Source organism: Lolium rigidum, chromosome 6 (genome assembly GCF_022539505.1).
Source record: "Lolium rigidum isolate FL_2022 chromosome 6, APGP_CSIRO_Lrig_0.1, whole genome shotgun sequence".
Lineage (NCBI taxonomy): Eukaryota > Viridiplantae > Streptophyta > Magnoliopsida > Poales > Poaceae > Lolium > Lolium rigidum.
In genome coordinates this window covers 105,151,106-105,223,194 of record NC_061513.1, presented here as the reverse complement: position 1 = coordinate 105,223,194, position 72,089 = coordinate 105,151,106, and the positions used below count along the sequence as shown (strand labels likewise).

Below are 72,089 nucleotides of genomic sequence, written 5' to 3'. Positions count from 1 at the left end.
AGAGGGGGAGGCTAGGGCGCCGGCCAAGGGCAGCCCTAGGTGGTGCGGCCAAGAGTGGGCAGCCCCCTCCCTCTCCTCCTCATTATATAGGTGGAACACCCAAGAGTTGGTGTACAAGTCTTCGAATAAGACCCCAACCCAAAACCTTCCATGTGTAGGGAAACCTACCCAAGGTGGGATTCCCACCTCAAGTGGGACTCCCACCTTTCCATGAGGGGGGTTGGCCGGCCACCTTGGGGGAAGTCCACCTTGGACTTTCCCCTCTAGGGTTTGGCTGGCCAAGCTTGTGGAGTTCTTCCGGGACTCCACCTTCCATAGTGCGTTTCTTCCGGACTTTTCTAGAACCTTCTAGAACCTGCCATAAATGCACCGGATCATTTCCAAACTTGGAATATGACTTCCTATATATGAATCTTATTCTCCGGACCATTCCGGAACTCCTCGTGATGTCCGGGATCTCATCCGGGACTCGAACAAATATTCGAACTCCATTCCATATTCAAGTTCTACCATTTCAACATCCAACTTTAAGTGTGTCACCCTACGGTTCGTGAACTATGTGGACATGGTTGAGTACTCACTCCGACCAATAACCAATAGCGGGATCTGGAGATCCATAATGGCTCCCACATATTCAACGATGACTTCGAGTGATCGAATGAACCATTCACATACGATACCAATTCCCTTTGTCACGCGATATTTTTACTTGTCCGAGGTTTGATCATCGGTATCACTCTATACCTTGTTCAACCTCGTCTCCGACAAGTACTCTTTACTCGTACCGTGGTATGTGGTCTCTTATGAACTTATTCATATGCTTGCAAGACATTAGACGACATTCCACCGAGAGGGCCCGGAGTATATCTATCCGTCATCGGGATGGACAAATCCCACTCGTTGATCCATATGCCTCAACTCATACTTTCCGGATACTTAATCCCACCTTTATAACCACCCATTTACGCAGCGTGGCGTTTGGTGTAATCAAAGTACCTTTCCGGTATAAGTGATTTACATGATCTCATGGTCATAAGGACTAGGTAACTATGTATCGAAAGCTTATAGCAAATAACTTAATGACGTGATCTTATGCTACGCTTAATTGGGTGTGTCCATTACATCATTCATATAATGATATAACCTTGTTATTAATAACATCCAATGTTCATGATTATGAAACTAATCATCTATTAATCAACAAGCTAGTTAAGAGGCTTACTAGGGACTTCTTTGTTGTCTACATATCACACATGTACCAATGTTTCGGTTAATACAATTATAGCATGGTATATAAACATTATCATAAACACAAAGATATATAATAACCATTTATTATTGCCTCTTGGGCATATCTCCAACAGATCTCCCACTTGCACTAGAGTCAATAATCTAGTTTACATATGTAAAGATATAACACCTTGGCCTTCCGGTGCTTTATCATGTTTTGCACACGGGAGAGGTTTTAGTCAACGGTTCCGACATGCTCGAAACGTATGTATTTTGCAATTCATATGCGTCTCGGCGCATCACTCATTTTCCAAATGAGTCGGCATATATGCTTAGTCCTCTGGTGGAACCTTAATTCCGCGGTCTGAAATATGTCACTAATATTGTCACACACAATATAGCTTCAAAGTTCTGACTTTGTCGGAACTACACCAAGTTCTCAAAGAACCTCCTGACTCAACATCCTCAATCATTGTCAAAACAATGACATACTCTGCCTTCTTTTGTAGAATCCGTCACAATATTTAGTACTCTTCTAAATCTAGCATTGTGCTACCTTTTTAATAACACTTAGCCTAATTGAGATTGAAATTTATTTTTATATATGACCAAACTAATATCGGTGCAACACTTTACAACGATTTTGTTTGTCATTACCCCATACAAAAATATATTTATATATCCTTGATTCTTCTAAAGTACTCAAAGATATTCTTACTCGTCGTATAATGATCATCACATGAATCATTCTGGTATATGCTCATAACACTTTAGAGCATAGGACATCTGATTATGTACATATTATACGTGATCTTATAATCACTCATGTGTTTCAACTCATTAAGTGTCATATACACTCAAGTCTTGTTAATCCTTTACATGAAAAGAACACCTTCTTTATATTGAACTACTTCAATATTCATTCTATGTACTTTTAACTTAAACTTATTATGTGTTTCAATCTATCTTCATAGATCTTGACACTAAATATGTTTCAGTCCATATCTTTTTATTGAAGCTAATTTTCAATGAAACCTTTTAATCAATTATATAATTACACTATTTATAATCAACGATATGTCAGCCTACATAAAGTATTACAAATATGTCTCAGCGCTCCCACTTAATTTCTTGCAAATGCAAGCACCTTCATCGTTTCGATGAAATCAAAAACTCTTTGACTATTTCATCTCGGTGAAGATTCTAACTCCGTGATACTTACTTCATCCAATTGAAGTTCGTATACCTATCTAGTATTCCACGGACCAGCAAAACTCTTGGTTGTATCTTGTATACACCTTTAATACACACTTCTGTTAAGTAGTGTATTTTGCCATCCTACTAGCATATCTCATAAAAGAAATATGTAGTGATTACTAGAATAATCCACATAGACTATAAGCATTGCTACGGAAGATCTAATCTTATCGTAGTCAACTCTTTGAACTTTGTCGTAAACAATTTTTCGACAAGTCGAGCTTCTTTAAGGATATTTCATCCAAGTCTATCAATTTCATAGATCCATTTACTTTCATAAAGTATTCATCTATCTTGGATTTCATGGTGCATGACCATTTTAACGGAGTCAGGGCCCATCATAACTTCTTTGTTTATAGTTGGTTTATCATTGTTCAAAATCAATCCTTTGTTCACAAATCATTTATTTGATCACAAAGTAAACCATACCTACAAGGTTCAATATGTACTTCGATCTCAATGGCTAAAACACTTTGTAGTCATGGGAGTCATGATCGTCGTGGCCGCTTCCGAAACAAATTCCGATGCTGCGCTACTCTGATCATTATGCTCAGGTTCATAAACCTTATCAAATTATATTGTCCTCCCACTCAAATACTTCACTAGAAACAATTTCTTGGAAATAAGAAACATTGACAAACACTTTTGTCTTTGTCTTGTGGGAAGAATTCCCAATTAAATCTCTGGGATAACCAACAAAGACATTCATCCGATTTTGGTTGTAAACTCTTAGACCAAAATTTAAAGAAAGACTATTAGGGTTTATACCCATACCATAACTCGTATGGTGTCATTTCAACGGATCATGATGATGCTCTATTCAGTGTAAAAGCGGTAGTCACTAAAGCATAATCCACAAAAATATAATGGCATCAATATTTTATCTCATCATTAATCCAACAAGGTTTGGATACATATCTTGGATACTCCATCATCACTATGATACTCCAAGAAACGTGAGTTGCAGAACAATTTCATAACTCTCTTAGATGTTCGCTAAAATCTCGTAATTCAAATATTTCCACCATGATCCAATCATAGATATTTGACTTTTCTATTACGATGATTTCCACTTCATGCTGAAATTTATTTGAATCCATTCAAATGTTTCAAACTTCTTCCTTATTGAATATATCCACATATATACTCAATTCATTGTTGGGAGTTTTCATGAAGTAGAAGAATTTCCCGCACACAACTATGCCTAGTGAACCACATACATCATCATGTATATTTCCACTAAGTTTGTTGCCCGTTTCAACTCTTGGCCTATGAACGGTATTTTAGTCATTCTCTTTAGAAAAGATTTGCAAGCGCCAAATGATTCAAAAATCAAATGACTCCAAAAATCCATTTGCATGGAGTTCCTTCATGCGTTCCTCTCTAACATGACCTAAATGGCGGTTCCACAAATAAGTGGAATTCAAATCATTTGCCTTATGGCATTTTAGCGTCGTTGTTATGTATGTGTGTTTCACCATTAAGATTTATAATAACTTATCCATCGTATATGGAGTAATGTCATAATTTGAACAACTCATTGTTTTCATTTGACCGAGCAAAATAACAATTATTAAGTTCTTTATTATAAATTCTAAGGGCTAGATAGAATGCCAACGACGAACATAATAACACTTTATTTTTGTTCTTGACGTGCATTTCTATCATATTTCTTGTCGATCACTTAGGCCATTGTATTCTTGTATTGTGTTGTTTTGTATGACACTTCATACCAACCAATATGGTACTAATACCCAAGAATTTCATTGTGTGATCAAACTAGAAATACAACCATAACATGTATATCATTTATATACACCTGAGCTAGACTTTCTAGTCTTTTCTTTTCTTTCTGCCAAAATATCCTTTGTAGTTTCTCTTTTAGCTTTCCTCATTATTCAGAAAAATATTTCAACATCAATAACTTCTAGGTTTGTTGGTCAAATACCAATAACCTTGAGGTTCTGAAGTTGATCATCATATGACAAGTGTTGCAGATTTCACTATTAGTAACTTTGTAATCTGATGAACAATTTCACTCATAATTTTATCCATCAATTCATGACGACTTTCCAAGACCATGTCTATACATGCTAGGCTTGTAAAGTTTAACCTTAGTATTCGCATGTGCAAATCTGGCTTGCACCCGTTGTAAGCACACGTAGAATCTATAACACCCGATCATCACGTGATGCTTCGATACGACGAGTCTTAGCAACGGTGCATACTAAGGATGATAACTTCATGGATATGCGAATATCGTTAGTGCTCCAATAGTTGGAGGATTGTGACGCTCGGCGTCTTCAACCTTCATACATTCCCATAAAACTTATGAGTTTATGTAGTCTCACCAAATTATATTCTATCATCTTGCAATAAGGTCTTAGATATCACATATATCTCATACCTTGATTATTTCGAAAACTAAATTTTCAGCTCCTTACTTTTCAAACAGATTTGAACTTCAAGTTTCACGGAGACAAGATAACTTTAGGTACTAATTGAAACCATAGCTCTCTCGAATCAACAAAGTGAGTTTCACTAAATGTTTGCAATAGGACTTAATCATTTCTTGATTCATTAACAATACGGTACTAATCCGTAAAGTTTCTAGTCAGATTTTAACGAGTATTTCTATCTCAATTATAAGACTAGCGCATAGTAGTAAACGGATGCCAATACTACAAAATTAATTCAAAATACTACTCGGACTATGTTTATGATAATTAGTTCATGTTTTAATCTAATTACTAATGAACTCCCACTTAATACAACATCCCTCATAGTTGTAAAGTGGTACACGATCCAAATCCACTACATCAAAACCGATCATCACGTGAGATGATGTAGTTTCAATGGTGAACATCAACATGTTGATCATATCATCCATATGACTCGTGTTCAACCTTTCGGTTTCCATTGTCCCGAGGCCATGTCTGTACATGCTAAGCTCGTCAAGCAAACCCAAGTATTCCGCATGTGCAACATGGCTTACACCCGTTGTATGTTGAGTTTATCACACCCGATCATCACGAGATGCTTCAAAACGTCAAACAATGCAACGGTGCATACGAGGGAAGAACACTTTATTATCTTGATATTAATGTGAGGGATCATCTTATAATGCTACCGTCGCGATCTAAGCAAAATAAGATGCATAAAGGATTAACATCACATGCAATTCATATGTGATATGATATGGCCCTTTTGTCTTTGCGCCTTTGATCTTCATCTCCAAAGCACGGACATGATCTCCATCATCTTCGGGCATGATCTCCATCATCGTCGGCGTAGCGTCAAGGTTCATGGCGCCGGCTTCATGGTTGTTCACCTCATGTAGCAACTATTACAACTACTTTGAAATACTACTCAACATGAAAATTAAAGACAACCATAAGGCTCCCGCCGGTTGCCACGATACAATAATGATCATCTCATACAGAGTCATCATCACATCATGGCCATATCACATCACCAAACCCCGCAAAAACAAGTTAGACGTTCTCTAATTTGGTTTGCATATTTTACGTGGTTTAGGGTTTTCGAGTGAGATCTAATCTACCTACGAACATGAACCACAACGGTGATACTAGTGTTGTCAATAGAAGAGTAAATTGAATCTTCACTATAGTAGGAGAGACAGACACCCGCAAAGCCACTTATGCAATACAAGTTGCATGTCGAGCGTGGAGCAAATCTCATGAATGCGGTCATGTAAAGTTAGCCCGAGCCGCTTCATCCCACTATGCCACAAAGATGCAAAGTACTCAACTAAAGATAACAAGAGCATCAACGCCCACAAACCATTGTGTTCTACTCGTGCAACCATCTATGCATAGACACGGCTCTGATACCACTGTTGGAGAACGTAGCATAGAAAACAAAAAATTTCCTACGGCGAACACGCAATCCAAGCCAAGATGCAATCTAGAAGACGGTAGCAACGAGGGGATTGTCGAGACTCACCCTTGAAGAGATTCCAAAGCCTACAAGAGGAGGCTCTTGTTGCTGCGGTAGACGTTCACTTGCCGCTTGCAAAAGCGCGTAGAAGATCTTGATCACGATCGGTCCGGCGCCACGAACGGGCAGCACCTCCGTACTCGGTCACACGTTCGGTTGTTGATGAAGACGACGTCCACCTCCCCGTTCCAGCGGGCAGCGGAAGTAGTTAGCTCCTCTTGAATCCGACAGCACGACGGCGTGGTGTCGGTGGTGGTGGAGAAATCCGGCGGAGCTTCACTTAAGCGTGCGGGATGTGGTGGAGGAGAGATACCGCTAGGGTTTGGGGAGAGAGGGGGAGGCTAGGGCGCCGGCCAAGGGCAGCCCTAGGTGGTGCGGCCAAGAGTGGGCAGCCCCTCCCTCTCCTCCTCATTATATAGGTGGAACACCCAAGAGTTGGTGTACAAGTCTTCGAATAAGACCCCAACCCAAAACCTTCCATGTGTAGGGAAACCTACCCAAGGTGGGATTCCCACCTCAAGTGGGACTCCCACCTTTCCATGAGGGGGGTTGGCCGGCCACCTTGGGGGAAGTCCACCTTGGACTTTCCCCTCTAGGGTTTGGCTGGCCAAGCTTGTGGAGTTCTTCCGGGACTCCACCTTCCATAGTGCGTTTCTTCCGGACTTTTCTAGAACCTTCTAGAACCTGCCATAAATGCACCGGATCATTTCCAAACTTGGAATATGACTTCCTATATATGAATCTTATTCTCCGGACCATTCCGGAACTCCTCGTGATGTCCGGGATCTCATCCGGGACTCCGAACAAATATTCGAACTCCATTCCATATTCAAGTTCTACCATTTCAACATCCAACTTTAAGTGTGTCACCCTACGGTTCGTGAACTATGTGGACATGGTTGAGTACTCACTCCGACCAATAACCAATAGCGGGATCCGGAGATCCATAATGGCTCCCACATATTCAACGATGACTTCGATGATCGAATGAACCATTCACATACGATACCAATTCCCTTTGTCACGCGATATTTTTACTTGTCCGAGGTTTGATCATCGGTATCACTCTATACCTTGTTCAACCTCGTCTCCCGACAAGTACTCTTTACTCGTACCGTGGTATGTGGTCTCTTATGAACTTATTCATATGCTTGCAAGACATTAGACGACATTCCACCGAGAGGGCCCAGAGTATATCTATCCGTCATCGGGATGGACAAATCCCACTGTTGATCCATATGTCTCAACTCATACTTTCCGGATACTTAATCCCACCTTTATAACCACCCATTTACGCAGTGGCGTTTGGTGTAATCAAAGTACCTTTCCGGTATAAGTGATTTACATGATCTCATGGTCATAAGGACTAGGTAACTATGTATCGAAAGCTTATAGCAAATAACTTAATGACGTGATCTTATGCTACGCTTAATTGGGTGTGTCCATTACATCATTCATATAATGATATAACCTTGTTATTAATAACATCCAATGTTCATGATTATGAAACTAATCATCTATTAATCAACAAGCTAGTTAAGAGGCTTACTAGGGACTTCTTTGTTGTCTACATATCACACATGTACCAATGTTTCGGTTAATACAATTATAGCATGGTATATAAACATTATCATAAACACAAAGATATATAATAACCATTTATTATTGCCTCTTGGGCATATCTCCAACATATCGAGCATAAATACTCCCTCTTGGAGTTACAAGTATCAACTTGGCCAGAGCCTCTACTAGCAACGGAGAGCATGCAAGAACATAAACAACACATATATGATAGATTGATAATCAACTTGACATAATATTCTAGATTCATCGGATCCCACCAAACACAACATGTAGCATTACAAATAGATGATCTTGATCATGTTAGGTAGCTCACAAGATCTAAACAATGATAGCACAAGCGGAGAAGACAACCATCTAGCTACTGCTATGGACCCATAGTCCAAGGATGTACTACTCACGCATCAATCCGGAGGCGGGCATGATGATGTAGAGCCCTCCGGTGATAATTCCCCTCTCCGGCAGGGTGCCGGAGGCGATCTCCTGAATCCTCTGAGATGGGATTGGCGGCGGCGTCTCTGGAAGGTTTTCCGTATCGTGGCTCCCGGTACAGGGGGTTTCGCGATGAAGGCTTTAAGTAGGCGAAAGGATAGGTCAGGAGGCGGCGCGAGGGCCCCACCCCATAGGCCGGCGCAGCCAAGGGCCAGGCCGCGCCGCCCTATGGTTACGGCCCCTCGTGGCCCCACTTCGTATCTCCCTCGGTCTTCTGGAAGCTTCGTGGAAAAATAAGACCCTAGACGTTGATTTCGTCCAATTCCGAGAATATTTCCTTCGTAGGATTTCTGAAACCAAAAACAGCAGAAAACAAGAATCGGCGCTTCGGCATCTTGTTAATAGGTTAGTGCCGGAAAATGTATAATAATGATGTAAAGTATGTATAAAACATGCAAGTATTGTTATAAAAGTAGCATGGAACATAAGAAATTATAGATACGTTTGAGACGTATCAAGCATCCCCAAGCTTAGTTCCTACTCGCCCTCGAGTAGGTAAACGATAACAACAAATAATTTCTGAAGTGACATGCTACCAACATAACCTTGATCAACATTATTGTAAAGCATATGAGATGGATGGAGTGATCTGAAGCAAAAGATTGCTAACAAAAGATAATGACTAAACAAATGAATCATATAGCAAAAAAAATCATGAATAGTACTTTCAAGACAAGCATCAACAAGACTTGCATAAGAGCTAACTCATAAGCAATAGATTCAAAGTAGAATGCATTGAAGCAACACAAAGGATGATTAAGTTTCAGCAATTTCTTTCAACTTGTAACATGTATATCTCATGGATAATTGTCAACATAGATTAATATAACAAGTGCAATAAGTAAACATGTAAGAATCAATGCACACAGTTAACACAAGTGTTTGCTTCTAAGATAGAAAGAAGTAGGTAGACCGACTCAACATAAAGTAAAAGAATGGCCCTTCGCAGAGGGAAGCATGGATTACTATTTTTGTGCTAGAGCTTTTATTTTAAAAACATAGAAACAATTTTGTCAACGGTAGTAATAATTCATATGTGCTATGCATAATACTTCCTACAAGTTGCAAGCCTCATGCATAGAGTACTAATAGTGCTCGCACCTTGTCCTAATTAGCTTAGATTAACACGGATTATCATTGCATGACATATGTTTCAACCAAGTGTCACAAAGGGGTACCTCTATGCCGCCTATACGAAGGTCCTAGGAGATCAATTGCATTTGATTTCTCGTTTTTAACAGATCTCAACTTAGGAGATTCATACCGGGACAACATAGACAACAGATAATGGACTCCTCTTTTAATGCATAAGCATTCAACAACAGATAATATTCTCATAAGAGATTGAGGTTGTATGATGTCCAAACTGAAAACTTCCACCATGATACATGGCTTTGGTTAGCGGTCCAATGTTCTTCTCTAACAATATGCATACTCAAACCATTTGATCATGAAAATCACCCTTACTTCAGACAAGACGAACATGCATAGCATCTCACATGATATCCAACAAAGGTAAAAAGTTGATGGCGTCCCAAGAAACATGGTTACCGCTCAACAAGTAACTTATAAGAACTAAGACACATAACTACATATTCATCACCACAATAGTTTTTAAGCTATTTGTCCCATGAGCTATATATTGCAAAGATAAAGGAATGAAATTTTAAAGGTAGCACTCAAGTAATTTACTTTGGAATGGCAGAAAAATACCACATAGTAGGTAGATATGGTGGACACAAATGGCATGGGTTTTGGCTCAAGGTGTTTGGATCCACGAGAAGCATTTCCTCTCAGTACAAGGTTTGGGCTAGCAAGGTTGTTTGAAGCAAACACAAGTATGAACAGGTACAACAAAACTTACACAAGAACATATTGCAAGCATTATAAGACTCTACACTGTCTTCCTTGTTGTTCAAACACTTCACCAGAAAATATCTAGACTTAGAGAGACCAATCATGCAAACCAAATTTTAACAAGCTCTACGATAGTTCTCCATTAATAGATTAAACTACATGATGCAAGAGCTTAAACATGATCTATAAGAGCTCAAACAATTGCCAAGTTATTCCAAACCATATGAAGCATTTTCTGATTCCAAACAAATACCAATCAACGAAGCAATTTTCAGCCTTCGCCATGAACATTAAAGCACCAACTAAGAACACAAGTGTTCCATATGAAAAAGCGGAGCGTAATTTCTCCAATATAAGGATGGTGGGATCCAACTTTATTCGAACCAAAACGAAAATAAAAGCAAATATACGCTCCAAGTAAAGAACATAAGATGTGATGGAATAAAAATATAGTTTCACTAGAAGTGACCTGATAAGTTGTCGATGAAGAAGGGGATGCCTTGGGCATCCCCAAGCTTAGATGCTTGAGTCTTCTTAAAATATGCAGGGATGAACCACCGGGGCATCCCCAAGCTTAGACCTTTCACTCTTCTTGATCATATTGTATCATCCTGTTCTCTTGACCCTTGAAAACTTCCTCCACACCAAACTTCAAGCAAACTCATTAGAGGGTTAGTGCATAATAAAAAATTCACATATTCAGAGGTGACATAATCATTCTTAACACCTCTGGACATTGCACAAAGCTTCTAAAAGTTAATGGAACAAAGAAACTCATTCAACATAGCAAAAGCGGCAATGCGAGATAAAAGGCAGAATCTGTCAAAAGCAGAACAGTTCGTAAAGACGAATTTTAGAGAGGCACTTAACTTGCTCAAACGGAAAAACTCAAAACTAATGAAAGTTGCGTACATATCTGAGGATCACGCACGTAAATTGGCAGATTTTTTTAATTTTTTTACAGAGAGTTCTACGCAAATTCGTGACAGACAGCAATTCTGTTTCTGCGCAGCAATCCAAATCTAGCATCAACTTTACCATAGAGACTTTACTTGGCACAAAAAACATGATAAGGAGAGGTTGCTACAGTAGTAACAACTTCAAGACTCAACAATACAGTAGTAAAATAAAACATGGGTTATCTCCCAAGAAGTGTGTTTCTTTAACGCCTTTTAGCTAGGCGCAGAAAGTGCAAATCAAGTATTATCTAGAGAAGAAGCATCAACATTACCTCGGGCTTTACGCCTACCCTTCTTACTCTTTTTCTTACTCTTTGGTTTAGGGAATACATGTCGGCCTCCGGTGTGGAGGTGAATTTTAGGGTGCCTTCTCCAACATCTATGATTGCTCCCAATAGTTTCAGCAGGGATCTTCCAAGTGTGATTTGTCCTGTTCCTACACATTCAATAACAAGATAATCAGTGGATACCGTTCTTCTAAGAATGGTTGTATGCACACCCTCGGCTATTCCCTTAGGAATTATAACAGAGTTATCAATAAGAGTTATTCCTTCTCCCCCTTCAACGAGTCCCCAAAGTGTCAAAAATTCATAAATACTCTTAGGCATAAGGCAAAATTCATACATAATATCACAATGGGCATGAAAAGTTTCACCACCAATAACAACTTTAATAGTAGGGTCCCACATTGAAGGTTCAGAATTCACTAAAACTTGATCAAGACGGTTGCGAACATAACTATAATTTTCTTTCAAGCAAGATGCACTTATCTCAAGAGTGTTTAATCTATTATATATGCTAATAAGAGCTGAATCAAAGTTATTAGCTGAACTATGTGATGCAACCAATTTTTTTATGGCATTAAAAGCTTGATCACCATTGCAATGAAGGAAATCTCCTCCCACTACAGCATCCAAGGCATATCTATAGCGAATCATAAGCCCAAAATAAAAATTACTAAGGAGTAGACTTAGAGTCATTTGAGGTTCAGCTTTACGATAAGAATCAAAAATTCTAGACCAAGCATCTTTAAAACTCTCCTCATCCCCTTGTTTAAAAGTAAAGACTAATTCCTCAGGTGAAGAAGTAACAGGTACAGAGCTAGACATGATAACAAAAGTAAACTAAATGCAAGTAACTAATTTTTTTGTGTTTTTGATATAGTGCAAATAAACAAGACAGTAAATAAAGTAACTAATTTTTTTGTGTTTTGATATAGAGCTAGTAAATAAGACAGAAATTAAAGCAACTAATTTTTTTTGTGTTTTTAATATGAAGCAAACAAGACAGTAAATAAAATAAAGTAAAGCAAGACAAAAACAAAGTAAAGAGATTGGATGTGGAGACTCCCCTTGCAGCGTGTCTTGATCTCCCCGACAACGACGCCGTAAATTTAGCTTGATACGCGCGAAGCACACGTCCGTTGGGAACCCCAAGTGGAAGGTATGATGCGTATAGAAGCAAGTTTCCCTCAGTATGAAACCAAGGTTATCGAACCAGTAGGAGCCAAGAAGCACGTGAAGGTTATTGATGGAGGAGTGTAGTGCGGCACAACACCAGTGAAACCGACGCCAACGTGGAACCTGCACAACACAATCAAGATACTTTGTTCCAACGTAACAGTGAGGTTGTCAATCTCACCGGCTTGCTGAAAACAAAGGATTAAACGTATCGAGTGGAAGATGGTGTTTGTTTGCAAAAAACAGTAAAGAACAATGATTGCAGTAGATTGTATTCAGATGTAAAAGAATGGACCGGGGTCCACAGTTCACTAGTGGTGTCTCTCCAATAAGATAACTAACATGCTGGGTGAACAAATTACAGGTGGGCACTTGACAAATAAAGATTCAATACATATCAACGATGATTACTATGAGATTTAATCAGGGCATTACGACAAAGTACATAGACCGCTATCCAGCATGCATCTATGACTAAATAATCCACCTTCAGGTTAGCGTCCGCACCCCCTCCAGTATTAAGTTGTAAACAACAGATAATTGCATTAAGTATGGTGCGTAATGTAATCAACACAAATATCCTTAGACAAAACATCGATGTTTTATCCCTAGTAGCAACAGAACATCCACAACCTTAGAACTTTTTGTCACTGTCCCAGATTAAATGGAGGCATGAACCCACTATCGAGCATAAATACTCTCTCTTGGAGTTACAAGTATCAACTTGGCCAGAGCCTCTACTAGCAACGGAGAGCATGCAAGAACATAAACAACACATATATGATAGATTGATAATCAACTTGACATAATATTCTAGATTCATCGGATCCCACCAAACACAACATGTAGCATTACAAATAGATGATCTTGATCATGTTAGGCAGCTCACAAGATCTAAACAATGATAGCACAAGCGGAGAAGACAACCATCTAGCTACTGCTATTGACCCATAGTCCAAGGATGAACTACTCACGCATCAATCCGGAGGCGGGCATGATGATGTAGAGCCCTCCGTTGATGATTCCCCTCTCCGGCAGGGTGCCGGAGGCAATCTCCTGAATCCCCCGAGATGGGATTGGTGGCGGCAGCGTCTCTGGAAGGCTTTCTGTATCGTGGCTCTCGGTACAGGGGGTTTCGCGACGAAGGCTTTAAGTAGGCGAAAGGATAGGTTAGGAGGCGGCGCGAGGGCCCCACCACATAGGCCGGCGCGACCAAGGGCCAGGCCGCGCCGCCCTATGGTTACGGCCCCTCGTGGCCCCACTTCGTATCTCCCTCGGTCTTCTGGAAGCTTCGTGGAAAAATAAGACCCTGGGCGTTGATTTCGTCCAATTCCGAGAATATTTCCTTTGTAGGATTTTCTAAACCAAAAACAGCAGAAAACAGCAACTAGCGCTTCGGCATCTTGTTAATAGGTTAGTGCCGGAAAATGTATAATAATGATGTAAAGTATGTATAAAACATGCAAGTATTGTTATAAAAGTAGCATGGAACATAAGAAATTATAGATACGTTTGAGACGTATCAAGCATCTCAAGAGGATCATATGCTTGAAGCTTGCCGTTCATTTGGTGATAATGGACATGTGAAGATGTGCATCAATGGAGCTTTCCCATCATAGTGTATGGGGGAGCATTTGTGAGTCTTCACAAAGGAACAATGATCAAGTGAGGCTTTCCGGCTTGAATGAAGCATGAAGCATCATCATCAAGATCAAGAGGAATGTGCAAGGCAAAGGTATGTCCTTGCTAGGTTTTCCTTTTACCGGTCTCAAGGTGGTTGTTGGGAGACCAGATTATAGGATAGATAGCTGCACTATCAAGAGGGGCTTTCGGTTGGGTAACTTGATCGCATCGTCTTAGGGAGCTCAATCCTTTGCATACTTTGCATATCCCTATTGCTTCTTGGTGTTTCTCTCGTGTGAGGTTCTTGAGCTTGTTGCTAGCTTTACAACAAGCCCAAGTTCATCGAAAACGGAATTCGCATGCATCTTCTATTGCGTTTTCGAGTTTGGACGCCTTCACCGTTTCTTGATGGTGGGAGACTCCCTCTCTAGAATCATCTAAAAATATCTTGTGAGGAGTCTACATTTTTACCCTTTTTGTTGGGTTCTATTTGTCGTTATCTTTCCACAAAATTGGTTTCATGTCAATCGGAGTTCGGGAGCATTTTCTGTTTAAAGAAAAAGAAAAGGTTTTTAGGGGTCCCGCATTCCGGTCTATGGCCCGGCCTGTTGGGTGCTGCTGCCGGTCAGTCCGGCACACAACCCGGCCTGCCGAGTGCTGCTACCGGGTGGGTCGGCATCTAGCTCAGTACCACCGGGTGTGGTGCTGACCGGCCCAGCTACCTGGTCAGCCCGGCCAACCGGGTGCTGCTGCCGGGCATTTCGGCAGCTAGCCCGGCCAACCGGGTTCTGCTGCCGGGCAGCCCGATATGTGGCCCGGTACCACCGGGTCAGCTACCGGGTTGCTCGACTTTGCCTCAAACGACTAGCTTTCTCAACCCAATTTTTCCCCAACGGTTATATTTGCTCTTACACTATAAATAGGCCTTCTTCCACCTTGGGCAAAACAAGTTCTTCCACTCTCTCTCATCCATTGTTGCCTTTGCAGAACTTTCCCTATCTCTTGATTCCCCCCATGATTCTTGCTCATTCTTGAGGGATCTAAGAGAGGAGATCTAGATCTACAATCCCCACCAATCCATTTCTCCTCTAAGTGAGGGGAACCCCTTGGATCTAGATCTTGGAGTCATTTGTTGATTTCCTCTTTGTTCTTCCTCTCTAATCTCATCCTAGCATTTGTTGCTTTGGTGGGGTTTGAGTGTGAAGGATTTGAACACCTCTAGTGTTCTTGCTTTGCATCATTGCATAGTGTTGAGCTCTCCACCACGATTAGTTCGAGTGAGAGACCGTGAGTTTGTTACTCTTGGAGGGAGACCTCCTAGTTGGCTTGACGGTTAGTGTTCCGGTGATCTCTTCAAGGAAGATTGTGAAGAGGCCCGGGCTTCTCCTTCGTGGAGCTTGTGAAGTGGTTTTGGAGCTTGCCATCTCCGGAGTGGCGGAAAAGCTAACCATAAGGAAAGGGCCATTATCCTTCGTGGGTTTGGTTCGGAGAATAGGGTGAGCCTTCGTGGCGTTGGAGAATCCTTCGTGGGACCTCCACCCCTCCAAACGTGATGTACCTTCTTGCAAAGGAAGGGAACATGGGAATACATCCTCGTCTCCACGTGCCTCGATTATTTCTATACCCGAGTTTACTTTCCTTGTGATATCCATCGTGCTTGAAATACATATATCTTGCTATCACTTGTGCTACATATATCTTGTACCTATCTTGTTTAGCTCTAGTTGTTATTGTTGCACTTAGTTGAGCCTAGCATATTTAGGATTTGTGCTTGTAAAATAAACGATAGTTTTATTCTGTATTATTACAAGCCAAATCCGTAAGAGTTTTTTAATCGCCTAATCACCCCCCTCCTCTAGGCGACATCTCGTCCTTTCATCTAGTTTCACTGAGAATTAACAAATATGAATTTCGACTTTTTTTGCAAAATTGAGTCATGTTTCGGTAAAACGGTTTTCTGGTTGTATCCTTCGTTGAAAAAATGTCCTTTAGTGAATTTTTGGCTCGCCTTCTCTCTCTTCCATTTCTCACATCTTCTTTTTCACTTCTCCTCCCCCTCTCTTCATCCCGCCTTCTCTTCTTCCTCCCCCTTCGCTCCTCCTCCTCCTCTCAGCTGGCGAGCACCTCCTCAAGCTACTCACCGGCGACCACCTCCTCTGTAACGACCCGGAAAAACCCCATAGATTTGTTTTTCGCCGCTGCTTGTTTTTCCGTGTCGTTCCAAGTTCATGATCATCAAGCATCATAGCATCCAAGTTTTACAACATAAAATTATTTTTATAAACCCAAATTATTTTGTTTTCCCTCTCATATGGTTTCTATATTAAACCTCCTCTGTTATTCATTTAACAAAACCCTATAACAAAACTATATATTATTTTATTTTTGCTATAAAATCTTAGGATCTTATTTTACTTTTATCTTCACGTCTATATTCAAATTCAAACTTTTATTGATCTGGTTCAAATCAATTTGCAAAATAGATATTAAAAGGAGAAAAGATTTATAAAATAAAAACCCTAACCTCTTCTGGGCCCTCTCTCTGTTTCCGGCCCACCTCCTCTTTTCCTTCTCCACCGAGCAGCCCAACCCAGCTACGGCCTGGCCCAGCTCCCCTCTTCCTCCCTCTGGCCCAACCTACCTTGGCACGTACCGGTTCGAGCGGGGACGTTCCTCTCCTTGTCGTCTTCTCCAGCGGGAGCACGCCGATGGCGTGAGGGTGCCGTGGTCCTCCTCCACCTGCTCCCTTTTCCCCTCACCTTTTAATCCCTCTCCAAGCACAGCGCGAAACCCTAGCCATCCCTCTTCCCTCCCTGCCGCTGCCACCCTCCTCTCATCCTCTTCTCCGTTCTCTGCACGCAAACGAGCGAGAAAAATCCCCACAGAACACCGGCGCCATCATCGTCGCACGGGCGACTCCGGCCACCCAGAGCAGCGCCGCCACCTCCATTTGAAGCGCATCGTCGTCCTCTACAAGCTGGAGAAAGGAATCATGTTGAGGCCCCCAGAAACATCGTCACGGATATCCTTCCCGAACACCGGCCGCCGTCGTTTCCTCCAAATTCCGGCCGACCTCGACCTTCTCCGGCCAAACCGGGCCCGCCTGCGTGTTCCTTGTATAGTTTCGCATCCCCTAGACATGGTTTCATGTCGTTTTGCATCCGGGAAACCCTTCTTCACCGTGGTTGCCGGCCGCTCCTTGATACGCGTGATGCACACGTCCGTTGGGAACCCCAAGAGGAAGGTGTGATGCGCATAGCAGCAAGTTTTCCCTCAGAAAGAAACCGAGGTTATCGAACCAGTAGGAGCCAAGAAGCACGTGAAGGTTGTTGGTGGAGGAGTGTAGTGCGGCGCAACACCAGTGAAACCGGCGCCAACGTGGAACCTGCACAACACAATCAAGATACTTTGCCCCAACGTAACAGTGAGGTTGTCAATCTCACCGGCTTGCTGAAAACAAAGGATTAAACGTATCGAGTGGAAGATGATGTTTGTTTGCAAAGAACAGTAAAGAACAATGATTGCAGTAGATTGTATTCAGATGTAAAAGAATGGACCGGGGTCCATAGTTCACTAGTGGTGTCTCTCCAATAAGATAACTAACATGCTCGGGTGAACAAATTACAGGTGGGCAATTGACAAATAAAGATTCAATACATATCAATGATGATTACTATGAGATTTAATCGGGGCATTACGACAAAGTACATAGACCGCTATCCAGGCATGCATCTATGCCTAAATAATCCACCTTCGGGTTAGCATCCGCACCCCTCCAGTATTAAGTTGTAAACAACAGATAATTGCATTAAGTATGGTGCGTAATGTAATCAACAAAAATATCCTTAGACAAATCATCGATGTTTTATCCCTAGTAGCAACAGCACATCCAGAACCTTAGAACTTTCGGTCACTGTCCCAGATTCAATGGAGGCATGAACCCACTATCGAGCATAAATACCCCCTCTTGGAGTTACAAGTATCAACTTGGCCAGAGCCTCTACTAGCAACAGAGAGCATGCAAGAACATAAACAACACATATATGATAGATTGATAATCAACTTGACATAATATTCTAAATTCATTGGATCCCACCAAACACAACATGTAGCATTACAAATAGATGATCTTGATCATGTTAGGCAGCTCACAAGATCTAAACAATGATAGCACAAGCGGAGAAGACAACCATCTAGCTACTACTATGGACCCATAGTCCAAGGATGAACTACTCACGCATCAATCCGGAGGCGGGCATGATGATGTAGAGCCCTCCGGTGATGATTCCCCTCGCCGGCAGGGTGCCGGAGGCGATCTCCTGAATCCCCCGAGATGGGATTGGCGGCGGCGGCGTCTCTGGAAGGTTTTCCGTATCGTGGCTCTCGGTACAGGGGTTTTCGCGACGAAGGCTTTAAGTAGGCGGAAGGGTAGGTCAGGAGGCGGCGCGAGGGGCCCACACCATAGGGCGGCGCGGGCCCCTCCCTGGCCGCGCCGGCCTATGATGCCGGGCCCTCGTGGCCCCTCTTCTTAACCCCTCCGGTCTTCTCGAAGCTCCGTGGAAAAATAAGACCCTGGGCATTGATTTCGTCCAATTCCGAGAATATTTCCTTTGTAGGATTTCTGAAACAAAAAACAGCAGAAAACAGCAACTGGCGCTTCGGCATCTTGTTAATAGGTTAGTGCCGGAAAATGTATAATAATGATGTAAAGTATGTATAAAACATGCAAGTATTGTCATAAAAGTAGCATGGAACATAAGAAATTATAGATACGTTTGAGACGTATCAAGCATCCCCAAGCTTATTTCCTACTCGCCCTCGAGTAGGTAAACGATAACAACAAATAATTTCTGAAGTGACATGCTACCAACATAACCTTGATCAACATTATTGTAAAGCATATGAGATGGATGGAGTGATCTGAAGCAAAAGATTGCTAACAAAAGATGATGACTAAACAAATGAATCATATAGCAAAACTTTTCATGAATAGTACTTTCAATACAAGTATCAACAAGTCTTGCATAAGAGCTAACTCATAAGCAATAGATTCAAAGTAGAATGCATTGAAGCAACACAAAGGATGATTAAGTTTCAGCAATTGCTTTCAACTTGTAACATGTATATCTCATGGATATTTGTCAACATAGAGTAATATAACAAGTGCAATAGGTAAACATGTAAGAATCAATGCACACAGTTAACACAAGTGTTTGCTAAGATAGAAAAAAGTAGGTAGACTGACTCAACATAAAGTAAAAGAATGGCCCTTCGCAGAGGGAAGCATGGATTACTATTTTTGTGCTAGAGCTTTTGTTTTGAAAACATAGAAACAATTTTGTCAACGGTAGTAATAATTCATATGTGCTATGCATAATACTTCCTACAAGTTGCAAGCCTCATGCATAGAATACCAATAGTGCTCGCACCTTGTCCTAATTAGCTTGGATTAACACGGATTATCATTGCATGACATATGTTTCAACCAAGTGTCACAAAGGGGTACCTCTATGCCGCCTATACAAAGGTCCTAGGAGATCAATTGCATTTGATTTCTCGTTTTTAATAGATCTCAACTTAGGACATCCATACCGGGACAACATAGACAACGAGATCTTGGACTCCTCTTTTAATGCATAAGCATTCAACAACAGATAATATTCTCATAAGAGAGTGAGGTTGTATGTCCAAACTGAAAACTTCCACCATGATACATGGCTTTGGTTAGCGGCCCAATGTTCTTCTCTAACAATATGTATACTCAAACCATTTAATCATGAAAATCACCCTTACTTCAGACAAGACGAACATGCATAGCATCTCACATGATATCCAACAAAGGTAAAAAGTTGATGGCGTCCAAACATGGTTACCGCTCAACAAGCAACTTATAAGAACTAAGACACATAACTACATATTCATCACCACAATAGTTTTTAAGCTATTTGTCCCATGAGCTGTATATTGCAAAGATAAAGGAATGAAATTTTAAAGGTAGCACTCAAGTAATTTACTTTGGAATGGCAGAAAAATACCACATAGTAGGTAGATATGGTGGACACAAATGGCATGGGTTTTGGCTCAAGGTGTTTGGATCCACGAGAAGCATTTCCTCTCAGTACAAGGCTTTGGGCTAGCAAGGTTATTTGAAGCAAACACAAGTATGAACATGTACAACAAAACTTACACAAGAACATATTGCAAGCATTATAAGACTCTACACTGTCTTCCTTGTTGTTCAAACACTTCACCAGAAAATATATAGACTTAGAGAGACCAATGATGCAAACCAAATTTTAACAAGCTCTACGGTAGTTCTCCGTTAATAGATTAAACTACATGATGCATGAGCTTAAACATGATCTATGAGAGCTCAAAACAATTGCCAAGTCTCAAGTTATTCCAAACCATATGAAGCATTTTCTGATTCCAACCAAATAACAATCAAAGAAGAAATTTTCAGCCTTCGCCATGAACATTAAAGCACAACTAAGAACACAAGTGTTCCATATGAAAAATCGGAGCGTAATATCTCCAATATAAGGATGGTGGGATCCCACTTTATTCAAACCAAAACAAAAATAAAAGCAAAAGACGCTCCAAGTAAAGAACATAAGATGTGATGGAATAAAAATATAGTTTCACTAGAAGTGACCTGATAAGTTGTCGATGAAGAAGGGGATGCCTTGGGCATCCCCAAGCTTAGATGCTTGAGTCTTCTTAAAATATGCAGGGATGAACCACCGGGGCATCCCCAAGCTTAGACCTTTCACTCTTCTTGATCATATTGTATCATCCTCTTCTCTTGACCCTTGAAAACTTCCTCCACACCAAACTTCAAGCAAACTCATTAGAGGGTTAGTGCATAATAAAAAATTCACATATTCAGAGGTGACATAATCATTCTTAACACCTCTGGACATTGCACAAAGCTTCTAAAAGTTAATGGAACAAAGAAACTCATTCAACATAGCAAAAGCGGCAATGCGAGATAAAAGGCAGAATCTGTCAAAACAGAACAGTTCGTAAAGACGAATTTTAGAGAGGCACTTAACTTGCTCAAACGGAAAAACTCAAAACTAATGAAAGTTGCGTACATATCTGAGGATCACGCACGTAAATTGGCAGATTTTTTTAATTTTTTTACAGAGAGTTCTACGCAAATTCGTGACAGACAAGCAATTCTGTTTCGCGCAGCAATCCAAATCTAGCATCAACTTTACCATAGAGACTTTACTTGGCACAAAAAACATGATAAGGAGAGGTTGCTACAGTAGTAACAACTTCCAAGACTCAACAATACTGTAGTAAAATAAAACATGGGTTATCTCCCAAGAAGTGTGTTTCTTTAACGCCTTTTAGCTAGGCGCAGAAAGTGCAAATCAAGTATTATCTAGAGAAGAAGCATCAACATTACCTCGGGCTTTACGCCTACCCTTCTTACTCTTTTTCTTACTCTTTGGTTTAGGGAATACATGTCTACCTCCTGGTGTAGAGATGAATTTTAGGGTGCCTTCTCCCACATCTATGTTTGCTCCCAATAGTTTCAGCAGGGATCTTCCAAGTGTGATTTGTCTTGTTCCTACACATTTAATAACAAGATAATCAGTGGATACCGTTCTTCCAAGAATGGTTGTATGCACACCCTCGGCTATTCCCTTAGGAATTATAACAGAGTTATCAATAAGAGTTATTCCTTCTCCCCCTTCAACGAGTCCCAAAGTGTCAAAGATTCATAAATACTCTTAGGCATAAGGCAAAATTCAGACATAATATCACAATGGGCATGAAAAGTTTCACCACCAATAACAACTTTAATAGTAGGGTCCCACATTGAAGGTTCAGAGTTCACTAAAACTTGATCAAGACGGTTACGAACATAACTATAATTTTATTTCAAGCAAGATGCACTTGTCTAAAGAGTGTTTAATCTATTATAAATGCTAATAAGAGCTGAATCAAAGTTATTAGCTGAACTATGTGATGCAACCAATTTTTTTATGGCATTAAAAGCTTGATCACCATTGCAATGAAGGAAATCTCCTCCCACTACGAGCATCCAAGGCATACCTATAGCGAATCATAAGCCCAAAATAAAAATTACTAAGGAGCGAGACTTAGAGTCATTTGAGGTTCAGCTTTACGATAAGAATCAAAAATTCTAGACCAAGCATCTTTAAAACTCTCCTCATCCCCTTGTTTAAAAGTAAAGACTAATTCTTCAGGTGAAGAAGTAACAGGTACAGAGCTAGACATGATAACAAAACTAAACTAAATGCAAGTAACTTTTTTTTGTGTTTTGATATATAGCAAGTAAATAAGATAGAAAGTAAAGCAACTAAATTTTTTGTGTTTTTAGATATAAAGCAAACAAGACAGTAAATAAAGTAAAGTAAAGCAAGACAAAAACAAAGTAAAGAGATTGAATGTGGAGACTCCCCTTGCAGCGTGTCTTGATCTCCCCGGCAACGGCGCTAGAAAACAGTCTTGATACGCGTGATGCACACGTCCGTTGGGAACCCCAAGAGGAAGGTGTGATGCGCACAGCAGCAAGTTTTCCCTCAGAAAGAAACCGAGGTTATCGAACCAGTAGGAGCCAAGAAGCACGTGAAGGTTGTTGGTGGAGGAGTGTAGTGCGGCGCAACGAGCAGTGAAACCGGCGCCAACGTGGAACTCGCACAACACAATCAAGATACTTTGCCCCAACGTAACGAGTGAGGTTGTCAATCTCACCGGCTTGCTCGAAAACAAAGGATTAAACGTATCGAGTGGAAGATGATGTTTGTTTGCAAAGAACAATAAAGAACAATGATTGCAGTAGATTGTATTCAGATGTAAAAGAATGGACCGGGGTCCATAGTTCACTAGTGGTGTCTCTCCAATAAGATAACTAACATGCTGGGTGAACAAATTACAGGTGGGCAATTGACAAATAAAGATTCAATACATATCAATGATGATTACTATGAGATTTAATCAGGGCATTACGACAAAGTACATAGACCGCTATCCAGCATGTATCTATGCCTAAATAATCCACCTTTGGGTTAGCATCCACACCCCCTCCAGTATTAAGTTGTAAACAACAGATAATTGCATTAAGTATGGTGCGTAATGTAATCAACACAAATATCCTTAGACAAAGCATCGATGTTTTATCCCTAGTAGCAACAGCACATACACAACCTTAGAACTTTCTGTCACATCGTCCCGGATTCAATGGAGGCATGAACCCACTATCGAGCATAAATACCCCCTCTTGGAGTTACAAGTATCAACTTGGCCAGAGCCTCTACTAGCAACGGAGAGCATGCAAGAACATAAACAACACATATATGATAGATTGATAATCAACTTGACATAATATTCTAAATTCATCGGATCCCACCAAACACAATATGTAGCATTACAAATAGATGATCTTGATCATGTTAGGCAGCTCACAAGATCTAAACAATGATAGCACAAGCGGAGAAGACAACCATCTAGCTACTGCTATGAACCCATAGTCCAAGGATGAACTACTCACGCATCAATCCGGAGGCGGGCATGATGATGTAGAGCCCTCCGATGACGATTCCCCTCTCCGGCAGGGTGCCGGAGGCAATCTCATGAATCCCCCGAGATGGGATTGGCGGTGGCGGCATCTCTGGAAGGTTTTCCGTATCGTGGCTCTCGGTACAGGGGTTTTCGCGACGAAGGCTTTAAGTAGGCGGAAGGGTAGGTCAGGAGGCGGCGCGATGGGCCCACACCATAGGGCGGCACGGGTCCCTCCCTGGCCGCGCCGGCCTATGGTGCCGGGCCCTCGTGGCCCCTCTTCAGAACCCCTCCGGTCTTCTGGAAGCTCCGCGGAAAAATAAGACCCTGGGCGTTGATTTCGTCCAATTCCGAGAATATTTCCTTTGTAGGATTTCTGAAACCAAAAACAGCGAGAAAACGAGCAATCGGCGCTTTGGCATCTTGTTGATAGGTTAGTGCCGGAAAATGTATAATAATGATGTAAAGTATGTATAAAACATGCAAGTATTGTCATAAAAGTAGCATGGAACATAAGAAATTATAGATACGTTTGAGACGTATCACTCCTCCGGTGAGCTTCTTCCGCCAACACCGCCTCCTCCTAGTCCGTGTCGTCGAGGCGCAGCCGACGCGCTACCTCCCGCCTCCTGGAACCCTGTCTAACGCCGGCGCGCACCATGCCGCCCCGCGGTGGTCACCGCCTGCGCACGGCGTCGAGCACCTGGTGCGCATGCACGGATGGTTTGCCACGTCGCTCGTCCACGTCAGCGCCAGCGTGTCTTCCGGTCCCATCTGTCATCGTCTGTGGCTAGCCAGCCCTCCGGTGAGAAAACCCCAGCCAGATCCAGATCTTGTCCATTTTGCGAGCAGCCCCTGCATCCCTGGAGATCCAACCCGGGCCCCCTGCTGTCTAGTCAGCGCCCAGTCAGCCCCTGGCCCGCGTGTCAGCGACCTGGGCTACCTCTCCCTTCGGTGAGAAACAACCCGACCTTTTCCTCTGTTTTCTGAAAATGGAAGAATATGATTAAAACTTGCAAAATTAATATCTTCCAAACTATAACTCAAAATAAAAAAGTGTTATGTATGAAAATTGATCAGAAAAACATAAGGAACATGAATATGCCACCCATGCTTGCTGTTGCACCATGCATCATAAAATCTCGTGGTAGTTTGCATTATCACCTAATATGTAACATATGGAATATGTGGGATACTATATAAATGTTGTCCCGGTTCCGTTTAAATTTGAATTAGCGCACCCCTGCCATGATATGCCATGCTAATCAACACTTGAATTTGCCGGTGAAAAATGCAACTCCAACCTAATTGATTCTCCGGGGTTCTGACTCCGATTAATTTGGATAAGTTTCATTGCATCATCTTCACCATGCCATGCATACATCTTGAGCATGCCGATTCTTCCCCGTAGTAGTAAGACTTGCATACGTTGTGTGTTCCAGCATTTGCTTCTTCCCGGATAGGATCACGAAGTGGTGATGTGAGTTACGACGAGTTCTCCGACAAGTCCTTCTGCAACCTTTCACAGGAGAGCCCACCTCCTTCACCTATTTTACATTTTTCTCTCCCTCTCACTGATATCCTTATGTTGCGCTTCTCTATCGAGTCACGTGTCCTATTCCACTTATTTACCATAATAATCCTATAAATACCATTCCTTGCCCATAGCCGTTGCTTGATGTTTGAGCCTTGCGAGTCGTAGGCGTGTTTAGGCTCTGTTGTTTATCTCGATCTGTTATCGGGATATGTTGGGTTGTTGGGAGGTTATCACATGCTATATCAGTTGTTGGAGATACACATGCTTTACTTATTGTTAACAACTAAAATTGTAAGCAGAGGCATCTGTGAGCCCCTTTGCGAAAGCATCGGAACTTTGACTCGCTAATGTCCCCTAGGACCCGAGTTCTTGTTATCTTTTCCGAGATTGAGCGCTCTACCCGTACGTGGGGACGATTATCGGGACCCCCCCACCCATTACCTTTTCTCAAGTCAGTTGAAAAGGGGGCCACAACCTTGGTTTTATTTGCATATGCCAGGTATGCCATGCTTTACTTACTGTTGCCTTCGGGTGTTTACTTCCTGTTGCCTTCGGGTGTTTATATTCTGTACTGTACCCCGCGGGACGTTTAGCGAAGCGTCTGGTTTGCACGCCTAGCCGCCGACGCAAACCATGAGTCCGTCTCGGAGTACGGCCGGACTTCGTCACGGGTAGCTTAGTCGGGTGGCCCCCCTAGACTTTCTTGTTGAACTGGGAACGGTCTTGTTGTGAGACATCCACCTGTCGTAAGTGGGTCGAGCATGCGTATGGTTACATTTGGGCAACCCCTGCAGGGTGTACATCTTATCGATAAGCCGTGTCCGCGGTTATGGACGACTTGGAATTGTATAGCTTGATCATAGAACAACTTACACCGTTATCCTGTTGCTAATAATCTGATAATAACTTGCGTAGTAATATAGCATTACTACAACCGACACCTAATAAAACTTGTCCACCGTTGACTGCCTTTTACATTGCTTCTTCGCCTTGTTGAAGGGGATATGTGTATTTGGCTGGGTTATGTTTGTGTAGTATTTATCTGTTACCTTGTGCGCTCTCTTATCTTCTCTGAGTAGACGGATGTTGTAGCGTGTCTCTATTGGTTATAGTTTTGCTGCCGCTAAACCTACCATATAGCCCCAGGTGATATATTTGCCTGGCGAGCATAGCCATTTCTAGTCTCGCTAAGTGCGTGCCAGAGTTCGTTCCTTGGTACTTACCCTCGCCTTTTCTCTTTCTCTTCTATTCTCTCCCTTTTGTCGGCAACCGATGGCCCGACTTCGACAGGTACAAGATGATGATGTTAGCAAGGTTACCCTTCCGGCTTGGCCTGGGCGGGGTTATGGACGCCATCGTTTATCTTCAGGACTCCTAGTGCAATTTGTATCTTGTCCGTACTCAGACGTATTTGATCTTCTGTATGATTTGGATCTTGAGTTGTATATTTGTATCTTGACTCGTTGGAGTCGTTGTTGTAATATATGTCTCTTGTGGGCTCTATTGTAAACCTGTTGTAATGTTACTGCTCGTGGTAATTCCTCTGGCATCACATGTGTGATTCGTCGCGCATGTCGTGTCGGAGGGCGTCTCTGAATCGATATCGTGCGGATTTTGGCGGGATTGCTGGAATCCTCATGGTATTGGTTCCGGGGCGTCACAAGTTGGTATCAGAGACAGGTTGACGATACCCCACTAGTCCGAGCCTGTAGGATAACCTTGCCAACGGACGTTGTTGTGTCTAGTGACAAAACTATTTTCTAAAATTCGTTGGATCGATCTGATTAGTTCTGATTTTTCTCCTTACCCTATTCTTTCTCATCTTACCAATGCGAGTTTTGAGTCTTCTCTCTTATCTGAGTTCCCTGAGTCTTAGATTCCGACGCGGGTTGGACGATCTTTGCCTTAACCTAATAGGTTCGATCTTCGGAGGTCCCGACGGAAGCGCATCATCAACAGCGGAACAACAACTTCTGTTAGTGGTGTTGCCGATCTACGAGGAGCAAGAACTCTTGTTAGTGGTGTCGAGGAGGTCGACACATCGCTTGAAGACCCGATAGTTCACCTCTCTCCCCCGTATCAGGACGTGGAACCTCGGGGCGAGGTTTCTTGTTAGTGATGTCGTTTGTAACGACCCGGAAAAACCCCATAGATTTGTTTTTCGCCGCTGCTTGTTTTTCCGTGTCGTTCCAAGTTCATGATCATCATGAATCATAGCATCCATGTTTTACAACATAAAATTATTTTAATAAACCCAAATTATTTTGTTCTCCCTCTCATATGGTTTCTATATTAAACCTCATGTGTTATTCATTTAACAAAACCCTATAAGAAAACTATATATTATTTTATTTTTGCTATAAAATCTTAGGATCTCATTTTACTTTTATCTTCACCTCTATATTCAAATTCATACTTTTATTGATCTGGTTCAAATCAATTTGCAAAATAGATATTAAAAGGAGAAAAGATTTATAAAATAAAAACCCTAACCTCTTTTGGGCCCTCTCTCTGTTTTCGGCCCACCTCCTCTTTTCCTTCTCCACCGAGCAGCCCAACCCAGCTACGGCCTGGCCCAGCTCCCCTCTTCCTCCCTCTGGCCCAACCTACCTTGGCCCGTACCGGTTCGAGCGGGGACGTTCCTCTCCTTGTCGTCTTCTCCAGCGGGAGCACGCCGATGGCGTGAGGGTGTCGTGGTCCTCCTCCACCTGTGATGACCCACAAGTATAGGGGATCGCAACAGTCTTCGAGGGAAGTATTACCCAATTTATTGATTCGACACAAGGGGAGACAAAGAATACTTGAAAGCCTTAACAGCGGAGTTGTCAATTCAGCTGCACTTGGAAACAGACTTGCTCGCAAGAGTTTATCAGTAGTAACAGTTTTATGGCAGTGGAAATAGCGAAATAGCAGCAGCAGTGAAATAAAGACAGCAGTAGCGATTATAGTAAACAGCAGGATTAAAATACTGTAGGCACAGGGACGGATTTAACGGGCGTTGCATGGATGAGAGAAACTCATGTAACAATCAAAGCAGGGGCATTTGCAGATAATAATAAAACGGTATCCAAGTACTAATCAATCAATAGGCATGTGTTCCATATTTAGTCGTACGTGCTCGCAATGAGAAACTTGCACAACATCTTCTGTCCTACCAGCCGGTGGCAGCCGGGCCTCTAGGGAAACTACTGGATATTAAGGTACTCCTTTTAATAGAGTACCGGAGCAAAGCATTAACACTCCGTGAACACATGTGATCCTCACATCACTACCATCCCCTCCGGTTGTCCCGATTTCGTCACTTCGGGGCCATTGGTTCCGGACAGCGACATGTGTATACAACTTGCGAGGTAAGATCATAAACAACGAATATCTTCATGAATAAATAACATGTTCAGATCTGAGATCATGGCACTCGGGCCCTAGTGACAAGCATTAAGCATAACAAGTTGCAACAATATCATAAAAGTGACATCTACGGATACTAGGCACTATGCCCTAACAATCTTATGACTATTACATGACCAATCTCATCCAATCCCTACCATCCCCTTCAGCCTACAGCGGGGGAATTACTCACACATGGATGGGGGAAACATTGCTGGTTGATGGAGAGGCGTTGGCGGTGATGGCGGTGAAGATCTCCTCCAATTCCCCGTCCTGGCGGAGTGCCAGAACGGAGACTTCTGGCTCCCGCGACGGAGTTTCGCGATGTGGCGGCTCTCTGGAGGGTTTCTGGCGATGTCGACCTCTCCCCCTGCGTTTTTAGGTCGAGACGAATAAGTAGTCCAAAGGGGGGCGTCGGAGGCCGGCCGAGGGGGCCACACCATAGGGCCGCGCGGGCCCCCCCTAGGCCGCGCCGCCCTATGGTGTGGGGCCCTCGGGCCTCCACCTGGCGCGTCCTTCTGGCTCCGTCATTATTCTTGGAAAATAGGGCCTTCTGCATAAATTCCGAGGATTTTCCCGAAAGTTGGATTTACGCACAAAAACGAGACACCGAGCAGTTCTGCTGAAAACAGCGTTAGTCCGTGTTAGTTGTATCCAAAATACACAAATTAGAGGCAAAACAATAGCAAAAGTGTTCGGGAAAGTAGATACGTTTTGGACGTATCAACTCCCCCAAGCTTAGCTTATTGCTTGTCCTCAAGCAATTCAGTTAACAACTGAGCGATAAAAGAACTTTCACGAACACATTTGCTCATATGATGTATATATTCTCATGCTATGGCTAATACTTAAGCAGTTCATAATGATATACATGCAAATAAGATCATCCAACAGCTATGTCAATCATGGAGAAGTACCAACAATTAATAATAAGCACCATGAATCATGTATATAAGCAGGATTGCAATGTTCATAAGAGAATATGATAAAGTGGTATCTCGCTTGCTCGTATTTGATCGGCAAAACATAAATGCCGAGGCACCTCTTGAGTTCATAGAAAGACTAGAAGTAGTGATTGTCAAAGATAAAAGCATCAAAGTTATACCACAATCAATCATATTTTGAGACAAGCATATTATACTAAGAATGACAGTTGTGCTCTCAAGATAGTGCTCAAAGAAAGAATGGAGACACAACATAAAAGTAAAAGATTGACCCTTCGCAGAGGGAAGCAGGGATTAACATGCGCTAGAGCTTTTCATTTGTAAGGCAGGAGTAAAATTATTTTTGAGAGGTGTTTGTTGTTGTCAACGAATGGTAATGGGTACACTAACTACCTCATCAACCGGACTCACAAGAGCGGCTCCCATTTTATTTATTTTTGGGTGGCACTCCTTCCAACCTTTCTTTCACAAACCATGGCTAACCGAATCCTCGGGTGCCCGCCAACAATCTCATACCATGAAGGAGTGCCTTTTTATTTAAGTTTTATTATGATGATGACACTCCCCCCAACCTTTGCTTACACAAGCCATGGCTAACCGAATCCTTCGGGTGCCGTCCAACAATCACAAACCATGGAGGAGTGTCTATTTAAGTTGATTAATTCGGGACTCGGGAATCCCATTGCCAGCTCTTTTTGCAAAATTATTGGATAAGCGGATGTGCCACTAGTCCATATGAGAGTCCGTCAAAAGTAAATGACAAGGTTGAAAGCTAAACACCACATACTTCCTCATGAGCTATGAAACATTAACACAAATTGAGAAGCATTTTGAAAGTTTTAAAGGTAGCGCATGAGAATTTACTTGGAATGGTTTGAAATGCCATGCATAGGTATTTATGGTGGACACTTTTGGAACAACTTGGTTTTCAGGTGTTTGGAAGCACGAGCGGCGTCACCGCTCAAGTACAAGTGAAGGCTAGCAAAAGACTAGGGAGCGACAAATCAAGAGAGCAATGAACTCGTCATAATCATGCTTGCGGCAAAATAAATTAACGGAGGCATAAAAGTGATACAAGAACTCTGAAACAATATAAATCATCGAGGCTTAATTGACTTTTTGTTCAGTCATATGCATGCGTGAGCATGTGCCAAGTCGATATAAATGAATTGTCCAAAGGAGGATACCACAATGCCATACTTACTTATGAATAAAACAATGCAAGCAAACATCCATGACATGCTACTCATATTAATAAATTGGAGCTAAACATGAGAGATCATTAACTACTAGACTTTCTCAAATAACATATACCTCACCTGAACCAACTAAGCATGCTCATATGGATGAGTATATGTACAAAAATGAAAGCACATAGAGTTCATACCAGCCTCTCACCACAATCAGATTGTCGTAGATCGTCATTATTGCCTTTTCACTTGTGTAGCTTGGATAATATGAAATGAAAACCACGCTCCAGCCACCGAAGACCATTGAACTCATGATGAACTTTACAAACCAAAGAAGAACAGCAAATATTTTTGGTGTTTTTGAATTAGAAACAAGCACGAAAGAAAACAAGCAAACAAAGCAAAATCTTTTTGGGTTTTCTTATAGCAAACTAACGATAGCAAATAAAGGAAACTAAGAGCAAGGTACCAAATAAACAAATGGTGAAGAGAAACTACAGAAATATTTTTGGTCTTTTTGTGTTTTAGGAAAGAAACAAAGTGAAAACAAAAGAATGCAAACTAACAGAAACACAGAAAAGCAGGATGACAGAAATCTGCCAAATCCTGACAGCAGTACAGAAATCGAATTTAACAAAAATCTTACATTGCTCAGACCAAAAAGTGTTCAACTAATGAAAGTTAGATAACAACCTGGGGAACATGCTCAAAAATTGGCAACTCAAAATAACGTTCTGGCTGTGCGTACGAATTTTTTTGGTAACAGCACAGAATCTGTTTTTGGACAGCACTTCCCCAAATATCATCTCCCTCTCGTTAGAAAACCACTGTAGAGACTAAACAAGTATGTACAAGTATCCAGCAATCATAATATGCAAAGAATGAGTGATGCCGGTATACCTCCCCCCAAGCTTAGGCTTTTGGCCTAAGTGGAGTTCATTCCCACGGTCCCCATGAAGTGGTGTCTTCGTAGTATGACGAAGAACGACCCGGTTCCATGTATGTGCTGGAGGAAACGTCGGGGTACGTGACGGTGTAGTCATAGGAGGGCTCGGCGTTCTCGGAGTCATGTTGCTGGTGGAATTCTTGTATCTTCATATGCTCTTCCACCACCTCCTTTGTTAGCGACCATGATTGCCTGTCAATATTAAACAAACCTTGCTGGGGAAGAGGGATTTCTTTCTCGTTCCCATCAGCAAACAACATTTTATAGACAATATTATCTATGGTGGAGTTAGTAGTAACAAAATGATGGCTCTTCATAGCAGCAATATCTAGCTTCCTAGGGGTTAATGGTACATCATTAGAATCAAGAGGAATATCTAGATGTGTTAGAATGCGCAGTGCAATAGTTCCTCCAAAAATAGGTCCCCCGCTAGACAAGCGGCGAGCAATAAGAGAACCAAGATGATAAGGTGTCTCTCCAGTAAGTGCAACATTCAAGAAAGCAAGATGGTAGCTAGAAATGTTACTAGTATTTTCTCTACCCAAAATGCTAGTACCAACGTAATATGCGAAATACTTAATAGCGGGGAGTTGAATGTTTCTTATCTTCCCTCGCTGGATGGTGCGGCAATCATCCCCGGTGATCCCTCGGTATAGCTCCAACAAGTCCCGGGGGTTGTCATCAATCCTTCTTGCTGTACCTACAGGGGCAATACCCAATGCAAAACAAAATTCCTCCAATTTCATGGTAACAGGAATATCATAAATCTTGAATGCGACTGTCGGCTCATATTCCGTGTTGTGGAACTTGAAGCTCTCAACGAAAATCTTGGTGAGCCTGTAATATTGTCCCCTCTCGTCTCCCACGTAGGTGGCTAGGCCTGCCCTGTTGACGAGGGTGAAGAAGTCATCCATTAACCCTGCATTGGTTAGAAACTCATAACAAGGGAAGGATGAAGCATTAGGGGCCCCTTGGTCCTCCTCGGGCGCGAAGCTAGGCGCGATGACATCCTCATTGTAGGATCGCCTAATTTGAGTGGACGCCCTTGAGGGCCTACCGGTGCTGGTTGTTGCTTTCTTGAACAACTCTCCAAACTTGAACTTCTTCATCTTCCCCTTCTGAAATTTTCAACAATCATTATAAAATTTGATTTCAAGATGTGTAATTGAAGGGAACTACTATAGGAACTTGCTAGAGTGCTAAACATGCATCAAAACTAATTTCTACAACTTAGAACAAGCATGCAAGCTCACTAAACATGTTATCTACAGCAGCAAAATATTCAAGATATACTCAACCAAATGAAATTCTAATTGGACAATCAAAGGAGTCACATACCAAGGAGTAAATGTGCCAAATTTCAAACAGAAATCTGGGCTGAGCAAGGAGATCGAAAAATCGCGAGTTCTTGAGCGAAACACGAGTGAGAGAAACTTGGTACGAGTTTTTTCGGGAGAGAGAAGGTGCTGGGAGGAAGAGATGATGAAGTGGGGCAAGGGGTGGCCCACACCACATGGTGGCGCGGCCCCCTTGCTGGCCGCGCCGCCCTATGGTGTGGCACCCCCTGGTGCCCCACAGGTCATCCTCTCGGTGCTCCCGAGTGCCTCGTCGAAAAATAGGACCAACGGTATAATTTTTATAATTTTTAGAGAACTTTGAAAAATGCACATTTACGGGTATTAAATTAATGATTACTGCGCAGGAAAATGATTTCTAAAATCTTAAATGACTAAAGCATATTGCAAAACAAAAGTGCTACAGCAAATAAAATAGGTGAAAGGAAAAAGAAAGAAAGAAGTGTTGTTTAGCTCTTTTATGCAATAAAATATACTTGTTAACAAGGTTGATCAAGTCTTGCTACCAAATAAATTTTATATGACATAAGAAGAAATAAACCTCAAATCAATCATGTTACCTTATATTGAATTGATATGGATCCAATCACAAGAGTTTGATATTCTTCTTTAGGCTCATATATAGGGCAATCAATGGATCCCACTTTGATAGTTTTCACATTAAAAATTGTATTGACTCCACATACTTTATCAATCCTCTTGGGAAAATAGACGAGTGTGTTCCTTATCATCAACATTGAAAGTAACCATGCCTTTATTGCAATCAATAACAGCCCCTGCAGTATTAAGAAAGGGTCTTCCAAGAATAATGGACATATTATCATCTTCGGGCATTTCCAACACAACAAAATCAGTTAATATCAAGCAATGCTGAGTAACTTGAACAGGAACATTTTCACATAAACCAACAGGAATAGCAGTAGATTTATCAGCCATTTGCAAAGATATATCAGTTGGTATCAATTTATCTAAATCAAGTCTCTTATACAGAGAAAAAGGCATCACACTCACACCTGCCCCTAAATCACATAGAGCAGTTCTAACATAATTATTCTTGATGGAACAAGGAATAGTCGGTATACCTGGGTCGCCCAACTTCTTTGGAATCTTACCATTGAAGGAGTAATTAGCAAGCATAGTTGAAATTTCCTCATTGGGGACTTTCCTTTTGTTAGTAACAATATCTTTCATATACTTTGAATAAGGAGGCAATTTAATAGCATCGATCAAAGGAATTTGCAAAAATAAAGGTTTCATCCAATCACAAAATTTATTATAATGTTCCTCTTCCTTTGATTTTAGTTTCTTAGCAGGAAAAGGCATTTGCTTTTGAACCCAAGGTTCTCTTTCGTTACCATGCTTCTCAGTAATAAAGTCTTCTTTAGTGTACTTTTTATTTTTAGCAGGCTTTTCAGGTTCTTTTTCAATTTCTTCTTTATCAGGAGTATCATTCTTATCATTATCTTTATCATGTTCATTACCACTTTCGGTTTCAGCATCGAAATAGAAATACTATTAGGATCATTAACAGAGTTCGGAGGATTCTACAACATTCTTATGTTTCTTTTTCTTTTTCTTAGATGGAGCACTAGTTTTAATTAGTTGAGAATCTTGTTCAACTCTTTTGGGATGCCCTTCGGGATATAGAGGATCCTGGGTAGAAACACCACCTCTAGTTGTTACTTCACAAGCATGTTTTTCTTTAGAATTATTTCCCAACAAGTCATTTTGCACTTTAGTAAGTTGATCAATTTGAGTTTGAACCATTTGAAAATGTTTAACAAGTATCTTAACATCATTGGAGGTTCTCTCCACAATACCATGCAATTCACTAATAGCTCGGGAATTTTCCATTAAATGATTCTCTACTCTCATATTAAAGTTTTCTTGCTTAACAATATAATTATCAAATTCATCTAAGCATTGAGCAGGAGATTTTGAATACGGAATATCTTCCCTAGTAAAGTGTTGAAGCGAGTGTACCTCAATCATGGATGAAGGGGGAATTGTCTCGCATATATCTTCTATAGGAGGTAAATTCTTCACATCTTCAGGTTTAATACCCTTCTCTTTAAGAGACTTCTTGGCTTCCCTCATATCTTCATCATTTAATTTAATCATACCCCTCTTCTTCACTATCGGTGTCGGGGTTGGTTCAGGTGTAGACCAATCATCATGATTCCGGCCTATTTTAGCCAATAATTCTTCGGCGTCGTCCGGAGTTCTTTTCCGAAAACACAACCGAGCACAACTATCCAGGTATGCCCTAGATTCAATAGTTAGTCCACTATAAAATATATCAAGTAAATCATGCTTTTCCAAATCATGTTCGAAGCTGAGCTCTAATAAGAGAGCAAAATCTCGCCCAAGCCTCAGGCAATTTCTCTCCATCTTCCTGGTCAAAATTATAAATTCTCTGCAAAGCAGCATGTTGAGCACTAGCAGGAAAGTATTTTCGAAAGAAAACATCACGCAAATCAGTTGGACTTTTAATAGAACCAGGAGGCAAATTATTATACCAAGTTTTAGCGTCATCCTTTAATGAGAACGGAAAAATTTTAGCGACAAAATAAGTACGCATCTTGACATCATCAGAAAACACGCCACTAAGAGTAGATAACTCAGTCAAGTGTTCAACAAGCACTTTCTTTTTCAGTACCACAAAAGGGTGTTTTCTCAACAATAGCTATATGAGATAGATCAAGAGAAAAATCATAATCTTTATCCCTAATGTTTATAGGAGATGTGGCAAATTTAGGATCGGGAGATGGTTTATATCTAACGAAGCATGTTCTCGCAAGCAACTTTTTAATTTTTCTTGCATCGAGTAGTAGCCTTGCATTTTTCAATAAAATCATTATCAAGCTCTACATAATCTTCATCAAGATCATCACTAGAATATTCAACGGACTCGGGTGAATTAACAGTGTAGCAGCATTAGGAGTTTCGGTATTTTCAATTTGTCTAGACTTAGCAATTGTAGCATCTAGAAAAGATCCCAATGAACCACTATCATCAAGCACAGCAGAAACATTATCAATATTATGAGAATTTTCAGATTCAGCAGAAGTACCAAAGACGCGAAGCATGTGGCGGTGAAACAAGTTTATCAATTACAGATGGTGAATCAAGAGCGGCAGAGGTACTCATAGTTGTACCTTTTCTTGTAGTGGATGGTAATATGGCGATCTTAGTATCGCGAGGTTTACCCATAATGGAGAATTTGCAGCGAACAATATCAATCCAAGTGAACTTCCAAATAAAGCTATGCTCCCGGCAACGGCGCCGTGAAAATAGTCTTGATGACCCACAAGTATAGGGGATCGCAACAGTCTTCGAGGGAAGTATTACCCAATTTATTGATTCGACACAAGGGGAGACAAAGAATACTTGAAAGCCTTAACAGCGGAGTTGTCAATTCAGCTGCACCTGGAAACAGACTTGCTCGCAAGAGTTTATCGAGTAGTAACGGCTTTATGGCAGTGGAAATAGCGAAATAGCAGCAGCAGTGAAATAAAGACAGCAGTAGCGATTATAGTAAACAGCAGGATTAAAATACTGTAGGCACAGGGACGGATTTAACGGGCGTTGCATGGATGAGAGAAACTCATGTAACAATCAAAGCGAGGGCATTTGCGGATAATAATAAAACGGTATCCAAGTACTAATCAATCAATAGGCATGTGTTCCATATTTAGTCGTACGTGCTCGCAATGAGAAACTTGCACAACATCTTCTCGTCCTACCAGCCGGTGGCAGCCGGGCCTCTAGGGAAACTATCGGATATTAAGGTACTCCTTTTAATAGAGTACCGGAGCAAAGCATTAACACTCCGTGAACACATGTGATCCTCACATCACTACCATCCCCTCCGGTTGTCCCGATTTCGTCACTTCGGGGCCATTGGTTCCGGACAGCGACATGTGTATACAACTTGCAGGTAAGATCATAAACAACGAATATCTTCATGAATAAATAACATGTTCAGATCTGAGATCATGGCACTCGGGCCCTAGTGACAAGCATTAAGCATAACAAGTTGCAACAATATCATAAAAGTGACATCTACGGATACTAGGCACTATGCCCTAACAATCTTATGACTATTACATGACCAATCTCATCCAATCCCTACCATCCCCTTCAGCCTACAGCGGGGGAATTACTCACACATGGATGGGGGAAACATTGCTGGTTGATGGAGAGGCGTTGGCGGTGATGGCGGTGAAGATCTCCTCCAATTCCCCGTCCCGGCGGAGTGCCAGAACGGAGACTTCTGGCTCCCGCGACGGAGTTTCGCGATGTGGCGGCTCTCTGGAGGGTTTCTGGCGATGTCGACCTCTCCCTGTGCGTTTTTAGGTCGAGGCGAATAAGTAGTCCGAAGGGGGGCGTCGGAGGCCGGCCGAGGGGGCCACACCACAGGGCCGCGCGGGCCCCCCTAGGCCGCGCCGCCCTATGGTGTGGGGCCCTCGGGCCTCCACCGGCGCGTCCTTCCGGCTCCGTCATTATTCTTGGAAAATAGGGCCTTCGCATAAATTCCGAGGATTTTCCCGAAAGTTGGATTTCCGCACAAAAACGAGACACTGGAGCAGTTCTGCTGAAAACAGCGTTAGTCCGTGTTAGTTGTATCCAAAATACACAAATTAGAGGCAAAACAATAGCAAAAGTGTTCGGGAAAGTAGATACGTTTTGGACGTATCAACCTGCTCCCTTTTCCCCTCCCCTTTTAATCCCTCTCCAAGCACCGCGCGAAACCCTAGCCATCCCTCTTCCCTCCCTGCCGCCGCCACCCTCCTCTCGTCCTCTTCTCCGTTCTCTGCACGCAAACGGGCGAGAAAAATTCCCACAGAACGTCGACGCCATCATCGTTGCACGGGCGACTCCGGCCACCCCGAGCAGCGCCGCCACCTCCATTTGAAGCGCATCGTCGTCCTCTACAAGCTGGAGAAAGGAATCGTGCTGGGGCCCTAAGAAACATCGTCACGGATCTCCTTCCCGAACACCGGCCGCCGTCGTTTCCTCCAAATTCCGGCCGACCTTGACCTTCTCCGGCCAAACCGGGCCCGCCTGCGTGTTTCTGGTATATTTTCGCATCCCCTAGACATCGTTTCATGTCGTTTTGCATCCGGGAAACCCTTCTTCACCGTGGTTGCCGGCCGCTCCTTGATACGCGTGATGCACACGTCCGTTGGGAACCCCAAGAGGAAGGTGTGATGCGCACAACAACAAGTTTTCCCTCAGAAAGAAACCAAGGTTATTGAACCAGTAGGAGCCAAGAAGCACGTGAAGGTTGTTGGTGGAGGAGTGTAGTGCGGCGCAACACCAGTGAAACCGGCGCCAACGTGGAACCTGCACAACACAATGTTTGCCCGGCGAGCATAGCCATTTCTAGTCTCGCTAAGTACGTGCCGGAGTTCGTTCCTTGGTACTTACCCTCGCCTTTTCTCTTTCTCTTCTGTTCTCTCCCTTTTGTCGGCAACCGATGGCCCGACTTCGACAGGTACAAGATGACGACGTTAGCAAGGTTACCCTTCCGGCTTGGCCTGGGCAGGGTTATGGACGCCATCGTTTATCTTCAGGACTCTTAGTCCAATTTGTATCTTGTCCGTACTCGGACGTATTTGATCTTCTGTATGATTTGGATCTTGAGTTGTATATTTGTATCTTGGCTCGTTGGAGTCGTTGTTGTAACATATGTCTCTTGTGGGCTCTATTGTAAACCTGTTGTAATGTTACTGCTCGTGGTAATTCCTCTGGCATCACGTGTGTGATTCGTCGCGCATGTCGTGTCGGAGGGCGTCTCTGAATCGATATCGTGCGGATTTTGGCGGGATTGCTGGAATCCTCATGGTATTGGTTCTGGGGCGTCACAAGTTGGTATCAGAGCCAGGTTGACGGTACTCCACTAGTCCGAGCCTGTAGGATAACCTTGCCAACGGATGTTGTTGTGTCTAGTGTCAAAACTATTTTCTAAAATTCTTGGGACTTCCGATAGTCTTAATTAAAACTATTGGTTCTGGGGCTTCCGATAGTCTTAACTAAAATTCTTGGAATCCTCATGGTATTGGTTCTGGGGCGTCACAAGTTGGTATCAGAGCCAGGTTGACGGTACTCCACTAGTCCGAGCCTGTAGGATAACCTTGCCAACGGATGTTGTTGTGTCTAGTGTCAAAACTATTTTCTAAAATGCCAGCGGAACAACGACTTCTGTTAGTGGTGTTGCCGATCTACGAGGAGCAAGAACTCTTGTTAGTGGTGTCGAGGAGGTCGACACGTCGCTTGAAGACCCGATAGTTCACCTCTCTCCCCCGTACCAGGAATTGGAACCTCGGGGCGAGGTTCCTTGTTAGTGGTGTTGTTTGTAACGACCCGGAAAAACCCCATAGATTTGTTTTTCGCCGCTGCTTGTTTTTCCGTGTCGTTCCAAGTTCATGATCATCATGCATCATAGCATCCATGTTTTACAACATAAAATTATTTTTATAAATCCAAATTATTTTGTTCTCCCTCTCATATGGTTTCTATATTAAACCTCATCTGTTATTCATTTAACAAAACCCTATAACAAAACTATATATTATTTTATTTTTGCTATAAAATCTTGGGATCTCATTTTACTTTTATCTTCACCTCTATATTCAAATTCAAACTTTTATTGATCTGGTTCAAATCAATTTGCAAAATAGATATTAAAAGGAGAAAAGATTTATAAAATAAAAACCCTAACCTCTTCTGGGCCCTCTCTCTGTTTTCGGCCCACCTCCTCTTTTCCTTCTCCACCGAGCAGCCCAACCCAGCTACGGCCTGGCCCAGCTCCCCTCTTCCTCCCTCTGGCCCAACCTACCTTGGCCCGTACCGGTTCGAGCAAGGACGTTCCTCTCCTTGTCGTCTTCTCCAGCGGGAGCACGCCGATGGCGTGAGGGTGTCGTGGTCCTCCTCCACCTGCTCCCTTTCCCCTCCCCTTTTAATCCCTCTCCAAGCACCGCGCGAAACCCTAGCGTCACAAGTACCACGCGAAACCCTAGCGTCACAAGCACCGCGCGAAACCCTAGCGTTTCTGAATCGATATCGTGCGGATTTTGGCGGGATCGCTGGAATCCTCATGGTACCGGTTCCGGGGCGTCACATCCTCTCACTCTGGCGACCACCCTCCGGCGAGCTTCTATACGACCACATCCTCTCACTTCGACGACCACACTCCGGCGACTTTCTCTGCAACCACCTCCTCTCACTCCGGCGACCACCTACTCTCGGTCCTTCAACGGCGAAGCCCACGACCAAGCAGATGACCACGGAGATGGAGGTGCATCTAGATCTAGATCGGCCTTTTTTTAAATTCTAGAAAATATACCTCCGGCGCACTATGCTGGTGCGCCCCGATAAATCGAGTTACCGACGGCGCACCAGATGGTGTGCGGGCGATAAGACGTTACCACCGGCATGTTCCCACAGCTACGCGCTAGTGCGCTGGCGGTAGCCGAATCTGGTGCGCCGGCGATAGGCCTTTTCCTAGTAGTGGTAGTAACATGTACAATAGTAGCATCGCGGATGATCAGACTAGACAGAAGCCGAAGGTAGAAATCAATGGGCTAACCCCCTCACCCGCAGTCATAACGGTAGCGTCATGGACGATGTTGCGTCACGGATGCTTGGACTGTAGAGAAAGTTGATGAGGTGCTCATGCGAGGTGGTAGCCCTTTGCGCCCATGTCGAGGTAGCTGAGAACGTGGGTGCTGCAAGCTTGGTGAGGTAGCCGCACGAGGGGATGCCGTGGTCGATGTCGTAGTTGGGGTTGCCGATGTCGAGGTAGTTTCACATGAAGCCACGAGCGCAGGGAAGCGCCATGGAGTCGAGGAGGCACGGTTGCGCTGGTGTCGAAGAAGGGGACTTGATAGAGAGGTAACCTATATAAACTCGATCCTTCATTTTAAAATATTAGAGTAGTAGGGGTCTATTCTACTATTTAAGGCTAAAAAGTGGAGCGATTAATTTTCAGTTCACTGATAATTAAGTTGTTTCTTAGTTAGATGCCTTCATTAAATTTCAGTTATAACCTATAATGTAACTCATGACTAGCAAGAATCACGAAATAATCTAACGATTCGGTATATTTCTCTCGGTTGCAACTCATACAAATATAGTAAAATATTAGTTATAGCTCATTCTTAACTCAAAATACTCAGTTGCAATCTACGTTAGACTCTAAACTAGTACAAAACATGATTCAATTCAAAAATCTAGGAATCGCCCCAGAATTAGCAAAAAGGGTAAAAAATGTAGACTGTTCTTGACTTTGTGGTAGAGCGCGCCGGCCGATTGAATTCGTCATCAGTGTCAACCTTCAGCTGCGAGAGAAATGACTTTGTTTTGTGTGCATGGTTCACCTTCTCTTTTGTTCCATATTGCAGATTTTGTGTCAGTTAGCTAGATTCTTTTCCTGCCACACTATTAGAGATCAAACTTAAAACTTTTGTATCTATGGAATCAGAAGTTTAATCCGTGAGTTGTTTGAATATTTGAGTTCCTAGTGATGGGGGCTACATAATAGGATAGATATTGAAAGTATTTTTGATAATTTTTGAAAATCAAAATTTCAAACTTGGTGACTTTTTTCTTTGTGACGTAAACACCTACACCCATGCGTGTGTAAACTTCATTCTCTCCTTCACTCTATTTCAAACTTGATTCATCAGAGTTAGAACTTCTTTTCATAATTATTTAAGTTCAATGTGGAGACATGTTTTTTTATCTAGTTTTATCGAGTTTTAGTGTGCATCATCATGTTTGAATCTATTTTAGATTTCAAATTTTGAAATTTGTCGAAACAAACCTATTTTAAGCTTGTTCATTTAAAAGGTATTACCAAAAGAATACACATATTTAAACAGATTGCTTGGAGTATAATCCAACAATAAAATTTAATTCCATGAAATAAAAAACAATAACGTGAAGTAGAATGCATGCAAAAATTCCACTGATGTGCAAATCTCAAAGCAAACAATTAGAACGACGTGCACGAAACAATCGCCGCTCTCCCATGCTGCGCGCAACATGACTTGAGAGCCTCATCTTTCTCGAAACGATGACTTGAGCCTCATGGATGCTTGTAGGACGCATCCCTAGCCTGGACCTCACATGCACCGGAGGAACCAAACAAAACTATGTCCACGTCACAATCCATATGTGTGGTTGTGCTTATTTTTACAGCACAAGGCAACAAGCTATGTCCACATCATAGATTAGAGACGCTGCATATGGGGTTGTGTTTAACTTCCCATCAGAGGAGAAACAGCATCGTCCATGTACAACATATGGAAACACAATCACATAGTACTCTATAGTACTTGACTTTATTACTATCGTCTAAAGGGAAGTTAACATGGCGACTGAAGGAGTGATATGCGTCCACTGGTTTGCTTGCCCGGTACACCTGCCAAACCTCGTGCCTCAGAAGGCGATCGGTTAGGTGCTACGTGCGGCTCCGAGAGAGCGAGGCACTCAGACGGCATGCACTGATGCACAAATAGCACTCGTCCTATCGTCGGAAGCAGCACGGCGCTCTGAAGTCAGAGCAGTCAGGCCGGACAAGGCGAGACCAGAGCATTCCGTCCTCTTCCACTTCCAAAAATGACACTCCAAAACAATGGCCACGCCAACAATCCGAAGAAGCTGGTGGTCATCTACGCGCCGCCGGGGATGCCGGGCCACCTGGTCCCCACGGTGGAGCTTGGCAAACTGCTCGTGGCGCAGGGCCTGGAGGTAACCGTCGTCGTCGGCGGGGAAGCCGACCAAGGCGCCGGCGGGTCGTTCCTCGCAGGCATCGTGGCCGCCAATCCGTCCATGTCCTTCCACCGCCTCCCCGCTGCCACCCTCCCCTCCGACGTGCCGAGCTACGAGGTCAAGGTCTTCGAGCTCGCGCGCGCCTCAAACCCGGACCTCCGCGACTTCCTCCGCTCCGCCTCCCCGGCCGCTCTCGTCATCGACTTCTTCTGCACCAGCGCCATCCACGTGGGCAAGGAGCTCGGCATCCCGACCTACTTCTTCCTCACCACCTGCATCGCCGGCGTCGCCCTATCCCTCTACCAGCCAGTCATCCACGAGCGGACCACCCTGAGCTTCCGAGACCTCGGCAGTGAGCTCGTGCACTCCCCGGGAGTGCCACCGGTCCCGGCAGATCACCTCGCCGCGGCTATCCTTGACCGGGACAGCTGGAGCAACAAACTGTTCTTGGACTTATCCGAACAGATGTGCAACTCCCAGGGCGTTATCATCAACAGCTGCCGCTCATTGGAGCCACGCGCCACCGACGCGATCGTTTCCGGCCTCTGCACGTTCCCCGGACGGCGAACGCCGCCGCTGTACTGCGTAGGGCCACTGGTAAAGCCCGAGGAAGCTGCAGGGGCAAAGCGCCACGAGTGCCTCGCGTGGCTCGATGGCCAGCCCAAGGCCAGCGTGGTGTTCCTCTGCTTCGGCAGCCTGGGCCGGTTCGGCGCCGAGCAGATCAAGGAGATGGCGGCGGGGCTGGAGACGAGCGGGCAGCGGTTCTTGTGGGCCGTGCGGCGCCCTCCTGGCGTCGAGCACCTGCCTGCCGACGACCTCGACGCGCTCTTTCCCGAAGGCTTCCTGGAACGGACCAAGGACAGGGGACTGGTGCTCATGTCGTGGGCGCCGCAGAGGGAGGTGCTGGCGCACGACGCGGTGGGCGGGTTCGTTACCCACTGCGGGTGGAACTCGGTGCTGGAGGCGGTCATGGCGGGCGTGCCCATGCTGGCGTGGCCTCTCTACGCGGAGCAGCGCATGAACAAGGTGTTCTTGGTCGAGGAGATGCGGCTGGCCGTGGCCATGGAAGGGTATGACAAGGAAATGGTGAAAGCCGAAGAGGTGGCGGCGAAGGTGAGCTGGCTGATCGACTCCGACGGAGGGAGGGAGCTCCGGCAGCGGACACAGGCGGCCATGCAGCGGGCAAAGGAGGCGCTGAGCGACGACGGGGAGTCGAAAGCGGCATTGAAAAATCTCGCCACACAGTTGAAAGGCACCGGCGAGAATGGAGTCATCATCAATTGAAAGCTTTTGCCGGTGGATCATCAAATTTTACAGTGTATGTTGTCCATACACCGTAGGAAATCACTAAAGCAGCATTGCTAGCGTCCGTATCTACATCCAGTATTTATTTCATTTTTCTTCGTACCTATTGGTAACTGTTTTTTAGTTGAAGACGGCTACTAGTGTAAGTTTATCCCATCTTTATTTTTTTTCTATATTTTTTTAGGGTGTGTCTATGTCTCAGTTGACTAAGATTTTCTTAAGTCTCAGTCACCTCAGAAAAGTGTAACTGCAGTTCAAAGAAAAGTGTAACTCGGTCCAGTTGCACATTTCTGGTAGAAAAGTGCAATTGCACTTTTTTAACAGAAAAGTGCAACTCAAAGCACTTTTTTGCAAGTGACTTGGACTTAAGAAAATCTTAGTTGACTGAGACATAGCAAAACCGATTTTTTTAAACTGTAACTACGGTAGGCATAAGCTAGCATGAATAAATATTCAGCCAAGTCTCAAATACAAAATCAAATTACAAGTCTAAAAAAGAAAGGAGAAAACAGAAACGACACCGCTAAGCCTAGCAACTAAGCATCCAACAACAATGAAACAGACTAGGAAGAGCGGGAATGAGTGCTCAAGGATAACCGAAAGAATCTTGAAGTCGAGGCAGCGCAAAGAAACAAAACTCGCTTGCCAACGATCACTCTACACCTTGAAAGAACTAGGAGCGTCACATCCATCATCGAAAGGCATCTCACTACCGAGGTTATGACGCGACACCGAGAGCCGCCAACACCACCGAAGGGCAGAGTTCCACCAAGACAATCACTGCACGTCCGCTTGGCATCGAACTAGGAAGGTCGCGGCAAACGTCGAAGGGCATCCCACTGCCGAGGTTACATCGCGACACCGAAAGCCGCCGACATCATGGAAGGGCAGAGTTCCACCGAGACGAACTCCGCACTTCCTTGCCCCCGCCATCGCCGAATGAGCAAGCCTGGGCACAACACAAGGTAACGAGAACCTCATACGCCATCGAAGGACGACAATCACCGAGACTGCACCGTAGACACGAACATCCTTGAGACAAGGTCAACCAATACCGCTGGAATGCCACAGAAAGGAGCTCAGCCCAGAGTCGTGTTGCCCGGAGATAGAGCTCGCCGAGCACTCCATGCTTGAGGCACCAAAGTGGACATGAGGGAAGAGTTACGACCATCCACGCTCCAGCCAAGCTAAACAACCACTTGTCTCCCAGCAACGCCAACCAACCAACACAGAGTGGCAGCTCCAAAGTGTCTCCATCGAGGTATACGAAGTGCAGCGCCGCCATCGCCGGATCAAAGAGATCTGGGGTTCCCCCTAGAGAAATGTAGAGCCTGACCAAGGAGAACTAGAAGTCCCTGAAACACCGCCTTCAAGAAGGTAGCGGCACCCGTGGGTGTCGCCGGCTGATGTCTACGTTCCCCCTCCTTTCCTGTAGACAGTGTTGGGCCTCCAAGTGCAGAGGTTTGTAGAACAGCAGCAAGTTTTCCCTTAAGTGGATCACCCAAGGTTTATCGAACTCAGGGAGGAAGAGGTCAAAGATATCCCTCTCATGCAACCCCGCAACCACAAAGCAAGAAGTCTCTTGTGTCCCCAACACACCTAATAGGTGCACTAGTTCGGCGAAGAGATAGTGAAATACAGGTGGTATGAATATATATGAGCAGTAGCAGCGGTGCCAGAAAATAGCTTGCTGGCGTGTAGTTGATGGTGGTAGTATTGCAGCAGTAGTAACACAGTAAAACAGTAACAAGCAGTGATAACAGTATTTAGGAACAAGGCCTAGGGAATAGACTTTCACTAGTGGACACTCTCAACATTGATCACATAACAGAATAGATAAATGCATACTCTACACTTTTGTTGGATGATGAACACATTGCGTAGGATTACACGAACCCTCAATGCCGGAGTTAACAAGCTCCACAATAATGCTCATATTTTAGTAACCTTTAGTGTAAGATAGATCAAAACGACTAAACCAAGTACTAGCATAGCATGCACACTTGTCACCTTCATGCATATGTAGGAGGAATAGATCACATCAATATTATCATAGCAATAGTTAACTTCACAATCTACAAGAGATCATGATCATAGCATAAACCAAGTACTAACACGGTGCACACACTCGTCACCTTTACACACGTGCAGGAGGAATAGAACTACTTTAATAACTTTGCTAGAGTAGCACATAGATAGTAATGATACAAAACTCATATGAATCTCAATCATGTAAGGCAGCTCATGAGATCATTGTATTGAAGTACATAGGAGAGAGATTAACCACATAGCTACCGGTACAGCCCCGAGCCTCGATGGAGAACTACTCCCTCTTCATGGGAGCAGCAGCGGTGATGAAGATGGCGGTGGAGATGGCAGCGGTGTCGATGGAGAAGCCTTCCGGGGGCACTTCCCCGCTCCGGCAGCGTGCCGGAACAGAGACTCCTGTCCCCCAGATCTTGGCTTCGCGATGGCGGCGGCTCTGTAAGGTTTTCCGTATCGTGGCTCCCTCCGTAAGGGTTTTCGATGCAGGGGCTTTAAATAGGCGAAGAGGCGGCGCAGGAGGGTCAACGAGGCGACGAGACCATAGGGTGGCGCGGCCAGGGCCTGGGCCGCGCCACCATGTCATCTGGGCCCACCAGGCCCCCCTCCGGCGGCTCTCGGGTGTTCCGGATGCTTCCGGGCAAAATAGGAACCCGGGAGGTGATTTCGTCCAATTCCGAGAATATTTCGTTACTAGGATTTCCGAAACCAAAAACAGCAGAAAACGAGAACCGGCACTTCGGCATCTTGTTAATAGGTTAGTTCCGGAAAACGCATAAATACGACATATAATGTGCATAAAACATGTAGGTATCATCAATAAAGTGGCATGGAACATAAGAAATTATCGATACGTTGGAGACGTATCGGCATCCCTAAGCTTAGTTACGCTCGTCCCGAGCGGAGTAAAACGATAACAAAGATAATTTCTTAAGTGACATGCCATCATAACCTTGATCATACTATTGTAAACATATGTAATGAATGCAGCGATCAAAACAAAGGTAATGACATGAGTAAACAACTGAATCATAAAGCAAAGACTTTTCATGAATAGTACTTCAAGACAAGCATCAATAAGTCTTGCATAGGAGTTAACTCATAAAGCAATAATTCAAAGTAGAGGTATTGAAGCAACACAATGGAAGATTAAGTTTCAGCGGTTGCTTTCAACTTGTAACATGTATATCTCATGGATATTGTCAACATAAAGTAATATAACAAGTGCAATATGCAAGTATGTAGGAATCAATGCACAGTTCACACAAGTGTTTGCTTCTTAAGTGGAGGGAGATAGGTAAACTGACTCAACAATAAAAGTAAAAGAATGGTCCTTCAAAGAGGAAAGCATCGATTGCTATATTTGTGCTAGAGCTTTGGTTTTGAAAACATATAGAGAGCATAAAAGTAAAGTTTTGAGAGGTGTTTGTTGTTGTCAACGAATGGTAGCGGGTACTCTAACCCCCTTGCCAGGCAAACCTTCAAAGAGCGGCTCCCATTTTATTTTATTTTTGGGTGGCACTCCTTCCAACCTTTCTTTCACAAACCATGGCTAACCGAATCCTCGGGTGCCTGCCAACAATCTCATACCATGAAGGAGTGCCTTTTTATTTTAGTTTTATTTAGATGACACTCCTCCCCACCTTTGCTTTCTCAAGCCATGGCTAACCGAATCCTTCGGGTGCCGTCCAACAATCACATACCATGGAGGAGTGTCTATTTTTGTTAATTAATTTGGGACTGGGAATCCCATTGCCAGCTCTTTTTGCAAAATTATTGGATAAGCGGATGAAGCCACTAGTCCATTGGTGAAAGTTGCCCAACAAGATTGAAAGATAAACACCACATACTTCCTCATGAGCTATAAAACATTGACACAAATAAGAGGTAATAACTTTTGAATTGTTTAAAGGTAGCACTCAAGCAATTTACTTTGGAATGGCGGAGAAATACCATGTAGTAGGTAGGTATGGTGGACACAAATGGCATAGTGGTTGGCTCAAGGATTTTGGATGCATGAGAAGTATTCCCTCTCGATACAAGGCTTAGGCTAGCAAGGTTATTTGAAGCAAACTAAAGGATGAACCGGTGCAGCAAAACTCACATAAAAGACATATTGTAAACATTATAAGACTTTACACCGTCTTCCTTGTTGTTCAAAACTCAATACTAGAAATTATCTAGACCTTAGAGAGACCAATTATGCAAACCAAATTTTAGCAAGCTCTATGTATTTCTTCATTAATAGGTGCAAAGTATATGATGCAAGAGCTTAAACATGAGCACAACAATTGCCAAGTATCACATTATCCAAGACATTTTACCAATTACTACATGTAGCATTTTCCAATTCCAACCATATAACAATATAACGAAGATGAAACTTCGCCATGAATATTATGAGCTAAGAACACATGTGTTCATACGAACCAGCGAAGCGTGTCTCTCTCCCACACAAGGATGAACTTATTCAGAGAATGAAAATAACAAAACAAAAACAAAAATAAAAGCACACAGACGCTCCAAGTAAAGTACATAAGATGTGACCGAATAAAAATATAGTTTCACTAGAAGAAACCTGATAATTTGTCGATGAAGAAGGGGATGCCTTGGGCATCCCCAAGCTTAGATGCTTGAGTGTTCTTAAAATATGCAGGGATGAACCACCGGGGCATCCCCAAGCTTAGACCTTTCGCTCTTCTCGATCACATTATATCACCCTCTTCTATTGACCCTTGAAAACTTCCTTCACACCAAACTTCAAGCAAACTCATTAGAGGGTTAGTGCCTAATCAAAATTCACATGTTCAGAGGTGACACAATCATTCTTAACACTTCTGGACATTGCACAAAACTTCTGAAAGTTAATGGAACAAAGAAACTCATTCAACTTAACAAAAGCGGCAATGCGAAATAAAAGGCAGAATCTGTCAAAAACAGAACAGTCCGTAAAGACGAATTTAAAGCTGGCACCAGACTTGCTCAAATGGAAAAACTCAAAACTAATGAAAGTTGCGTACATATCTGAGGATCACGCTCGTAAATTGGCAGATTTTTTCGAATTTTCTACAGAAAACTGTGCCCAGATTCGTGACAGTCAGCAATGCTGTTTCTGCGCAGCGATCCCAAATATAACATCAACTTTGACATAGAAACTTTACTTGGCACAAAAACATGATAAGGAGAGGTTGCTACAGTAGTAAACAACTTCCAAGACACAAATATAAAACAAAGTACTGTAGCAAAATAACACATGGGTTATCTCCCAAGAAGTTCTTTCTTTATAGCCGTTAAGATGGGCTCAGCAGTTTTAATGATGCACTCGCAAGAAATAGAAGTTGAAGCAAAAGAGAGCATCAAGAGGCAAATTCAAAACACATTTAAGTCTAACATGCTTCCTATGCATAGGAATCTTGTAAATAAACAAGTTCATGAAGAGCAAAGTAACAAGCATAGGAAGATAAAACAAGTGTAGCTTCAAAAATTTCAGCACATAGAGAGGTGTTTTAGTAACATGAAAATTTTTACAACCATATTTTCCTCTCTCATAATAACTTTCAGTAGCATCATGAGCAAACTCAACAATATAACCATCACATAAAGCATTCTTATCATGAGTCTCATGCATAAAATAATTACTACTCCCAACATAAGCATAATCAATTTTATTAGTTGTAGTGGGAGCAAATTCAACAAAGTAGCTATCAAATATAGGAGGTATATTGTAATCATAATCAAATTTATCCTCCATAACAGGTGGTAACAAAAGACTACTATCATTATAATCATCATAAATGGGAGGCAAAGTATCATCAAAGTAAATTTTCTCCTCAATGCTTGGGGGATTAAAAATATCATGCTCATCAAAGCCAGCTTCCCCAAGCTTAGAATTTTCCATAGCATTAGCAACAATGGTGTTCAAAGCATTCATAGTAATAACATTCCCATTAGCATGCATATAAAGTTCCATGGGTTTCTTAATTCTTTCTTCAAACACATCATGTCCTAATTCAAGATAAAGTTCATAAAGATCTCTCATATTTTTGTTGTTTTCCATTATGCCTAACTAGTGTAAACAAGAAACCAAATGTCGCAATTGCGAGTCTAAAGGAAATAGCTTCGAGTACTTACAACGGCGCCGGAAAATAGCTTAGTAGCCGAGGTCCGGAGTGTGAGTACCTTTTACCTTTCCTCCCCGGCAACGGCGCCGGAAAATAGCTTGATGTCTACGTTCCCCCTCCTTTCACGTAGACAGGTGTTGGGCCTCCAAGTGCGGAGGTTTGTAGAACAGCAGCAAGTTTTCCCTTAAGTGGATCACCCAAGGTTTATCGAACTCGGGGAGGAAGAGGTCAAAGATATCCCTCTCATGCAACCCTGCAACCACAAAGCAAGAAGTCTCTTGTGTCCCCAACACACCTAATAGGTGCACTAGTTCGGCGAAGAGATAGTGAAATACGGGTGGTATGAATATATATGAGCGAGTAGCAGCGGTGCCAGTAAAATAGCTTGCTGGCGTGTAGTTGATGGTGGTAGTATTGCAGCAGTAGTAACACGAGTAAAACGAGTAACAAGCGGTGATAACGGTATTTAGGAACAAGGCCTAGGGAATAGACTTTCACTAGTGGACACTCTCAACATTGATCACATAACAGAATAGATAAATGCATACTCTACACTTTTGTTGGATGATGAACACATTGCGTAGGATTACACGAACCCTCAATGCCGGAGTTAACAAGCTCCACAATAATGCTCATATTTTAGTAACCTTTAGTGTAAGATAGATCAAAACGACTAAACCAAGTACTAGCATAGCATGCACACTTGTCACCTTCATGCATATGTAGGAGGAATAGATCACATCAATATTATCATAGCAATAGTTAACTTCACAATCTACAAGAGATCATGATCATAGCATAAACCAAGTACTAACACGGTGCACACACTGTCACCTTTACACACGTGCAGGAGGAATAGAACTACTTTAATAACTTTGCTAGAGTAGCACATAGATAGTAATGATACAAAACTCATATGAATCTCAATCATGTAAGGCAGCTCATGAGATCATTGTATTGAAGTACATAGGAGAGAGATTAACCACATAGCTACCGGTACAGCCCCGAGCCTCGATGGAGAACTACTCCCTCTTCATGGGAGCAGCGGCGGTGATGAAGATGGCGGTGGAGATGGCAGCGGTGTCGATGGAGAAGCCTTCGGGGGCACTTCCCCGCTCCGGCAGCGTGCCGGAACAGAGACTCCTGTCCCCCAGATCTTGGCTTCGCGATGGCGGCGGCTCTGTAAGGTTTTCCGTATCGTGGCTCCCTCCGTAAGGGTTTTCGATGCAGGGGCTTTAAATAGGCGAAGAGGCGGCGCAGGAGGGTCAACGAGGCGACGAGACCATAGGGTGGCGCGGCCAGGGCCTGGGCCGCGCCACCATGTCATCCGGGCCCACCGGGCCCCCCTCCGGCGGCTCTCGGGTGTTCCGGATGCTTCCGGGCAAAATAGGAACCCGGGAGGTGATTTCGTCCAATTCCGAGAATATTTCGTTACTAGGATTTCGAAACCAAAAACAGCGAGAAAACGAGAGCGGCACTTCGGCATCTTGTTAATAGGTTAGTTCCAGAAAACGCATAAATACGACATATAATGTGCATAAAACATGTAGGTATCATCAATAAAGTGGCATGGAACATAAGAAATTATCGATACGTTGGAGACGTATCACCGGCGTCGACTCCAACAGGAGTAGGACTTTCGTCCGGACAGCATCACCTCGGCAAACTTGCAACCGCCCTGCCAATGTGCTGAAAGAATTGAACGTTGATGCCGCTCTCAGGGATGATTGCATTGAGTCAACGACGCACCGGAACTGGAGAGGGCGGTCTGGCCACCCGCCGCCGGCAACCAGAAGTATACCGGAGGCTCACCTGACCTCCACACATCCGGCCGTGCAGCGCACGCGTGTCGTAGCCGCCCGCTGCCACAGCTAGCCGGACATCCCCGCTCAGCCTCAATGCATGCCGCTATTTTTTCCTATATTTATTCATAATTGCTTCTAGAAGTGGGCAACGGATAGTCGGATAGTAGTGTCACTATCACTAGAACGTCGGTACTTCATTTTCGCTAAAGGAAATATATTAATATCAAAAGATACCAAATACTTGATAAGTCCTATAAGACATGGCTAATGATTACTTGTTATTTACTTCAAAACAATAACCTTTGAAGAACATATTTCTTCATTAAGAAATATTTCAAATAAGGCTATTGGTTATCTAGGATTTACTATGCCTTTTCATTTGATGTACTAAGTAGTAGATGGATATTCAAACAAAATGAGTTCATAATCCTCTAATACTTGTGGGTTTAGTTGAGAGTGAGCAATTAAAGTGAACTACTACACATTATTGCTATTATGGTTGGTCATAGTGTGCTGACATGAAAATAACAAGTTAGTTTTTCCACAAATACTTACTACTTATTCACATGGACCATTAAAGGGATTTAGATGAACTAACTATTTTATTTGTATTTGGAACTTGTGAGATCCCTCTATAGCATGAGCATGCATGTGACTAGCTTGGTGAAGATCTAAACATAGTTTCTATTACATGATGGTCACCTTTAATATTTTTCTAGAGTTTTGGAATTATATAGCTAAGTGATCTCAAATTAGGGTTTCATACATGATATAATTAGGATTTCACTTTATCTCTTCTCATTTTAAAGAAACAACTTGTTGAGTAAAGTTTGGGGGTTGAGAAACTACTTTTTCAATACAGGTTAATAATGGTTTAATATTTTTCTTAATTTTATCATTTTAAGATAATTATAATTAAAATAAACACAATTTAGAGTTTAAATAATTTTTGTTTTTAGTGCTTTCTTTAATTTCTAATATAGGGAACTTGACAATTGGGTCGATGCCGGTGGCTGGGGATATAGAGATGGTGGTGATTCTATCTTCTTCCACCTCTTAGAGCATCTCTAGTGGAACGTGTAAATTTGGACGTGTATATCTCCATATACACATCCATATACATGTTGATAAATTTTACACCTCTCAGTTTTTCAGTGGAACGTGTATCAGGACGTGTAAATCAGGACGTGTATATTCCAACGGCTATATTTTCAAACGGCTATATTTTCAAACGGCTATATTCCAATGGCTATATTTCCAACGGCTATATTTTTAACGGCCATATTTCTGGTCTATATAAACCACCCCGACCACCTATCTTCCAGCATCTCTATCTGTGACTTCTCTTCTCACTCCTAGATTTCTCTATCGTCTCTCACGCAACACAATGAACACATCCTCTTGGGACATGAGTTCTTCGTCATCTTCATCTGGCGACGATGAACTCATACTTGCAGCATTTGCCGAGCGCGAGGAGGAAGAGAGGATGAACGCCCGACGCCACGGTGGTTCGAAGCATGGACGTCGAGCAATCGATCGAGGAAGAGATGTTGGATTTGTTCTTCTGTGGGACGACTACTTCAAAGAAGTTCCTCGATATCCCGAACATTTGTTTCGATGAAGGTTTGCAACTAGTACACTTCTCTGCGATCGCCCATTTTTCATTTCCCCGTCTCATTTACTTTTTATACACAGATTTAGGATGTCCCATGATTTGTTCAACCGCATAGCTAGTGGTATACTTGAGCATGACTATGATGGTTATTTTACGCAAAAAAGAAGTGCTTCTGGAGCTCTTGGGTTACATCCTCTGCAAAAAATGACCGCGGCAATGCGGATGCTAACATATGGAATAGCAGCTGATGGTGCTGATGAGTACATCCGGTCCGCTGAGGCTACTAATTTAGAGTCTTGCAAGAAATTTGTGATCAAAGTTTGTGAAGTATTTGGGAAAGGTACCTGAGATCTCCAAATGAACAAGACATTGCTAGGTTACTTGCAATAGGGGAGGAAAGAGGATTTCCTGGTATGTTAGGGAGCATAGATTGATGGGGTTCGTAGCATAGAAAACAAAAAATTTCCTACCGCAAGACGAATAAATCCAAGATCTAATCTATGGAACACCCAAGATCTAATCTACAAGATCGGAGCAACGAGATTGATATGAGACTAACCCTCGAAGATTTCCAAAGCCTACGAGATCGGATCTCGTTGTTGATGTAGACGATCGTCCCCGGTGCTTGCAATCCGGCGGCACTTCCGTACTCGGTCGCGCGTACGGTGTCGATGAAGCCCGTCCTCTCCCCGTTCCAGCGGGCAGCGGAGGTGTGGTAGATCCCCTCGGAATCCCGGCAGCACGACGGCGTGGTGGTGGAGGTGGAGGAGAAATTCCTGCGGGGCTTCGCCAAGCTCGCGCGGGAAGAAGAAGGAGGGAGAGAGGGGCGGCTAGGGCTTGGGGGTTGATGTTCTGCGCCCCAGCCCTCCCCTCCCTCTTATATAGGCGTGGGGGGCTGCCTTGGCCCCCCTCCAAGCCTTTGGGTCGGCCAAAACAAGGGGGAAACTTCCCCCAAGTTAAGCCCCTATTTTCAAGGGATTTGATCTTATCCACTTGGTACAGCCACATGGGCCTTGGGGGGCTGGTGTGCATGGCCCATGTGGGCCTATGCGACCCCTCCGGTCCATGTTGGTCGTCCGGGATAGGTGGGCCCCACTATGGTACCCTCCGGAACCTTCTAGAACCTCCGGTACAATACCGAAAAATCGTGAACTTTTCCGGTAACCCTGAAAATGACTTCCCATATATGAATCTTATTCTCCGGACCATTCCGGACCTCCTCGTGATGTCCTGGATCCCATCCGAGACTCCGAACAAACTTCGTCTCCATACCATATTCCATATCTACTTATGCGACATCGAACCTTAAGCGCGTCACCCTACGGTTCGCGAACTATGCAGACATGGTCGAGACTCCTCTCCGAGCAATAACCAATAGCGGGATCTGGAGATCCATAATGGTTCCCACATATTCAACGATGACTTAGTGATCGATTGAACCATTTACATACGATGCCAATTCCCTTTGTCACGCGATATTTTACTTGTCCGAGGTTCGATCATCGATATCTCCATACCTTGTTCAACCTCGTTACCGACAAGTACTCTTTACTCGTACCGTGGTATGTCATCTCTTATGATCCAATCATATGCTTGCAAGCTAATCAGACGACGTGCCACCGAGAGGGCCCAGAGTATATCTATCCAGTCATCGGGATGGACAAATCCCACTATTGATCCATATGCTTCAACTCACACTTTCCGAATACTTAATCCCATCTTTATAACCACCCATTTACGCAATGGCGTTTGATGTAATCAAAGTACCCTTCCGGTGTAAGTGATTTACATGATCTCATGGTCGAAGGACTAAGGCAACTATGTATCGAAAGCTTATAGCAAATTGAACTTAATGACTTGATCTTATGCTATGCTCATTTGGGTGTGTGTCCATTATATCATTCACCTAATGACATAACCTTGTTATTAATAACATCCAATGTTCATGATCACGAAACCATGATCATCCATTAATCAACAAGCTAGTTATACAAGAGGCTTACTAGGGACTCCTTGTTGTTTACATAACACACATGTATCAATGTTTCGGTTAATACAATTATAGCATGAGATGTAAACATTTATCATGAACAATAAGATATAACAATAACTAATTTATTATTACCTCTTGGGCATATCTCCAACAGTCTCCCACTTGCACTAGAGTCAATAATCTAGTTAACATTTGTAAAGATATAGCACCTTGGCCTTCTGGTGCTTATCATGTTTTGCTCACGGGAGAGGTTTTAGTCAACGGATCTGACACGCTCAGAAACGTATGTATTTTGCAATTCATTTGCGTCTCAACGCATCACCCATTTTCCAAATGAGTCGGCATTAATTGTATATGCTTAGTCCTCCGGTGGAACCTTAATTCCGCGGTCTGAAATAAGTCACTAATATTGTCACACACAATATAGCTTCAAAGTTCTGACACTGTCGGAACTACACCAAGTTCTCAAAGAACTCCTTGACTTAACATCCTCGGTCATTGTCAAAACAATGACATACTCTGCCTTTGTTTGTAGAATCCGTCACAATATTTAGAACTGATCTAAATCTAGCATAGACTTCTTCTAGCTCATTGTTTTACCTTATAAACAACACTTAGCCTAATTGAGATTGAAATTTTATTTTTATATGTAACCAAACTAATATCGGTGCAACACCTTACAGCGATTTGTTTGTCACTACCCCATATAAAAACTATATATATATATATATATATCCTTGGTTCTTCTAAAGGACTCAGGGATATTCTTACTGTTGTCCAATGATCATTACATGAATCATTCTGGTATATGCTCATAACATTTTAGAGCACAGGACATCTGACTTTGTACATATTATTCGTGATCTGAAATCACTCATGTGTTTTTACTCATCAAGTGTCAAATACACTCAAGTCTTGTTAAACCTTCACATGAAAAGAACACCTTCTTAACATTTTTATATTGAACCACTTCAATATTCATTCTATGTACTTTGACTTAAACTTATTATGTGTTTCAATCTATCTACATAGATCTTGACACTAAGTATGTTTTAGTCTATATCCTTTCATTGAAATTAATTCTCAATGAAACCTTTTAAATCAATTATATAATTACACTATTTATAATCAACGATATGTCATCTACATAAAGTATTATAAATATGTCTCAGCGCTCCCACTTAATTTCTTGCAAATGCAAGCATCTTCATCGTTTCTGATGAAATCAAGACTCTTTGATTATTTCATCCGGTGAAGATTCCAACTCCGCGATACTTACTTCATCCAATTGAAGTTTGTATACCTATCTAGTGTTCCACGGACCAGCAAAACTCTTGGTTGTATCTGGTATACATCCTTCATACATACTTCTGGTAAGGAATGTATTTCTGCCATCCTACTATCATATCTCATAAAAGAAATATGTAGCGATTACTAGAATAATCCACATAGACTATAAGCATTGCCACGGAAGATCTAATCTTATCGTAGTCAACTCTTTGAACTTTGTCGTAAACAACTTTTCGATAAGTCAAGCTTCTTTAAGGATATTCCATCCAAGTCCATCTATTTTATAGATCCATTTACTTTCAAAAAGTATTCACCTATCTTGGATTTCATGGCGCATAGCCATTTTAACGGAGTCAGGGCCCATCATAACTTCTTTGTATGTAGTTGGTTTATCATTGTTCAAAATCAATCCTTTGTCCATAAATCATTTATTTGATCACAAAGTAAACCATATCTACAAGTTTCAATAGGTACTTTGATCTCCATGACTATAATACTTTATAGACATGGGAGCCATGATCTTCGTAGCTGCTTCCCGGAACCATTTCCGATGCTGTGCTACTCTGATCATCATGCTCAGGTTCATGAACCTTATCAAGTTCCATTGTCCTCCCACTCAAATACTTCTCTAGAAACAATTTCTTTGAAATAAGTAAGAAACATGGACAAACACTTTTGTCTTTGACTTTATAGTGGAAAGAATTCCCAATCAATTTTATGGGATAATCAACAAAGACATTTATCCGATTTTGGTTGTAAACTCATTTACTTATGCTATGCATACCAAAATTCAAGAAAGGACTTTATAGGGTTTATACCCATGCCATAACTCGTATGGTGTCATTTCAATGGATCATGATGATGCTCTATTCAGTGTAAAAGCGGTAGTCTCCAAAGCATAATCCACAAAAATATAATGGCGTCATTTTATTTTATCTCATCATTAATCCAACAAGTTTTGGATACGTCTCTTGGATACTCTATCATCACTATGATACTCCAAGAAACGTGAGTAGTAGAACAATTTCATAACTCTCTTAGATGTTCGCTAAAACTCGTAATTCAAATATTTCCACCATGATCCAATCATAGATATTTGACTTTTCTATTACGATGATTTCCACTTCATGCTGAAATTTATTTGAATCCATTCAAATGTTTCAAACTTCTTCCTTATCGAAATATATCCACATATATATACTCAATTCACTGTTAGAAGTTTTCATGAAGTAGAAGAATCTCCCGCACACAACTATGCCCAGTGAACCATATACATCACCATGTATGTTTCCACTAAGTTAGTTTCCCGTTCAACTCTTGGCCTATGAACGGTATTTAAGTCATTCTCTTTAGAAGAGATTTGCAAGCGCCAAATGATTCAAAAATCATATGACTCCAAAAATCCATTCAAATGGAGTTCCTTCATGCGTTCCTTTCTAACATGACCTAAATGGCGGTTCTACTAATGAGTGGAATTCACATCATTTGCCTTATGGCATTTTAGCGTCAGTGTTATGTATGTGTGCTTCACCATAAAGATTTATAATAACTTATCCATCGTACATGGAATGTTGTTACAATTTGAACAACTCATTGTTTTCATTTAACCAGAACAAAACAACAATTATAAAGTTCTTTATTATAAATCTGAATGGCTAGACAGAATGCCAACGACGAACATAATAACACTTTATTTTTGTTCCAGACGTGCATTCCTATCACATTCCTTTTTAGTCACTTAGGCCATAGTATTCTTGTATTGCGTTGTATTGTATGACATCTCATACCAACCAATTTTGGTACAAATACCCAAGAATTTCATTATGTGACCAAACAAGGAATACATCCATAACATGTATATCATCTATATACACCTGAGCTAGACTTTCTAGTCTTTTCTTTCTTTCTGCCAAAATATATTTTGTAGTTTCTCTTTTAGCTTTCCTCATTCTCAGAAAAGACTTCACCTTCAATGACTTCTATGTCCATTGGTCAAATACCAATAACCTTGAGATTCTTACCTTGAAGTTGATCATCACATGACAAGCGTTCTAGATTTCACTATTAGTAACTTTGTAATATGATGAACAATTTCACTCATAATTTTATCCATCATATCATGACGACTTTCCGAGACCATGTCTGTACATGCTAGGCTCGTAAAGTTTAACCTCAGTATTCGCATGTGCAAATCTGGCTTGTACCCGTTGTATGCACACGTAGAATCTATCACACCCGATCATCACGTGATGCTTCGAAACGACGAGTCTTAGCAACGGTGCATACTAAGGACGATCACTTCATGGATATGCGAATATCGTTAGTGCCCAACTAGTTGGAGGATTGGGACGCTTCGGCGTCTTCAACCTTCGTACATTCCCATAAAACTTATGAGTTTATGTAGTCTCACTAGATTATATTCTATCATCTTGCAATAAGGTCTTAGATATCACGTATATCTCATACCTTGCTTATTTACGAAAACAAAATTTCCAGCTCCTTACTTTTCAAACAGATTTGAACTTCAAGTTTCACGGAGGCAAGATGATTCTAGGTACTAATTGAAACCATTGTTCTTTGAATCATTAATGAGAGGTTTACTAAAAGTTTGTAATAGGACTTAATCATTTCTTGATTCTTTAACAATACGGTACCAGTCCGTAGGGTTACTTGTCAGACTTAACAGTATTTCTATCTCAATTACAAGACTAGCGCATGGTAGATAACGGATGCCAATTCTACAAATTTAATTCAAAATACTATTCATACTATGTTCATGATAATTAGTTCATGTTTTAATCTAATTACTAATGAACTCCCACTTAATACAACATCCCTCATAGTTGTTAAGTGGCACACGATCCACATCCACTACACCAAAACCGATCATCACGTGAGATGATGTAGCTTCAATGGTGAACATCAACATGTTGATCATATCATCCATATGACTCGTGTTCAACCTTTCGGTTTCCGTTGTTCCGAGGCCATGTCTGTACATGCTAGGCTCGTCAAGCAAACCCAAGTATTTCCGTGTGTGCAACATGGCTTACACCCGTTGTATGTGAACGTAGAATCTATCACATCCGATCATCACGAGATGCTTCGAGACGACGAACTGTAGCAACGGTGCATACGAGGGGAGAACACTTTATTATCTTGATATTAATGTGAGGGATCATCTTATAATGCTACCGTCGCGATCTAAGCAAGATAAGATGCATAAAGGATTAACATCACATGCAATTCATAATATGTGATATGATATGGCCTTTCTTCTTGTGCTTTTGATCTCCATCTCCAAAACACATGAGCATGATCTCCATCATCACCAGCATTGCACCAAGGTCCATGGTGCCGCTTCATGGTTGTCCATCACTTATAGCTACTACAACAACTACTTGAAATAAAGCTATTACATGATGAATAGACACGCAGGTCTTAACAAATTTGAAGACAACCATTAGGCTCCTGCCGGTTGCCATAATACAATAATGAACATCTCATACATCAAATATAATCATCATCACATCATGGCCATATCACATCACCAAACCCTGCAAAAACAAGTTAGACGCCTCTAATTTGGTTTGCATATTTTACGTGGTTTAGGGTTTTCGAGTAAGATCCAATCTACCTACGAACATGAACCACAACGGTGATACTAGTGTTGACAATATAAAGTGCAAATTGGAATCTTCACTATGGTGGGAGAGACAGACACCCGCAAAGCCACTTATGCAATACAAGTTGCATGTCAAGCGTGGAGCAAGTCTCATGAGACGCGGTCATGTAAAGTTAGCCCGGGCCGCTTCATCCCACCATCCCGCAAGATGCAAAGTACACAAACTAAAGCAACAAAAGCATCAACGTCCACAAAACCATTGTGTTCTACTCGTGCAACAGATCTATGCATAGACATGGCTCTGATACCACTGATGGGGTTCGTAGAATAGAAAAAAAAAATTTTCCTACCGCAAGACGAATAAATCCAAGATCTAATCTATGGAACACCCAAGATCTAATCTACAAGATCGGAGCAACGAGATTGATATGAGACTAACCCTCGAAGATTTCCAAAGCCTACGAGATCAGATCTCGTTGTTGATGTAGACGATCGTCCCCGGTGCTGCAATCCGGCGGCACTTCCGTACTCGGTCGCGCGTACGGTGTCGATGAAGCCCGTCCTCTCCCTGTTCCAGCGGGCAGCGGCGGTGTGGTAGATCCCCTCGGAATCCCGGCAGCACGACGGCGTGGTGGTGGAGGTGGAGGAGAAATTCCTGCAGGGCTTCGCCAAGCCTGCGCAGGAAGAAGAAGGAGGGAGAGAGGGGCGGCTAGGGCTTGGGGGGTTGATGTTCTGCGCCCCAGCCCTCCCCTCCCTCTTATATAGGCGTGGGGGGGCTTCCTTGGCCCCCCTCCAAGCCTTTGGGTCGGCCAAAACAAGGGGGGAAACTTCCCCCCCAAGTTAAGCCCCTATTTTCAAGGGATTTGATCTTATCCACTTGGTACAGCCACATGGGCCTTGGGGGGGCTGGTGTGCATGGCCCATGTGGGCCTATGCGACCCCTCCGGTCCATGTTGGTCGTCCGGGATAGGTGGGCCCCACTATGGTACCCTCCGGAACCTTCTAGAACCTCCGGTACAATACCAGAAAAATCGTGAACTTTTCGGTAACCACGAAAATGACTTCCCATATATGAATCTTATTCTCCGGACCATTCCGGACCTCCTCGTGATGTCCTGGATCCCATCCGAGACTCCGAACAAACTTCGTCTCCATACCATATTCCATATCTACTTATGCGACATCGAACCTTAAGCGCGTCACCCTACGGTTCGCGAACTATGCATACATGGTCGAGACTCCTCTCCGAGCAATAACCAATAGCGGGATCTGGAGATCCATAATGGTTCCCACATATTCAACGATGACTTAGTGATCGATTGAACCATTTACATACGATGTCAATTCCCTTTGTCACGCGATATTTTACTTGTCCAGAGGTTCGATCATCGATATCTCCATACCTTGTTCAACCTCGTTACCGACAAGTACTCTTTACTCGTACCGTGGTATGTCATCTCTTATGATCCAATCATATGCTTGCAAGCTAATCGAGACGACATTCCACCGAGAGGGCCCGAGTATATCTATCCGTCATCGGGATGGACAAATCCCACTATTGATCCATATGCTTCAACTCACACTTTCCGAATACTTAATCCCATCTTTATAACCACCCATTTACGCAATGGCGTTTGATGTAATCAAAGTACCCTTCCGGTGTAAGTGATTTACATGATCTCATGGTCGAAGGACTAAGGCAACTATGTATCGAAAGCTTATAGCAAATTGAACTTAATGACTTGATCTTATGCTATGCTCATTTGGGTGTGTGTCCATTATATCATTCACCTAATGACATAACCTTGTTATTAATAACATCCAATGTTCATGATCACGAAACCATGATCATCCATTAATCAACAAGCTAGTTATACAAGAGGCTTACTAGGGACTCCTTGTTGTTTACATAACACACATGTATCAATGTTTCGGTTAATACAATTATAGCATGAGATGTAAACATTTATCATGAACAATAAGATATAACAATAACTAATTTATTATTGCCTCTTGGGCATATCTCCAACATAGATTGCATGCACTGGGGTTGGAAAAATTGCCCAAAAAAATGGCATGGCATGTTTAAAGGCCATGTGAATGAGCCAACTATGATCTTGGAAGCAGTTGCATCACAAGATCTTTGGATTTGGCATGCTTATTTTGGTTTACCAGGGTCTCTCAATGATATAAATGTTCTTGAACGTTCTCTTGTTTTTTCAAAGCTAGCCGAAGGTCAAACTCCCGCTGTGAATTATAGCATCAATGGCCATCAGTACACAATGGGGTATTACCTTGCAGATGGTATCTATCCACGGTGGGCAACATTTGTGAAGAGCATACCAGCTCCAGATACAAGAAAGCATAAAACTTTTGCGAAGAAGCAAGAGGCGTGCAAGAAAGATGTGGAACATGCCTTTGGAGTTCTGCAATCCCGTTTTGCCATTGTTCGTGGACCTGCTAAAGGATGGAAACGTAAAGAAATCGGTGATGTCATGAAAGCTTGTGTCATAATGCATAATATGATAGTTGAAGAGGAGCGAGAAACTGGTCGACAAAACTGCTCTTTTGAGGCAATGGGAGAAAGAGTCACAGTGTCTCGTACTCATGCGGAACAACTGAGCTCTTTTATTCAAATGACTCACCAGATTAGAAATAAAGCTGAACATACTCAGCTTAAGCTTGATCTAATTGAACATGTGTGGCAAAAGTTTGGAAATGAGTGATGTAATCCATTTCTATGTAATGCAGTGCTATCAATAAAGTATTTTTACTTCAAATAGTTCTTACAACAACTAGCAGACAACATCAAATAGTTCTTACAACAACTAGCAGACAACATCAAATAGTTCTTACAACAAGTAGAAGTAATCATCAAATAGTTCATACAATAACTAGCTCACTACTTATACAAGTAGAAGTAACCAAAACCAATTGTATCCAAGAAACTTTGGTCACCATCCATCTGCAAGCAATCAACAAAGACACACAGCCAACAACAAATTAGTAATCAGAGAGTTCTTGTACATATCAGGTTGTACATCAGTACAAAATCTGTAGCAAAACACTATCAAATCACAACTATTTTAACCCCAGACCACAATCATGCATCAAATTGACATGGAGAAGCCCCAAATTGACATGGACATATACCAAATCGACATGGCCAAGCCGGTCTCTCCATTGTCCATGGCCGCCACCCTCCAGGCCGCACCCGCCGCCTCCAGGCCGCACCCGGCCCCGCCTTCTCTTTCTCCAGGGCGAGCGCCGCCGCCTCCAGGCCGCACCCGCCGCCGCCTTCCCTTTCTCCAGGGCGAGCGCCGCCGCCCTCCAGGCCGCACCCGCCGCAGCCCCCCCGCCCCCAGCCCATCTCTGCGCGCCCGCCGCAGCACCCCAGCCCATCTCTCCGCACCCGCCGCAGCACGCCAGCCCCACTCTACGCGCCCTCCCATCTCCATGGCGCGCGCCGCCGCCGCATCTGGAGATGGGGGCCGGCCGCCGCGCGACTCCCCGCGCCTCCCCTCACCTCTACTCTACATGCGGGAATAAAAAAAGGGGCGAGAGAGAGAGAGAGAGCTTACCGGAGGGGAGTGGCCGCCGGCGAGCTTCGATGGCTCCGGATGGAGGCGGGATGCGAGCGGGAGCAGAGCTGGGGAGAAGAGGTTCCGTTTTCACGAGCGTGGCTCGGGCGTGTTTATTTCCACGATGGGTAGCGTCGTGGATGGACGTGTAAAACTTCCACGACCGTATACACGATCCACTGGAGACTGATTTTGGGCCAGAAACGTATAAACGGGCTTTACACGTCCATATATCACCATCCACTCGAGATGCTCTTAGGCGGTGTGGCAGCAGTGCTCTCCATACTCCTATTCTTTTCTTTGCTTTCTTCGACAGGCACTGCAGATTGGTCGGATTCAACGAGGCAGACGGTCACCCGTGAGCTAGCCCCGCCCTTTATGAAATGGAGAAATGCTACACATCCGAAATATTTTTTACAGGATTAACTTACGGGAGAACGTGGTTGCAGTAAATTTGTTGCAAATCAGTTACGGAGTACGTTACATGATTTTAGGCCGGTGATGGCTCCACATATGTACACCTCAGCCCGTATGAAACTTACATAAGATTATTCCCGTAAGTGTAGTGTAATGTATGAAATGGGTTTAAGATTCAGTTACGAAATTCTTAAATAAAAAAAATGAATGAGTCGAAATACCGCTATGGTAGATCTGCGGAGATGGCAGAAATGCATGGACCAACTGGTTGGCAATGCCAACTTGTTTCCTACACGAATCACTGTATATATTGGAACTATCTGCTCCTCCCATACGTGTCAAGTTCAGAGCTGACTACGAAAGCTATCCAATTACGTGTCAAACATTGTGTGCCACGACACTGCTGATTCGCCCATTCCCTTCTGGATCGAACACGAAAGCTTCCATGCATTATATGCGTGTCTACAAAGTGGCCAGGAATGCATATATATATTCGTAGCTCGACCGTATCTGTTCTACTATTCCACATTTCGATTACTTTCCCAGGCTCCCACGCACGTCAACAAAGACCAAGAAGAGGCGCATAGCCGTTATGACGCAGCACAAGACGGTGGTGCTCTATCCGTCGCTGGGCGTTGGCCATCTCAACCCCATGGTGGAGCTGGCCAAGCTCTTCCTCCGCCGCGGCCACGCCGTCATCATCGCCGTCGTGAACCCGCCTGACAAGGACGCCGTGTCCGCCGACGCGGTAGCCCGCCTCGCCGCCGCCAACCCCGCCATCACGTTCCGCCTCCTTCTCGCGCCGTCTTCTTGCAGCGAGGAGGACCATTTTTCCAGCCCGATTCTGAAAACCATCGACGTGCTTCGCCGCGCCAACGCTGAGCTACGGGAGCTCCTCCGCGCGCTCCCCGCCGTCGACGCCCTCGTGGTCGACATGTTTTGCGTCGACGCGCTCGACGTCGCCGCCGACCTCGCCATCCCCGCCTACTTCCTCTACGCGTCCGCGGTCGGCGACCTCGCCATCATGTTCCACCTCCCGTACTACTACCCCGCCGCCCCTTCGTCGTTCAAGGACATGGGCACGACCCCGCTCCACTTCCCCGGCGTGCCACCCATCCGTGCGTTGGACATGTCCACCACGATGCTGGACCGGGAGAGCGACATCGCCAAGGAACGGCTGCGCCAGTACACGCGGATGCCCGAAGCTAGAGGCTTCCTCGCCAACAGCTTCGATTGGCTGGAGTCGAGGGCTCTCGAAGCACTCAGGCACGGCGTGTGCACCCCTGGCCGCTCGACGCCGCCAGTCTACTGCATTGGCCCGCTGGTCCTTCCTACACAAACGTCCGGTGAGAGACACCCGTGCCTCCAGTGGCTTGACGCGCAGCCGGAGCGGAGTGTGGTATTCCTCTGCTTCGGCAGCTTGGGCACCTTCTCCGCCGCGCAGCTAGGAGAGGTGGCTCGTGGGTTAGAAAAATCTGGCCACAGGTTCTTGTGGGTGGTGCGCAACCCACCGGAGCACAAGGACGAGTCCGTCTTGGAAGCGTTGCTTCCAGAAGGTTTCTTAGAGAAGACGGCTGATAGAGGGTTCGTCGTGAAGAACTGGGCGCCACAAGCCGAGGTGTTGCAACACGGAGCCGTTGGTGCGTTCGTGACACACTGTGGGTGGAACTCGGTACTCGAGGGGATCGTGTCTGGCGTGCCGATGATCTGCTGGCCACTGTACGCCGAGCAGAGGATGAACAAAGTGCATGTGGTGGAGGAGATGAAAGTAGGGGTGACGATGGACGGCTACGAGAAAGAAATTGTGAAGGCGGAGGATGTGGAGGCGAAGGTGAGGCTGGTGATGGAGTCGGAGGAAGGGAACAAACTCAGAAAAAGGCTCTCGGTGGCCAAGAAGATGGCGGCCGATGCTCTGAAGAAAGGCGGGTCGTCTGACGTGGCTTTTGAAGAGTTTCTGCGGGACTTGGAGAAGTGTAGTTCCGATTCTAACAAAAAGACGATGTAAACTATTCATAGAAGTGAGCACGAAGGCGGATGTCTCCTACTGGAAAAGCTCGTGGATGTTGGTTCTATTGGTCCTTTTTTTTTTTATCTTAACGTTATTTGCTTCTGACTATCTCCTCTATTAACTGAACTTAGCAGTCATTATCTGAACATGACGGATCAACCAAAAACTGCCACATAGAGGTGATACTTTTTGACATTTTTTGCGGGATCGTCCTTTTTGACAATTCATTACGGTAGATGGTCTTTTTTTGTTGTTAAAATTCGGGTTCGCGAGGAGTTTGGACAAGTGCAGTACTCAGTTTGAAAAAAGATAATGTAAATTTAACAGCTATAACACCTTATTTTGGTATGCAATTTTTCGGTGAAAGGAGTTGATAATTTGTTGGTATATCAGCTACTGTCACGCTAAGCAAGAACGAGTGTAATACTAATACTTCCTCCATTTTTAAAAAAGCTTCGTAACTTTTTCTAGATACGGATGATTCTATAGTTAAAACATTCCTATATACCTCCGTATCTACACAAAGTTGAGAAGTTTTTTTCTTTAACGAAAGGAGTTACTTTGTTATTTTATAAAAGTGAACTGTATATACACGTTCACGCTGGGCTCCCAACCCAAGAAAATTTGGCCGTGGTCCAGGCAATTTGCCAATTGATGTTGTTTTTCACGATATATTTGAAGATTCGACGGCTGGCAATGCGCTTGTTTTGTGGAATTAAAGTTCACACTTTTGCTGATTAATAGTTTTCCAATTTTATTTATCTTGTGGTTTAGTGAATTGGATGGGCTTTCCCTTTGCTCTCCCTTTTGTCTCTTGAAAAGAACAATAATTCTTGACTTCTGCGTGGACTGATTTGCTTATGCATTAGGATGCTCATAGTGGAGAGTAACTTAGTCTAGTAACATATGTTATGTTACTAGTCTAAGTTACTGTCTCCATAGTGGGTAGTAACTTAGATGTGGTTTCATGCAATGTGTTTTTAATTATGTTGTAGACTCATATTGCTTTGGGATGTGTGATATTATGGTAACATAGATAGTTACCACCTCACTTATTTTTTTCTTTTATTGTCATGCCATGTCACCAAAATGCCTTGAGACGTGTGATGCGCGTAGATGTACACGTCCGTTGGGAACCCCAAGAGGAAGGTATGATGCGCACAGTGGCAAGTTTTCCCTCAGAAAGAAACCAAGGTTTAATCGAACCAGGGAGGAGCCAAGAAGCACGTTGAAGGTTAATGGTCGCGAAATGTGATGCGGCGCAACACCGGGATTCCGGCGCCAACGTGGAACCTGCACAACACAACCAAAGTACTTTGCCCCAACGAAACGGTGAGGTTGTCAATCTCACCGGCTTGCTGTAACAAAGGATTAAACGTATCGAGTGGAAGATGTTTGCAAAGAAAATAGTAAAATACAATTGCGGTAGATTGTATGCTATGTAAAGAATAGGACCGGGGTCCACGGTTCACTAGAGGTGTCTCTCCCATAAGATAAAAGCATGTTGGGTGAACAAATTACGGTCGGGCAATTGACAAATAGAGAAAGGGCATAACAATGCATGTACATGATATGATAAATATAGTGAGATTTAATCCGGGCATTACGACAAAGTACATAGACCGCCATCCAAGCTGCACCTATGCCTAAAAAGTCCACCTTCGAGGTTATCATCCGAACCCCATTCGGTATTAAGTTGCTAAGCAACGAGACAATTGCATTAAGTATGGTGCGTAATGTAATCAACAACTACATCCTTAGACATAGCATCAATGTTTTATCCCTAGTGGCAACGAGCACATCACAACCTTAGAACCTCTCGTCACGATCCCGGGTGTCGGTGAAGGCATGAACCCACTATCGAGCATAAATACCCCCTCTTGGAGTTAAGAGCAAAAACTTGGCCGAGTCTCTACTAATAACGGAGAGCATGCAAGATCATAAACAACACATAAACAATAGATTGATAATCACCATAACATAGTATTCTCTATCCATCGGATCCCGACAAACACAACATATAGAATTACGGATAGATGATCTTGATCATGTTAGGCAGCTCACAAGATCCAACAATGAAGCACAACAAGGAGAAGACGACCATCTAGCTACGCTATGGACCCATGGTCCGGGGGTGAACTACTCACTCATCACTCCGGAGGCGATCATGGCGATGAAGAGTCCTCCGGGAGATGAATCCCCTCTCCGGCGAGGGTGCGGGAGGCGATCTCTGAATCCCCCGAGATGGGATTCGCGGCGGCGCGTCTGCGGAAGGTTTTCCGTATCGTGGCTCTCGGTGCGGGGGTTTCGCGACGGGGGCTTTAAGTAGGCGAAAGGGCAGGTCAAGAGGCGGCGCGAGGGGCCCACACCACGGGCCGGCGCGGCCGGGGCACTGGGCCGCGCCCCCTATGGTGTGGCCACCTCGTGGCCCCACTTCCTTCCCTCTTCGGTCTTACGGAAGCTTCGTGCAAAAATAGGACCACAGGCGAAGATTTCGTCCAATTCCGAGAATATTTCCTTACTAGGATTTACGAAACAAAAAACAACGAGAAAACGACAAGCGGCTCTTCGGCATCTCGTTAATAGGTTAGTTCCAGAAAATGCATAAATATGACATATAATGTGCATAAAACATGTAGGTATCATCAATAAAGTAGCATGGAACATAAGAAATTATCGATACGTTGGAGACGTATCAACGTGTGATGTTACCACCTATGTTACCCCCTGCTCATAGTGGGGGTAACATAGGTGGTAACATCACACATGTCAAGGCATTTTGGTGACATGACATGACAATAAAAGAAGAAATAGAGTGAGGTGGTAACTAGCTATGTTACCATAACATCACACATCCCAAAGCAATATGAGTCTTCAATATATACACAAGTCTTTACAATATACAACTTACAAGTTGCTTGCCTTGGTTCAAACACCTCGCAAAGCAATAAACATAAAAATATAGCCACCAAAACGCTCGGGGGCTAGAGAAAGGAAAAAATAAGCAAACTGCTCCAACTATACATAGCACTTACAATATACAAGATCTCCTTTTTATTTCAGGAAAAACTCGATAGAAGAAACAGATCTTTAGTCAATTCTTATCAGGTCATCTATGTTTACCTCTTCACCTTCTGCAGTTGCACCCATAGAATCAGCCTAATGGCCCTCCATGAAGAAGTCAGCATCCATCCGAATTAAATCATCAATCATCTTCTTGGCTACGGGTGTCACCACATCGTTGATTTTGTCGACATTCTTCTTCCGCTTCCTCAGTTTGGCATGACAAATCTCAACAATGTTGGACATATCTAACTTCGGGTAGCAGATCTGCAGCATGATCATAGCAAATCTAGCACCAGCCATTAATTGGGCGTTCACAAATCCATGGATTCGATGAGCACTCTTGAATTTGTCCATCAAGTTAGGAAGAGTTTTAGGATGAAGATTCCGAGTAAACATAGCATTATAAACCATGGCCAGTGTCTTTGTGCAAAACTCAAGATATTCCCGAAATTGGCCCGCACGATCTTGAAATCTAACAATCCGCCTAGTCTGATCTGGCGTAGCCCAAAAGCTGGAGTCATTTTCTAGAGCAAGTTTAACGAGAAGGTCTGATCTCGCATCAACCCGTTGATCCTCGGCAGCAGCATCTAAAAAGGAGCCTATTCAACGAAAGGGCCACAATGAGGAGTGAAAACAAGAGAATAAGTGGAAAGAGAAGTAAAATTTGTTGAGCATACCTGCCATATCTAGACTCACGTCGGTCATCAAGTCGAGTATATAATCTTCTCGAGAAATAGCTTGTGAAGCCTTGACGACCGCAGTTTCTTTCACTATTAAGGCTTCTTCGGCCTGCTGAAGAGCAATTTTCTCCCGCTCGGAAGATTTGTGGGATTGGTCCATAAAAATAATGGATTGTTTCTTCACGGACTGTAGTTGTTGTCAAAGTTCAGCTAGTTCTAATTGATCTGGGTTCAAAGATGAGGAGTCATCCATCAAAACATCGTCCGTTGTCCGTTTAGAGCGAGAAGTAGCGGGAGGAGCGAGATGACGGTCCAACAGTCTTAGAGTAATTATCAAACACCAACTAGAAGAAAAGAAAAAGTCAGCATCAATTACCACACAAGGATTCTTCCCTTTTCATTCATAAATTGGGATATTTACATAAGTCGGGGGCCATTACAAAAGGTCGACTCCCTGCGAGTCGGCAAAAGCGATCGCATATCGTATATATATCGACAACTACCAAAAGAGAAAAAGAACGGAGGGATAAGTTGGTCTACTTGACCTCCGGCTTGGCGATGCTTGGATGAAGACTACGGTTTGTATCCTAGGAAGGAAAGAATCTTCTTCGGGTGCGGCACGGCAGCCTTCGACAAGGACTTCCACTTCTCCTTGTTGATTCCCTTTATTTCGCCGGCCTTAGCCCGGTCGACATTTTGCTGACTTTCGGCAACCGGGGCTATGGTCCCTTCGACTCCAACCTTAAAATTTTCTTACCGAAAAGCTAATCCAAGATCCTCCTTGGGCGAGGAAGCGTCACGGCAAGTTCGGAAAAAATCGTCGGTTGCGTCTGCTTGGGGAAGAAATAGGGGAAGAGGCGTGTGAACGCAGCTCGTGCATTGGAAATGCTTTCACGCGCCAAATCCCCATGGAGCTCGAGGATCGAGAGGGTGTCGAGAAGATGGTCCTCCTCGGCTTCGTGAAGGGTGAAGTCTTCCCCCATCTTTCTGCTGGAGCAAGATTCGGGTTCGTCAAAATATGCACGAGAGACAATCTCAGAAGATGTTTACAAAATAAGGACATGGAACTTACTGAAAAACCGCCGGTTTTGTGACTCTAAGTGACCTATGATGGCCTCTTCACGCGCAATCTGTTGGGTCATCTTCTCGCTTAAAGCATTTTCAGCATGGTGAAGCCTCTTGCGAAGATCCACAACAGAAGCAGCGTCTTGCTCAGCCTTCTTGCAATTTTTCTCGCTTTGTTCAAGCTTAAGAGCAAGATGCTGTTGGAGATATGCCCAAGAGGCAATAATAAAGTGGTTATTATAATATCTTTGTGTTTATGATAAATGTTTATATATCATGCTATAATTGTATTAACCGAAACATTGATACATGTGTGTTATGTAAACAACAAGGAGTCCCTAGTAAGCCTCTCGTATAACTAGCTTGTTGATTAATAGATG

At 43.2% G+C, this 72,089-nt stretch overlaps 2 protein-coding genes across 2 annotated transcripts; both read left to right on the top strand.

Annotated features, from left to right (window-relative positions):
* Positions 1–42,862: 42,862 nt before the first annotated feature.
* Positions 42,863–44,548, top strand: LOC124661583 (anthocyanidin 5,3-O-glucosyltransferase-like). Its single transcript, XM_047199458.1, has one exon. It carries the CDS (start codon positions 42,943–42,945, stop codon positions 44,377–44,379), a length of 1,437 nt encoding a protein of 478 aa, XP_047055414.1. The 5' UTR covers positions 42,863–42,942; the 3' UTR covers positions 44,380–44,548.
* Positions 44,549–65,482: 20,934 nt separating this feature from the next.
* Positions 65,483–66,895, top strand: LOC124668165 (anthocyanidin 5,3-O-glucosyltransferase-like). Its single transcript, XM_047205350.1, has 2 exons — positions 65,483–66,156; positions 66,472–66,895. The coding sequence occupies exons 1-2, from the start codon at positions 65,483–65,485 to the stop codon at positions 66,893–66,895; spliced, it is 1,098 nt and encodes a 365-aa protein (XP_047061306.1).
* Positions 66,896–72,089: the final 5,194 nt, after the last annotated feature.

Coding starts and splice junctions, on each gene's coding strand:
- LOC124661583 (XM_047199458.1), top strand. CDS start 42,943: ATGACACTCCAAAACAATGGCCACGCCAACAATCCGAAGAAGCTGGTG.
- LOC124668165 (XM_047205350.1), top strand. CDS start 65,483: ATGACGCAGCACAAGACGGTGGTGCTCTATCCGTCGCTGGGCGTTGGC. Junction 66,157..66,471: donor AGGGCTCTCGAAGCACTCAG/GCACGGCGTGTG, acceptor GACGGCTGATAG/AGGGTTCGTCGTGAAGAACT.